The sequence below is a fragment of the Mesoplodon bidens genome (assembly GCF_964165515.1).
Source record: "Mesoplodon bidens genome assembly, chromosome: X".
Lineage (NCBI taxonomy): Eukaryota > Metazoa > Chordata > Mammalia > Artiodactyla > Ziphiidae > Mesoplodon > Mesoplodon bidens.
The window spans coordinates 133,090,070-133,161,423 of NC_138163.1; the positions used below are offsets into that span (position 1 = coordinate 133,090,070).

The 71,354-nt window shown below is 44.2% G+C and overlaps 2 protein-coding genes and 1 long non-coding RNA gene across 6 annotated transcripts in view; 2 read left to right on the plus strand and 1 right to left on the minus strand.

The window, feature by feature from the left end:
- ARHGAP6 (Rho GTPase activating protein 6) overlaps window positions 1–14,889 on the plus strand; it is a 164,505-nt gene extending 149,616 nt beyond the window's left edge. For both annotated transcript variants that reach the window (XM_081221957.1, XM_081221956.1), the window contains 3 exons: window positions 7,995–8,263; window positions 10,081–10,161; window positions 12,897–14,889. In XM_081221957.1, the coding sequence (XP_081078083.1) occupies window positions 7,995–8,263; window positions 10,081–10,161; window positions 12,897–13,582 (1,036 nt within the window). In that variant the 3' untranslated portion in view covers window positions 13,583–14,889. The remainder of the gene's footprint in view (window positions 1–7,994; window positions 8,264–10,080; window positions 10,162–12,896) is intronic.
- A 13,314-nt stretch (window positions 14,890–28,203) lies between these two features.
- Window positions 28,204–36,294, minus strand: HCCS (holocytochrome c synthase). 3 transcript variants are annotated; one of them, XM_081222855.1, is made up of 8 exons: window positions 36,160–36,294; window positions 35,436–35,579; window positions 32,470–32,621; window positions 31,504–31,652; window positions 31,211–31,330; window positions 29,098–29,184; window positions 28,741–28,857; window positions 28,395–28,482 (listed from the first exon to the last, which is right to left on the minus strand). In XM_081222855.1, the coding sequence occupies exons 2-7, from the start codon at window positions 35,545–35,547 to the stop codon at window positions 28,749–28,751; spliced, it is 729 nt and encodes a 242-aa protein (XP_081078981.1). In that variant the 5' UTR covers window positions 35,548–35,579; window positions 36,160–36,294; the 3' UTR covers window positions 28,395–28,482; window positions 28,741–28,748. The 3 variants fall into 3 exon arrangements, with proteins under 3 accessions (XP_081078982.1, XP_081078980.1, XP_081078981.1); XM_081222856.1 differs by lacking the exon at window positions 28,741–28,857 and having other exon boundaries at window positions 28,204–28,482; window positions 35,436–35,513; XM_081222854.1 differs by lacking the exon at window positions 28,741–28,857 and having other exon boundaries at window positions 28,204–28,482.
- Window positions 36,295–36,547: 253 nt separating this feature from the next.
- On the plus strand, window positions 36,548–60,073 carry LOC308608664. Its single transcript, XR_014014209.1, has 3 exons — window positions 36,548–36,733; window positions 53,088–53,186; window positions 59,955–60,073. It is a non-coding gene; the product is annotated as an uncharacterized lncRNA (long non-coding RNA).
- Window positions 60,074–71,354: the final 11,281 nt, after the last annotated feature.

The window sequence follows — 71,354 nt, forward strand, 5'->3', positions numbered from 1 at the left end:
CTCTCCTGTTCTCTGTCCCTATAGGAATAAGAATTGTAAGGCCTAGGCAAGCTGACCCTACACCAAGATCTTAGGTGAGTGTCAGGGCTTCAAGAAAAGGAAGGTAAGCTCACAGGAGCACTGAAGATGTCAGAGACTAGCATTATCGAACAGAAAACATTTGGAGAAGACTTTCGCAGTGAGGAGGAGAAGGGAGTGTTTGGTTTTTTCCTCTAGGTACACGTCAGGTAGCAGCCCAGAAGGTTGATGATGCTACCATGAAGTGAAAATACATACATTAGTAAATAAATATTTATTTTTAATGGCCTCTTGAGGCTTGAAAAGTCCTAACCCTCGCGCTGTAGGTAGTCTCTTCGTGCTTTAAAGGCGTGCTTCTCAAACTTCACTATGCATCCAGATTACCAGTAGATCTTGTTAAAATGTTCTTTCTGAATCAGTAGGTCTAGGGGAGGGAGTCTGAGAAACTGCATTTCTAACAAGCCCCCAGATGATGCTGTGATGCTGCTGGGCCACGATGCAAACTTTGAGTAGCAAAAGCTTAAAATCTCAAGGCATATTATTTTCTTTTTTCAATATTTATTTTATTGAAGTATAGTTGATTTACAATGTTTTGGTAATTTCTGCTACACAGCAATGACTCATTTATACATATATATATATATGTACATTCATTTTTGATATTCTTTCCCATTATGGTTTATCACAGGATACTGAATGTAGTTCCCTGTGCTCTACAGTAGGACTTTGTTGTTTATCCATTCTCTGTATAAATGCTTACATCTTTAAGAACTTGCAGACTTGTTGAAGGAGGCCTACAAGGGTGAAGATGATATGTGCTGAGCCCCTGGTTCTCAGCCTTGCCTCCCATTCGAATCACTTGGGGAGATTGAAGAACAGCTCCATCTGGGCACCCCCTCTAGAGATTTGGATTCATTTATTCCGGGGTGCAGTCTGGACACTGGGATTTTTTAAAGCTCCCCTGTGTTTCTCACAAGCAGCCAGGCTAAGAACTGCCAGCTGAGAGCTGCCCCGTTAGATACTACATATTTACTGTCATCCGGGGACTTGAGGTAGGTGATTTGTTACACTCCAAAGGGGTCTTTGTGTTGACAAAGAAGGGAACCAGCGCTCCAGACCATAGATCCACGTGGAGTTTCGATATCTTCTGAGAAGAGCAAGGATTTGCAGGGAACTTTGTAGGCTGGAGAGGTTGTCAATAGGCCTGGATGTTTGGGGAGCTTGAATCAGGGCCTGGTCATAAAAGTAAATATGTCAGCTGGCTGGGGACACGATAAAGAGGCCGGCCAGCACAGAGGGCAGAAGCCCTTAAATAGCAAGCTTAGCAGCGGTGCTTAAATCAAGAAGCAGCGGCAAAGAATTAAAGTGATGATAGATCATGGTAGTGACAGAATACAGTGGTGACAAGTTATAGTACCCCCAATGCCAGACAGTGCTGGCCACACTGACATGTCAATTATCCATCAATAGCACACCCTTCTATGATATAACGTGCTGGTTATGAGCTTTGGATTCAGAGCCAGATTGCCTGAGTCCAAATTCCAGTTCCACTGCTATTAGCTGTGTGGTCTTGGGTAAATAAATTCATCTCTCTCTGTCTCAGTTTCCTCATCTGTAAACTAGGGATAAAAAGTCACACTAACTTTATGGAGTTGTTCTGCTATTAGAACAGAATCTGGTTTTTAGATAAATGCTTAGTACTTGTTAGTGATTATTATCACATTACTTAGTATTTCACCATTCTGTTCATTTACAGCTACTTACCAAAAACTTACCAAAAACTTGGGTGTCACTAGATTCTACCTTGCTGTCCATGAGCTAGCAACCTATGAAGGCAATATGGCGTGAGAGAACCCATCCACGTTAAGTTGTGGCACTGTCTTGAAAGGCAAAGCTCACCTGATCTAATTGGCATCAGGATGATGGCGTAGTTCTGGAACAGACAGAGGGGTGAGGGTGAAATGCACTGAAGTTGGGAACGTGACCTGCTCGCACCAGGCCAGGTAGATTTCTGAAGGGACTGGAAGCGATTGCATTTGCAGGTCATGAGGTCGAGAACCTGGATAAGCTGTGGCGCAATGGGAATGGACAGAATTCTTGTTCCAAAGAGCTTATTTAGTGAAAACTCAGCTACGAGGGCTATGAAAGGTAAGAATGGAAAGGATTCGCAGGAAGACCACAGAGTGGGAAGCAACAGTAGCTTCTAAAATGAAGATCATAAGTGCAGTGATATGCACAAGCTGCCTCATTATTTTCTTCCGACCCTTTGATTTTTTTCCTGAAGCTTCTGTTCTTTGCCATCAGTTCACATACCTAAATAAGGTTTTAGATTCCTGTGCCCCACGTGGAAACTGCACAAGATTTTATCTGGAGTGGACAAGTAAGTTTTCAAAAGAGTGTCAAACCAAGAACGAGAACATATTCCTCAAAATTTCTGTTTTGAAAGATGAAACGTTTAGTGATATTTGGGGATTTAATGTTTTGATTTGAATCTTTTCCCTTCTTTATGTGCGACAAGAGAATTGGAGGAGTGAGAGGAGGATTCGTTATTTCTTCTTGTGCTTGTCTACTTACATTTTTGGCCTCAACTAAAATGGAATGCCAAGAGGAGATTAGAAGAGATTTATATTACTAACAATGAAAGACTTCCAGTTTTTTAATTGCTTGTCTGGTATATTTATTAGAATTATGTGCTCTTTTCTTCAAAGATACTTAAAATAGACCCTCCCCCTTGATTTAGGGATGTAAAGTACTAGGGGATGAGAATGGAGTCAAAGAGGGCAAAGTACGTTAAACGCAGGCATTTGCAACAGAACAGAAGTGCAGTGTCACGGCAGGGCAGGGGCTAGGCTGAGGGGAGTGAGGTGCAGATTTTAAGGGTGTGTTAAAACGGTCATCAAAATGAACAATATTGAAGTGTAGTATTTTTTAAAAATCAAAGTTAACACCAAAAATCTCTGATGAGCAGAATATCAAAAAATTTTAAAAGACCTGGGCGAATTCTAATGTCCAGGGTGCTGGCTTTATCTCCTGGTGGGAGTTTGGATCCGTGTCAGCTTCTCTGTGGAGCAGGGTGCATTTGTCCCTAGGATTCTGCATAAGGGATGCTTTGCAGAATTGAGCATGATGAATGTGAAAACCTTCCATAAGTCCAGAGCTACTGTGGCAGTGGATTCCTTTCCTGGTACCGTTAACGGTGTCCGAGATGGTTATGTGCTTTGAGTTCCAACAGACTGAGGTTTATCCGTTCATGGCAAAGCCAAGCACGAAGCCAATGCAAGTTCAAAATCCCCAAAGGTGTTTCTCACTGGGGTTGCTCAGTGACGGGCTGGGCTGGCCACTTCCGGTGATTGAACCGGAGTTTTCCGTTTATCCACAGAACAAGTTCTGTGCTTCCGGCTGCAGTACAGGCCTGCCCACAGTACCCTGCCAGCGTGTTTACACCCTGACCTGAAGGGACCAGCTAAGGGTGAGAAAGTGATTCGCTCTCCGCGTCCATCTCATGCTTGTTTGGTTGGCTGAGACTGGCCATGCATGCTGTGGATGGTCCCGGGGCTTTCAGGTCTCATGGGAAAGCTCTCCATTCATGGAAGCAAACCCATGTCAACTGGCAGTGTATCCGCTCAAACCCATGAAATTCCAAGACATAGAGCGAGGGAACATTTTGTGCTTCTAAACGATTTCTCATCTAGTGAATCACGGGTTAGCATAAATAGTTTAGATAAATGCATGAATATTTTATTGCCTTTACTTGGAGCGTTGAACTTCAAATTGTCTTCCTAGAGTAGAATCATTTTAGAGGCAAATCTTAGAGAAGATGTTGGTGGCTCCTGTCTCATTTTCCAGAGGGAGGGTCCTGGATTTGTTTCCAATTGATTTAATGATAAAGCGATGGAATGACACTCAAATTTTTTAGAACTCTGAACTGCCAGTGTTATAGTGAGAGTTCTGAGGAGTTTTATTTTGTTTATTTTGTTTATTAATTGGTGGGCTGTCGTGTGGAAAGACAGTTCTTGGGCATGGGTTCTTAGGTACATTTGGCCACCATCTTATTGACCTCTGCCGAGAAAATAAAATGATAAATAGGAAATACTTTAAACATATAAAAGGGCCACCAACTCTAAGCATAAAACAAGCATTTTACTACTGATTTTTAATCATTTTGAATAGTATTTATGAAATGAGTTTAAGGAGTCTCAACCCCTAATGCCGGTACTGCTAGAAAGACGTGTAATTTTGATATCTCCTCATTTCTTTGGCTCGTCTCTAGACTTGTGATCAGAAACAAGGCGAGTTGTTAACAGTAGCTTAGTACAATTTCTGCCACATAATGGACTCTATACAAATAGCAACTTTTGTGCTTCTCTCAGGCCAAGGCGTTACTTCACATGAGTGTATATACCACAAGCTGTTTGCCATGGGCACTCAATCGGTATCCACTTCCACCGGCAAGTACGCTGGCTGGGAAAAGAGGTGTCACCTGTCATGGGGTTTCCCCACCTGCCCGTGTCCCTGGCTGTGACCCCAGCCACCCTGAGGAGGTTCGTGGTCTGTGTCTGCTTCATTCACCTCTACCTCCAGGGATTAGCTCTAGCCACCTCCTCCAGTTTCTCCCCTGATTGGGGCCACAGCTGTGGTGACTTTGGTGGCTTGACTTGGGAGAATGACACAGAAGAGCAGAGAAAGGCAGGTTGGCCCCTCCTGCCCCCCCCCTCCCCTTAACACGTTCTGATCCATCACCAAACAACGTTCAGTTATCCGGATCCTGCAGACCGGAGCTGGCTGGATTGGGCACACTCCCTCTCCTCTACTCAGTTGTGGCGCCAGCCACCTCAAGGTCAGGACCACCACATTTACCCCCGCTGCCAGCCAGGGCTGAGGTTTTGGCCACTGTCTGTGGTTTCCCTCCTGATTTGACACTTACTAGATCCATAGCCCACAGTCACATCTGTGGGTTGAGGGAAGGCAGGTAGGTTTGGTATCTGGGGTTCTCAAACTTCCCCAAGCATCAAAATTACCTGGAGGGCTCTTGAAGCCCTGCCCCCAGAGGTTCCCTTTCAATCGGCCAAGCCAGCTTCGTGGGCTGAGCCCTGCACTCAGAAGCAGCACCCATTTGGCTTAGTGATCTGCTGTCGCCATCTTGAAATTCTAATCATGTTTTTAATCTTAGGGCCCCGCATGTTCACTTTGCCCTGGGCCCTGCATATGGTGGCCAGTCTTGTCAGGAGGTCCAGAATGGAGCTTGAGAATTTGCATTTCCAACAAGTAATGCATTTCCCAGGTGACAGCGATGCGGCCACATCAGAACCACTGAGTGAGGTTTTGCAGAGTCAGCCCAAAGGCAGAGGAAGAGGACAGTGGCTCTCCACCTCCCCTCCTCTCTCACCTCTGCTGGATCAGATCCAATCACAGCCATGATCATGGAGGAAAAAACAATGTGACAGCTTCAGTTATTTTGGTTATTGCTGTTATTCTCTGTTTTGTTTTAACCAAACTGAATGCTCTCATGAAGCATGCTGCCTTTTTAATACCCCCAGCAGCATGGACTTGATTTCCCTGTCTTTACACCAGTCCAAAACCAATGTATTGAAGCAGCTCGCAAAAATATGTAAAGTGGAACAGTATCATAGTAAGTAATTTGAAAGACCAGGGAAAGGAAAGCAGTGGAAGAGTGATAAGGTAAAAGATGAAGTTGGGGTGTGAAACACACAAAGGCTTCACACAAGCTCCAATATCACACAAGCTCCAATACGCCAACTCGAGTAGAGCCCCAATTCCTCAGAGCCTTTTAGCGGTCATTGCAAAGAGAGATACGTTCTTTATTTCATGACCCGTGGTTCTATGTGGAAAAATAATTTTTACCTCCAAGTAGGTAAAAATAACCTGCTGGCCTGGGAGAAACCCAAATGTCCCTAGTACTGAGATGTTCAAGAAATTTCTTTCATGAGGTGTTTTTCTTTATGCACATAACTGTTGGCTGAATCTGCAACTTATAATACTTTGCTCAGTATATGCTCTTCTGTATGTTTTGTAAGGCAGAAGAGCAAGCTATGAGACCGAACTATTGTGGTCTCCGTGAGCTACAATACGACCTTTCCAAAACTTTCCTCCTATTGTAAAGGGGCCAAAAAGCATTCGAAGCCCTGATAGTTAATTTTGTTTTGGCAAGTGAATTGACTTGACTCTCTTTAAAACAGCCCATAAAATAAGGCTTTATGTGCCCACTCTTATCGATATAACACTGTGACTTATTCTTGCTGAGTAGACATAAGACATGTTCATTAATGAATGGAAAAATGTCAACTAAACAGGGAAAACAACTGAAAGTAGCCCAGCAATTTGATATCTAGCCCTGGTCAGAAAGTAGGACCCTGATTGTGAGCTGAGCTCTGTGTTGCTACCAATTCAACACGTTCGTGTTTTCTCATTTTCATAGTAGAGCATCCTCAAAGAGAGTCGAACCCCACAACGACAGACAAGTGTCCGTTTGTTTTGTTTTGTGTTCCCTCCACTAGAATTAGGGAGGCTTCCCCCTTTAATTAAATAGTGGAGGTTAAATCGTTTCCTTCCCCCACTTTCCAGCAGAAGTAGTAAGTTCCTTTTATTTTTCCTTCATTCACTGGAGGCCTAAAGTTTCTGGAAAACCATCCTTGTGGTTGTCCTCTGGCTCTTTCCCATGAGGTTATCAGTCATCGGTTTAAATGGAGGCAAGGAAAGGACTGTTTATTCCATGTGGGTAAGAAATTCCCTCAACAAAAAGTGTCTGGGCCTCTGGCTGCCTCGGTGACGGGGACGGGGAAAGCATGTCCCAGCTGCTGAGATGCTTCCCCCTGGCACTAACCCCTGCTGGAGACCACTGTGAAGCCAGACCCCCTGAGAGCGTCCTTCCTCCGTGTTGCATGCACAGAACGCTTTGGTTAGGAAAGGCTTGCTCAGGCATGGGTTTTACCTTCTTTAAGATCACAAAGGATTTGTTCTGAAAAATTAAACCAAAAGAAAGCAAAGACAAGTAAAGAGAAGTGAAGTGGGGGAGCATGGGGGGAACAGAAGCAGGTTTGGGAACTTTTCATCAATCTCTGATCATTTCCCTTTAAGATGTCAGGGCCACTGTTTTGAGGAAGGTAGAAAATACAGATGTTCCCAGGTAAGACTTCCAACACTCTTGTCATGTTCCTGATGTTCTCATCTTCCTGTTCCGCTCGCTGTTTTCACTGTTATTTCTGTTGCTGTGACAACTCATGCACATATCAACCTTAATGGATATGCTAATTAGTACATTTTATATCAACGTGTAAAAGCACTAGTGCCTGGTAGAATCTTTTTAGGTGTATTTAAATACAATGGACTCTAGTGATGGTCATATATTTATCCTTTTAGCCACCGTTTTAACCATGAAACAGTTATTCCCACCAGCATCATCATCGTCATCATCATCATCATCGTTGTTGTCCTCAGGAAGGATGGATTCACTCACACTAAGTATTTGAGTGCGGGGAGAAAAGGTGTCCGTAAAGCCATAATGAATTACGCGTAAAGTTTTAATCATAGTTTTATCTGAATTATTTTTAATTCAGGATATTGAGGAAAGTAAAAGAGTTATCTACAGTTTTCCCCTACTTAACAGATAGTGAGCAGCAGACTTTAATTTTTAAATGGAAACAGGGATTGATCCGACAGGCATTTCAGTGATGCACCTTGGAGAAGACAGGGATCCATGTGTTTCACCCTCCCCCGCCCCACTTCGCCTTGCTGTTTCCTGTAACATCTGTTGGGTTTTACTGCCATCTGCTGGCCATTTCATAGAACCGCTTTCACCTTATTGACCCAGGAGTCTTGGAACGTCGCTCAGCAGCTCTCTTTGTTTCAGCCCGTGTCCATGCGTTCTCCTCCTGTCCCGTGTGAAACCGTCGGACTGTTTGAATCTGGTCAGTCACTGTTAACACACTTACGCACCTGTCATTATCTCCTTGTGCCAGAAGCCCTGACATGCTGAGGTCGGAAGTTTCCTTTCCCGTGGGAGGAAGGCATTCGTCCACAGATTCCAACAAGGCCTCCAGCGGAGACCTCTCCCCTTATGACAACAACTCCCCAGTGCTGTCCGAGCGCTCCCTGCTGGCTATGCAAGAGGACGTGGCCCCGGGGGGCTCAGAGAAGCTTTACAAAGGGCCAGAGCAGTATGTGCGGGTGGGCCACTTGCCATCTTCGAAGTCGAGGGAGAGTTCTCCTGGACCAAGGCTTGGGAAAGGTAACTCCACCAGTGACTTTGATTTGCATGTGGCCTGATGTGGGTGCTTGGGACCTTCTCTCCATCCCTTCACCATTTCACGTTTCTCTAATTCAATGAGCATTTACTGAGGACCTGCCAAACACCGACTCTGAGTCTGAGTCCCTGCAGACCCAGCTAGCTGGGAAGCAGTCTCAAGCTCTGACAACCCCTGACGTTCCCAGCTGACTTTTCTGCTCCAGCATCCGAGGAACTTTATGTGTCCTGGCCTGTGGGTTTGGGTGCCTATTTGTTAGGCTAAGATGTCACCGAACCATTGCTGTTAACTTTTATAAAGGGAACAAGCTGAACTTACTATATAACAAGCTGGCATGTTCCAAAGAGGTCTCCATGGGAGGTGACGTTTTAAGGCAGAATAAGGTTTCCATGGTCAAATACATTTGGGAAATATTGGGTTAACCAAGCTAACGGTCTCTCTACTGTACAAGTTCTCAAACTCTTTAAAGTGCTAGGGGGCACCATGAATTTCCACAATGGGAGCGAGGGTATGGGTTGTAGCTTTTCTCAAATTCATTTGACCACCGAATGTTTGGTTCTGTTCTCTCCCTCCACAGAGTAATTCCTCAGGGTCAGGACTCAACAGGACACTTTTAAAGTAATAATTGGAAGACACAGTGCAAATTCTTACTATTTTATCTCAAATTTATAGTTTAATCTGAAGAGCCACTCTGAAAGGGCTTGTTTTGTTTTTTGGTGTTTTTAATCAGAGCAGTTTTTTTTTTAATTTTACAAATATTCGTGTCAAATTTTTTTTTTAATTTACAATGAAAACAGTAGCCCATGTTCCCATCAGGCATAAAATTTATTTTTAAAATGCGAAAGTACTTGCCTCATCTGTAAAATGGACTCAGAGTCATCTCTTCAGGATTAAATGAGAGAATGCATATGAACTGTGGAACACAGGGAAGCATCCAGTAGACGTTTGCTTCTAGAAATAGTCATTATTATCTCATGGCAGGATTGTAGTGAGGATTAAATGAGATGGTGAAAACACCTAAGGTAGGTGTAAATATTTACAGACGGACTAAGGGGATGTATGAATAAATACATGCAGGACTGACTCTGCTGCCACCAGATAAAGAAACTATAACTATTCTTCTGTCTCTATGTTAATGCGGTCAGAGCTGTTGCCACCCATCACACTTGTACTCGTTTCCTATGGCTGCCGTAACAAAAGACCACAAACGTAGTGGTTTAAAACAACACACAAATTTATTATCATACAGTTCTGGACATCAGAAATCTAAAATGGGTCCACAGGGCTGTGTTCCTTCCGGAGACTCTAGGGAACAATGTTTCCTTGCCTTTTCCAGCTTCCAGAGGCTGCCTGCATTCTTTGCTTCCTGGCCCCTTCCTCCATCTTTAAACGTGGCATCTTCTATCTTGCCTCTCTCTTATAAAGACCCTTGTGATTACATCGGGCTCGCACGGATAATCCAGGATCATCTCCTCATCTTAAAATCCATAACTTAAGCACACCTGCAGAGTCCCTTTTGAATGTAACATCTTTACAGGTTCTGGGGATCATGCCACGGACATCTTTGTGGGAGTCCTTATTCTGTCTACCACAGCCATCATAGAGAAAGAGGCTTTTTGTAAATCTCAAATGGAATAAGCATCTTAAAAGGCAGGTCTGCACTGTATTCTGTCTTGTATCCATCACAGTCTCGAATATAGTACTTTGAGCAAAAGAGATGTTATAAACATATTTGTTTATTGAGTTTTTGCTCTTCAGTTTGATTGTGAGTTACATACCTTTTTTATACACTTCTTCCTAGATATGGCAGAGGAGGCTTTCAATATCTGGGGAACTTGGCATTCAACATTGAAAAGTGGATCCAAAGACCCAGGAATAACAGGTAAAGGATAATTTTTTTAAACTGATATTTCATTTACTTTTTAAGTTAATTTCCTTTCATTTTCACCTTACTATCATCATATTACATGCTTGTCAAATATTATTTGGAAAATGCTGGAAACAGAAAAAGGGGATAAAGCTATACTTATCCTTTCCACCAAAGTACATCAGTCTTTGACTTTATTTCATTTCGTTTGCAAGCGTTTTTAAAGATAGTTACAATCATTCTCTCTGTGTACCTTTATATGATTCGTTTACCGTCCATTCTCCAGTTATTTTCCATTATTATTGTTAAGAGCCATGTAGTATTCCAGATGCATATTCGTAGTTTATAGCCCAATGCTGGGACAATGAGTTGTTTCCATTTTTTATTGATGTTGTAATAAGTTATGATGTCAGGGACCTCTTCTATGTAACTTTTTTTTTTGGTATTTTAAGTTATTAAAAAATTCACAAAATTTCAGAAAGCCAGTTACAAATCCAGAATAGTAAAGTGGGGGACTTCCCTGGTGGTCCAGTGGTTAGGACTCCAAGCTTCCACTGCTGAGGGCCTGGGTTCAATCCCTGGTTGGGGAACTAAGCTCCTGCAAGCCGCGTGGTGCAGCAAAAACAAAAACAAAACAAACAAAAGAACAGGATAGGAAAGTGGGTCAAAAATGATGAACGTTTTCCAGAATTCAGAGGTACAGTCACTTCACATTCCACAGAAGATGCGTTGGCTTATACTCCATAAGCTGTAGATGGCAGTGCCATTTCACTGTACTGTCTGTGTCACTTTAACCTCATTGGTATTGCAAATCACTGCGTTTGCATTTTGGCTTCTTTAAAGAACAAAATTGTATTATTTTCATTTGCCTTTCTTTCTCACCAGTATTTTTCCATTTTTCTATTAATCAGCTGAATTTCCCCCACTGATTATCAGTTATGTCATTGGCTATTTGTGTATGCTAGTGTTTTTAAAATTGATTCTTACAAACTCTTCCTATCATAAAGACGTTAACCCTTTGTCCACTTTGTTTGCCCCTGATATTATTATCCCTTGCAGTTTTTTTCCCCTTTTTGGATATCTGAAATTTTTTTAAATGATTTACATAAGTAGGTCTATCACTCTCTCTTGTTGTGAATTATTTCACAAAATTAATCTTTACTTTTACTTAAGCATTGGAGAGTCAGTCATCTATGCACTTTTCCCTTTCATAGTATTCCATTATTTTAACCCTTAATTCTTTAATCCATCTGGAATATATGTTAATATATTGCATGAAGTGTGTAAATTGTTTTGTTTTATTGTTTCTCCCAAATGTGTGTGTATGTATGTATATGTGTGTGTACATGTGTGTATATGTTCCCTTTCTCATTGTTTTTAATACCTCCCATATTACATTTTTAAAGCATGGTACGTTTTTAATTTAATGGCCTCTAATCCAGTTTGAGTACCTGAGTACTGATCCATTATCTAACTACATCTCATTGTATCCCATGAAGTGCTTTACTGCCTTTCCCCGCAAGGATAAACTATTCCACGATATTCTGCTCTGTTTTCCTTCGCTGTTTCAACTCTGATCTGTCCCTATATAAATGCTCATATGCCCCTCTCTCCCCAAAATGATCTGCTCTCTTTTCCTGCCTACTAGAAAGAAATGAGAGGACAGGGCAAATCCATAGGAAAAAGGCAGCCTGAGGACATAGGCTCCTCATTCGCTTGTGAAATGCACAATGTTTTGCTCTCCTTTCAATTTCCTGAGGAAAGTTGTATCAGTTAGGGAAGGCTAACTGCTGTAAGAAACACCCCCTAAATGTCAGTGGCTTAATCTCTCCCAGGTTGATTTCTCCCTCGCCGCCTAGTCCACTGTGGATTGTGCAGGGCGGTGACGGGTGGGAGTGCTCCGTTCCACAGAGTCATTCAGGGGCTCAAGTTCCATCTAGCCAGTGGCTCCCCCATCCTCAGAGGCTTTGGAGTCTTCCATGGTTTTTCCATCCTGGGCTAGAAGTTAAAGGAAGTAAGCAAGCAGGAAAGACTAGGAGTGCGTTTGGGTTTTTTTTGGTTTTGTTTGTTTGTTTGTTTGTTTACTAGACCAGGCCTAGAAATGGCTCACATCACACCTCTGCACATGTGTTAGCCAGACCTCATTTATGTGGCCCTCCTAACTGCAAGGGAGGCTGGGAAATGTCATCCAGTAAGGAAAGGGGGCGATTTGGTGAACAACGAGCCAGTCTCTCCCACAGTAGTGGTGGTGGAATATACACAGCGACTGCTGTCTTCATTATCTTCTGGCACCAAATGAGGCATTTTTGATTCATTTCATTTATTCCTACAGCTTTAATTGACACAATAGAAACATGGAAACATTATTTGTGTCTCCTCTGGATTGCAAGTTGCACTGAACAGGAAGGGAATGTTCCTTTCACCTTCTAGGTTCAGAAAAGTTTTCATAACCACGCAGAAGGGGGCTTTCCTACAACATAAATTAGGGCCAAGGACCATTCAGTTGCATTTGACAGCTAACCTGTCAGAGTCCAGGCATCTGTCTTTGGAGCTGCTTCACGAATTGTGCCAGTAACCAAAAAGCACTGCTCATGTCTCTTACTAGGAAGTCTTTTACTTTAGGCAACAACGACTAAGCGTGTCCGCACTTCTTCAGTTTTTGAAGTTGGCGGTAGGAAGGAAATAACAGGGCATCCCGACGGGGGTTCTACAAACCAGTTCCATCTCTCCTCCTTCTCTCCGGCTCCCAGGTTCCTACGGAGACATTTTTGAAAGCAGCTCCCTCGGACTGGGGCCGTGTTCTCTTTCTCAGGGGAACCTGTCCCCAAATTGGCCCCGGTGGCAGGGGAGCCCCATGGAACTGGACAGCAGTGCGCAGGTCATTGCCAGGACTCAGACCACGAGCACCATCGCCGAGTGCAGGGTGCACGCCCCCGTGGCCCGCGTCTGCAGCACGCCCCCCGTCAAGGGCGGCGGGGACGGGAGGCGCGCGCCAAGGCCAAGGCCGGAGCCGTGCTGGACCGAAGACCTCGCGGAGCGCGAGCCGGAGGCGGCCTGGCTGCAGAGGAGAGCCAAGCCTCTGCACCAGAGACCTGCAGAGGGTGCCAGGCACGACAAGAGGCCTCCTCCTCCGTATCCTGGTCCAGGGAAGCAGGCCCTAGCATCGGCCCAGCAGCCCGCGGAGCCGCCGCTGTGGAGGCCTCAGAGGCCAGAAGGAGGCTCCGGAACAGCTTTGGAAGAGGGAAGCCAAAGAGCCGAGCGAGATCATCAGGCCGCCCAGCAAAAAGCGAGCAGCGCGTACCCCAGTCCCGCCAGCGATCGGAACAGTAAGGCCTTGGGGGAGCCCAACTGGCTCGACTGGCAGAGGGAACGGTGGCAGATCTGGGAGCTCTTATCCACCGACAACCCCGATGCCCTCCCGGAGACGCTGGTATGAGATGAGCCCTCCACGCTCAGCCCTCACGTCCCAAACAGCCTTCTTCCACTCGGTAGGGGAAAAAGTGGGTGTTGGACAATTGGGCACTTACTTGTTTTTCTTCTTTTACACTTAAAAAAAAAATAACACGAGAAAAGTCAGTTCACTTAAAGACATAGAGCACCAGGACCCTGGCCATTTATAATAAGATTCTGTTGCACAGCCAGCCTTCAGAGAAAAGAAAAACAGAGATGGATGCTAATATCCAATCTAAAAGCTATTCACATTGGCTCTGTATAAGATAAAACTCTTGCTTTGGTATAGCTTAATTGTATTTATGTGTCTTCAGTTTTGACTCTTGTATATTCCGTAACAGATTATGTATGATAATCCTATATGTTATATTCACAGAAAACAGAAGGAACACATTTTTAAATCACTTATTCTAAGTAATGAGATTCTATAGAGTGTTCTAGAATACGCACAAGCGGGTTTCTGTGCTTTGGCCATAGCTTTTTAACTGCGGACAGCCCTTCCTTCAATGCCTAAGGAAAACACTAACAAAACAAAATAAAACAGAATATGAGAAGCCATATTTTTCTATAGTAGTGAGATACAAAAAAATATAGTCACTGAATGCTTTTTCATATTGAATATGTTTTAAGGAAAATATTAAATTTGGTACATTATGGAATATATTTTTAGAATCTCTTTAGAAAGAATTCAGAGAGAAAGGCCGTGCCTGACAAAGAAAGAATAATTAAGAAGTTGTCCTTCCCATTTTAGGTCAAATTCAATTTTATATAGACCATATATAATATATATTTATAATGTACGATTTTTATGTATTTTTCAAAACTGCAAACTGGAATCCAACTATAAAGTGTTTGAGGGTCAAAAGAGAGTATTCAAATTACAGAACATGGTTTTTCCTTTTGCCCCATAATCAGTATTAACCAAACTATATGCAGGGCTTTGTAAACTAAATCGTATTTGGAAAAAGATTAAGCTCTGTATTTACATTGTGCCAAAGGCTGAGGAAATGTTTTCTTCGGTAATTTTATGTGTCGTGTAAAGTGTTCCTACCATAGTGCAGTAGTACATTTGAAGTGTTTCAACTGCAAAACCATTTTTGACCAGCAGGTGGCAATTCGCTTCAGTATTTTATGAAAAATTTTTTTCACTTCATAAGGGAATGTGTATTATAGAAAAAGATGGTTTTTTTTTTATAAAACATGCTACTCTTAATTTTCATATTGGCGATGACATTTTCAGTGGTGTTTCCTAAAGTTCTTACTTGTGCCATAATGAATAAAAAGTTAAGCAAAGCCTTTGTTCCCTGGCATTAAATCTAGTGAATGAACTCGCACCCCATTGCAAACATACACTTCCCTATCCCCAAGTCCAAGTGTAATAAATAATGGCAGTACTATACAAACACAGCTAAAGAGCTAGTAAGAACTATCAGGTGGTTTGGGGACGTAACCCGGTGACACTGAAGCAATTGAAGGCTGATTGTCACTCATCTGAAACTCAGTTGTCGATGAGGAACTGGTTTGCTCCAGGATGGGAACTCAGGTTTCCCACCTGCTGGACAGGTGTTGTCCAACACAATGCTTGTAAATTACACCTGCACTATAGGCCTTAGATGCTCCGTTTGCTTCAGGGCTGAAATAATGAAGTCTAAAAATGCTGTCTGATGCCTCTTATCGGGGGCATGATAAGGGTATCTTCAAGCTCTGTCATTGGGTCCAGCACTTCTGCCACTCTCAGGTTCGCCTGCCGGCCTCTGGTTCCTCTGGCTGCCCACACACAGCCCAAAGTTGCCAACAAGACCCAGAGCAAACGCTGTCTGACTGTGGGCCACAGGTTGCTTTCCTGTGCCACCTCTTCTCTTTCTCCTCCCGCTGACTCTGTTTTCTTGGCTTTGAATTTGACACCAGTCTGGCCAGTTCTCTGTCTCCTTTCTGGACTCAACTGCCTGATATATGGGACCCCCCCCCACCAGGTTCTTGCCCTTATCGTCCTATTTTTTAAGCTGCCAGATCAAATGGCCCTGAGGTTGACGTCTGTGTCACAAAAGGTAAAGTATGTCTATCTATTAATAGATCTAGAATAGTCCAGAAAACTTGGCTCAGAATATTTTTTATATAATTAAATTGTGGTGTGTGTGTGTGTGTGTGCTGTGCCTGTTTATGCCCATGTACGTACATGTAATGAACAGTATTCACTCTCCCTTTCTCTTTAGATGGTTTAAGCCCAGTGGCCCTATCTTTAGCTTAGTGAGTGAAAGCTTGTTTCTCAGATGCCTTTATCACATTGAAAACAAGCTGTTTCTTTAAATTAGTTTTTATTGGAGTATAATTGCTTTACAATGTTGTTAGTTTCTACTGTACAGCAAAGTGAATCAGCTATACATATACGTATATCCCCTCTTTTTTTTTGATTTCCTTCCCATTTAGGTCACCACAGAGCATTGAGTAGAATTCCCTGAGCTGTACAGTAGGTTCTCCTTAGTTATCTATTTTATACATAGTATCAATAGTGTATATATGTTGATCCCAATCTCCCAATTCATCCCACCCCCCCCCTTTCCCCCCTTGGTGTCCATATGTTTGTTTTCTATGCCTGAAAATAAGCTGTTTTAAAGCACACACACAAGCTCCAAAGACCTGAGTCGAAATTGGAGTCATTTCTAACACCTTGTAAATGTTATAATACCTGACAAGAAAAAAAAAAGCAAACTCTTTCAATTTGGACAAAACCATTTAACAGGCTGTTGAAGTTACTCATTCCTGGGAGCAAAGAGATCCTACAATCAAGAAAAAAGCTCCAGGGGCTTCCCTGGTGGCACAGTGGTTGGGAGTCCGCCTGCTGATGCAGGGGACACGGGTTCGTGCCCCGACATGCCACGGAGCGGCTGGGCCCGTGAGCCATGGCCGGTGAGCCTGTGCGTCCGGAGCCTGTGCTCTGCAACGGGAGAGGCCACAACGGTGAGAGGTCCGCGTACCACAAAAAAAAAATAGAAAAGAAAAAAGCTCCAACGTGCCACAGATGTCTCTGCATCTTTGATACTCAGTCACCGTCTTTGTGTCTCTGCCAATGGGGCAGAATGATGGCAGGAATGGGCAAACAGGAACCTGTCTTGATCTAAGAAGCTATTAACATACGTTTGTTGTGGGTTTTCATAGAAAAAAAAATCTCTTCTACCAATGGAGTTTGTGCAAATTGAAGAAATTTCTAAATAAGCCCAGCTTGCTTCTTTTCTTATGCACATTTTAATACACATCTGCTTGACAGAGAAACAGCATTGGGATTAAATCTAAGGAGATGTCAGGACCGAGTCCAGGCCTGTGGTGTATGTCGCTCTGATAAGCAAACTGCAGGAGGTGGACTCAAGTGAACTGAGAAGAAAGGAAATGACTGAGGAAGAGTCACACAGAGATGAAAACAGGACAACATCTCGACCGGACAGAATTTTAAAACAGGACTAAATCAGTAGCAAATATTCTTCTCGAGAAAAAAATCCAAACCACAGGAAAATTCCAATAAAGTTGGAATTCATTGGCACCGTCAAGGCAGCGGATGACGTCGTGAAGATGTGGAGCTGCAGACAGTGGTCTCTGGGGTGTGGACCCCTGGCCTGGCGTGGTCTGCGGTTCGTCACGGTGCACAGAGCACCAGCCCCAACCGAAGGCCCCCAGAGGTTTCAGAAGGGTCAGAAACTTCTCTCAATTCAATTTGACCAACATCTGTTCAGCCTTGAGTGAGCAACTCAGACTCATCCCAGTCTGCCTGGGCCATCCCAGGTTTAGTAATAAAAGCTCCACATCCTGGCATGGTAGGGAAAGGGGCCAGGATCCAGAGCGCGCCACCTTGGTACCTCTCAGGTAGGGGCGCCAGATAAGATACAGGAAGCCCAGTTCAACTGGAATGTCAGGTAAATGACTAATCTTAATTTAGTGTATCTCAGGTACCATTTGGGATATACTTACACTTTTAAAAGATTCGTTGTCCCAGATATTGCATGGGACACACAAATATTGCAAAAGGATTTGCTGTTTATCTGACATTCCAGTTGAACTGAGCATCTATTTGCTAAGTGTGGCCACCCTGATCTTCAGCCTTGCTAGCCACTAGGTCCCCAACAGCCTGCTTGACATCTACATCGAACGCCCCACGGTGCCTCAACAGCCCTGAACGACCAACTGCAGCCTCGACTTCCACGTGGAGCCACGTGGTCTCCAGCCCCTACCCACCTCTCCATCCAGGGAGTCTCACCTGCAGCCTCCCTGGGATCCCAGGTTTGTTGACTCATTTTGTCGTAGGCGCGTCCCTGCTTAAAAAACATCAGGGCCAGCTTTTCCCTCTGGCCTATAGGACAAGGTCCACATCCTTCATGATGACGTCAAAACGCTCCACCATCTGGTCTCGATCTGCCGTCTGCATCTCGTCTCTCCCCATCCTCTGGCCACGTGCAGAAAACTCCCATTCCCACGGACAGGACACACTTTCCTGCCTCTGTCCCAGGGGCCTCCAATGCTCTTCCTTGTTTTTCCTATTCAGTCGAATGCTAATTTTCTTGTAAAATCAGCCTGACTCCTCCCCTCCCGCAAACACGCTGAATCGCCGCTTAATCTGGCATTTGGCGCAGGTGACCCTGTTAACAAGCCTCGCTGTGCATTATGGGTACGGCCGTACATTTTTATCTGTAGGTCGTTCCCACTCCGACCCTGACGCCGGGGACGCCCGGGCGGAGACCGGACATAGAGTTGGCGTTTGATAAATGTTGGCTGAACGTATATGCGTATAAATACGATCGAGCAGTTTACCACGCAGTGGAGAAAACGTACAAGGCCGTCCACCTTCTGGCAAGTACAAAGGTAGGACTTTATTTTCCAGATAAAAAGGTTTTTAAAGAAAGGAGGAGGGCTTCCCTGGTGGCGCAGTGGTTGAGAGTCCGCCTGCCGATGCAGGGGACACGGGTTTGGCCCCGGCCCGGGAGGATCCCACGAGCCGCGGAGCGGCTGGGCCCGTGAGCCATGGCCGCTGAGCCTGCGCGTCCGGAGCCTGTGCTCCGCAACGGGAGAGGCCACGGCAGTGAGAGGGCCGTGTACCGCAAAAAAAAAAAAAAGAAAGAAAAAAAAGAAAGGAGGAGACAGTCTGGGGAGAAGCTGATGGAGACACTGTCTCCTAACCAGCTTTGCCCCACAGAGACACATGGCTGCAGCTCTGTACTGCAGGGGACAAAGAGGGCGGGCGGGCGGCCTGTGATGCATCACCTTTTCACTCCTATGATTTAAACTTTAATAGTAAACGTGAGAAGCACATGTGTATTTCCATGGTTCCTGGTTGGTGCTCAATAAGTATTGAATGATTGAAGAAACAGTGACGTTTCAAAGTGTGGGCTTCAGGGTCAGAGAGAACACAGCTTGACTCCCGGCTTTATCATTCATTAGCTGGGTACCAGTTACTTTAAGTGGCTAATTCTCCATTTTCTCAGAGTAGTCGAAGCATAATAACACCCAACTCCCAGGATTGTTCTGAGGGTTAAGTGAGAAAATACCTAGAGTTGCGGCAGCCATACAACACGTATTCAACAACTGGCAGTATAATTGGTGTCCCATGTGAGATCACTTTAGAAAAAAATAAATTGGGGCCCTCTGCTGCGAAATGCAGGTACGATGAGCTAACGTTTATTAACGACACCTGCTCTGGTCTAAGTTTCACTCATATTAACTCATTTCATCCCCCACAAGCGGTAGACGGGAACCATGACTATCGTCATTTTCCAGGGGGCACAAAAGACTCAAATGGGTTGCCCAAGGTCGCATAGCTGGAAGGTAGCAGAACCAGGATTTGGTGGCGGGCCATCCAAGTGTGCGGACCTGCTGTTTGGACCGACCCTTCCGCTGTCCACTAGGGGGAGCAAAGCTGTTTCTTGTTTCCTTACAAAGAAGATGCCTACGTTGAATCACCAGTTAAACAAAAGACACGTTAACAGGAGCAAAGGGTTTATTTCATATGCATACAGGAACCAACAGAAGAATCATCTGGCTCCTTAAATAGTTAAACGTTTACGGACCTAACCTAGCAGGGAAAAGGGAGTGGGGAGAAACAGCTTCTAAGGGAAAAGCAAATAGGTTTATTTAAGAAAAACAAACGGGTTTTTAGGAGAGCAGACTTTTGATAATGGTTGTCTATACAGGTATGATCAGTCTGTCTCCATGAGGACCATAAAACTCCCCCAGAGAGGGGATTTATGGTAGCTTCATTTCCCAGAAGTTGCTTTTAGTCGGATAAGGGAAGCTCAGGAAGGCTTTTTTCTGCATCTGTTGAATCTCAAATGTCTTCGGCTTAAAACCACCTTTATGCCAAGTCTGGGATTCTGAGTGGTCTCCTCCACAAGGGTAAAATGAATTAGAGAAGGAATTAGAAACACGCTTATTCATGCAGGAAAGAAACATGGCAACTCAGTGGTCAGAGTCTTCTTAAAGTAAAATCACTTTACTTGGTCAAAGACCAAGGATCTGGGTCCAGAATCTGCTTGGGAAACTCAGTCATGAGGGGCACCTGAGGGCAGATGAGTCGCCTGGTTGGCTTTCTTTCCTGTTGCTTCGCAGGAGGTGAGCTGGCCGCCACCAGCCGCTTATCCCATCTGGAAGGGCGGATACCATTGTGGCCATGAGCACAGCTGAGCTTGGCAGAGGGCAAAGACTTGCTAGGGACCAAGGCAGTGCTGGTTTGCAATGTCGCTGCCGAGCAAAATGTGCAAACAAAGAAGCAATTCAGCAGTGACAGAGCTCAGACGCCGGAGGGACAAGCTGGCCTGACCCCGGTGAGGTTTTTCACAGCCATTCTGCAAACGTGAATGTTACGGGTTGAATTGTGTCCACCACCGCAAAGATATTGAAGTCCTAACCCCCTGTACCTGTGAGTGACCTTATTTGGAAAGAGGGTCTTTGCAGACGATCAACTTAAGATGAGGTCATTAGGGTGGGCCCTAATCTAGCATGACTGTTGCCCTAATAAAAAGGGGGAAGTTTGGACGCAGAGACAGACACTTACCCAGGGAGAACGCCTTGTGAAGACTGGAGTTCTGCTGTCACAAGCCAAGAACTGCCAGAACCTGGGAGAGAGGCCCGGAACAGACCTTCTAGCACCTTCGGAGGGGGCACAGCTCTGTCAACATTTTGATCTTACTTGTAGCTTCCAGAACTGGGAGGGAATACATTGCTGGTGTTTAAACCACTCTGTTTGTGGCATTTTGTTACGCCCTTGCAAGCGAATATGGTGAACAAAGCTCAAGGAGCAGAGACAACCCAGAACACCTCTGCAGCTCAGGGGAGTGGCCACCAGGAAAGCGTTTGCCTTTTGAGACCACGATTCACATAGAAGAAGTACCCAGTATCAGAGGGGTTTTCTGTGTCCCCGTTGGGTGGACACTGTCTTCACCCCATTGTCACCTTCCCCCGCCCCCATCATCACCTACCAAAGCGATGTGAGATGAACTTTCAAAGGAAAGGTTTTCGTTATTCAAACAAGACAGGGCTTCCCTGGTGAAGCAGTGGTTGAGAGTCCGCCTGCCGATGCAGGGGGACACGGGTTCGTGCCCTGGTCCGGGAAGATCCCACATGCCGCGGAGTGGCTGGGCCCGTGAGCCATGGCCACTGAGCCTGCGTGTCCGGAGCCTGTGCTCCGCAACCGGAGAGGCCACAACAGTGAGGGGCCCGCGTACCGAAAAAAAAAAAAAAAAAGAGAGAGAAAGGTGGAATTCTGCAACATTTAGAACTGAGGGGAGCGGGAGGACTTCAAGGACGACTTGGGAATAAGCCACATTGGACAAGTGACATTTGCATGTGACATTTGCTTTCACATTTCCTACTTGGAACTTTGACCCACGGCTGTGTAAATACATGGCAGTTGTAAATGCATCGCAAAGATGGGGCGTGTGGAAGTGCAGAGGATTTGAAGGATGCAGGAGGAACGGGAAGCTCGAACCCTGGCCCCGGGGTCAGCAACAGCAGCATCTCCTGGGCTTGTTAAAATGCAGATTGCTGGGCCCTAGCGGTAGGGCATCTAGCTGGGGAAATCACAGGATGGGGAGAGGTGGAGTGGGGAAAGGCAGCAAGATCCAAAATGCTGCCCTAATGCAAAACTTTGTCTGAACAGTATCGAATCATATTTTTTAAACATCTTTATTGGAGTATAATTGCTTTACAATGGTGTGTTCGTTTCTGCTTTATAACAAAGTGACTCAGTTATACATATACATATGTTCCCATATCTCTTCCCTCTTGCGTCTCCCTCCCTCCCACCCTCCCTATCCCACCCCTCTAGGTGGTCACATATTTTTTTAAGTCAGATGAAACAGGAAATCATAAAATGAGTTTGCCTTACGTTTTAACTGAAAGCACGTAAACGGACACCATTTGCTAAGCTTCCAACGTGGAGCCGAGGCTGTTTCTTTCTCTGGGTGCAGGAGGGCCAGCAGCCCGCCTCCCCCTTCTTAGCTCATCCACGGCCATCGTCTAACATCCCACTTCCAGTTTCCTTGCAGCAAAGTGTAGAAACCACTGCGAAGCCGTGAGCAAAGAATTCTTCTGGATGTTTACAGTATTTCCCCAAAGCTTTCCAGTTTCATGGCAGTAGTTTTAGTGATTCTCCTTTAAACCATTCTTAATCACGCCTTAGTATGTACAGACTTGGTTTATGCATTGTCTTTTGTTTTGCTTAATTAAAATAATTAAGTTACTGACTCTTGGTAGACTGACTGCTCAGTTACTAGGAACAGAGCGGCATCTGTTAGCTGTAGGAATCAGCCAGCACATTGTTTTCCTTTCTTTCAAGTGCATTTATTGAGCTATAAGGATATACCAGACACTTCACACATTTAAAGTGTACAATTCAGTGGTTTCCAATCTAGTCACAGAGCTGTGCAACCATCAATTTTAGAACATTTCCATCACCCCGAGAGAAAACCCTACACCCGTTCCTCTCTCACCCTAACTGTGGCAACCACTAATCTACTTTCTGCCTCTATAGATTTACCTATTCTGGACATTTCTATAAATGGAATCATACCATATTTGGCCCTTTGTATTGCTTAGCATAATGTTTTCAAGATTCATCCACATGGTAGCATATATCAGTGTTTCATTCCTTTTTATGGCTGAATAAGATTCCATTGTATGGATGGACGACAATTTGTCCAGTCATCAGTTGATGGACTTTTGGGTTGTTTCTAAGCCAGCACATTTTATAGAGGAAAAGGAAAGCACTGGTTAACCAGGAATTATCTGAAATGTAGTCTTTTAAGAGTGCCTCCACTCAGGGAGATCAGCTCGGTGCTTTGTGACCACCTAGAGGGGTGGGATAGGGAGGTGTGGGATAGGGAGGGAGACGCAAGAGGGAAGAGATATGGGAACATATGTATATGTATAACTGATTCACTTTGTTATAAAGCAGAAACGAACACACCATTGTAAAGAAATTATACTGCAATAAAGATGTTAAAAAAGAAGAGTGCATCCATTGATGTACTTTATGTAAAAACTAGTTTGAAGTAGGTTTTCAAACCACATTATTTTCCCTGAGCTTAAAATTTTTCAGCACAAGACATGGCATAACCCAGTCCATCGAACGTGAGAGAAATAGGCCACATAAAACCTAGAATTCTGGTCAGAAAGGAACCTTCAAGAAAATCTATGGAAAGTGAGGCTTATAGACCTAAAGTGATTGTTCAAATCCCCTAGCCAGGGCTTCCCTGGTGGCGCAGTGGTTGAGAGTCCGCCTGCCGATGCAGGGGACACGGGCTCGTGCCCCGGTCCGGGAAGATCCCACATGCAGCGGAGCGGCTGGGCCCGTGAGCCATGGCCACTGAGCCTGCACGTCCGGAGCCTGTGCCCTGCAACGGGAGAGCCCACAACAGTGAGAGGCCCGAGTACCACCAAAAAAAAAAAAAAAAAAAAATCCCCTAGCCAATGCAGAGAATCAGTCTAGAAATGAAGACCCCCAATACCATCTTCTTCCATTCCACTAGCCACCATCTCCAGATTTGAAATGCCAACCTAAGAGAGTGAAGGAAAAAATACTTCAATGAAATGACAACTAAGGATGGGATTTTAAAATTCATTAGTGATATAATTCTCTAGTGGGCACTGCAGTTTTCTCCAAATGATTCGTCTGGGTTAATCTAAGCACGAGGCACTCTCCTGGGAATGTAAAAGGTGAGGGGTGTGAGGACACGGGCCTAATGCCAAACTGGCCCACATTGATTAAAGAGAAAACTTATTTTCCATTGGCTGTGGGAGACTTCCCCCTCCCACCCCGCCTCATATCCACTGGCCATAAATAAGGATCGGAAAGCTCAGACAGCAACTAGAAGCCATCTGATGATGATGAAAGAAATCAGCCAATTGAGATGAGGTTGAAATTAAGCTTGCAAGGAAGTCATCGGGAGAGATGAAATCGACCAGGCACATGCCCAATCTTGCACTTATGGTGGTGAGTCCCAGCAGAGATTCTCTTCCTTGCAGCCAAAAGCATCCTGATAACATTCCATACCCAGCCACTGAAGAGCCACAGGAACTCATCACACTAACTGATCCTAAATGTAGAAGGAATAGCAATGTGTATAAAAGATGATTCTGCACAGAGCTCCAAAATAATAACCTTTAATCATCCATCAGGACTCCACTCCACTGTTACTGTGAAATGGTCTCTCTTCTCACAATTCCTAGGTTATACCACTCAACATGAATAGTTTCTGCAGCCCCTGTCACATGTGACAATGTATACGTTAAAGCATTAAGTAAAAGCTAATTATAAATGTAAGCCTCATCCCCCAAATAGATATAGGCTCCCCAAGAAGAAACTTGTCTTAGAAACTTTAATTTCCAGTACCTGCTATGATTTCACAAAACAGTGGAATGCTTGCCGTATGATGTGTGTTAAAAACCTGGCAGAACGTGCTGTCAGCTTTCTCTTCAAAGCAAGAGGTAGAGTACAGAAGCATGAAGTTAGATGTTTTCCACATATACAAATGGCAGAGAATTTTATTTAAGATACTATGGCTTCTCCTCCATTGCAGCAATAAAATGTGTTATTTCTGTTATTGGGGTGGTGGGTGGATAACTGAGATACGTTGCTTTAATATACTATATATCTAAGAAATTAGGTAATTTTGAAAATTTTACCTTAAGGAGGAATGCGTTGCTTTTGAAATGATCTTTGGTACATTTTACTTGCAGTAAACATAACGCTGTAAATCCATTTTGAATCTGGATACATATTGTTTCCATGGAGGGGATCCCTTTGTGATCCTGAGGACACAATGAGCTAGATTTCAAAGTACGAAGCACAGGGGCCTAATTATAATCTTTATTTTTGTCGAGTGGATCTGGCATATTAAGTAAACCAAATGTCACCCTGTTGTGTTTATATTCTTTAGAAGGTCAAAGACTGCTACCTGTCTTTTCCCTTTAGCGATTTTAAATAACATGAGCTCGCTTAGAGCAAGGACCTGAGTACCTGCTAATCCTCCAAATCAGGAGGAGGCCCTGCCGTCCGCCCTCTAGACAGATTCTTCCTGGGAGAAGTCAGAGGGTGGGTATTATTTCTCAGTCCTTCTTCCTTGGTGATGATGAGGCGATGGCTGACATTCATTAAGCCTTTCCCCGCTGCAGGCTCTAAGCGCTTTCAGGTGGTTTGGGAGGTGATTAGGTCGTGAGGGAGGGGCCCGCAGGAATGGGATTAATGCCCTATAAAGGAGACTTCAGCCATCTCTCTCGCCCTTCCATCACGTGAACAAAACAAGAAGACGCCGTCCCTGACCCAGGAAGCCGGCCCTCCTTACCGGACACCGAATCTGCCAGTGCCTTGATCTTGGACTTTCCAGCCTCCAGAACGGTAAGAAATGAATTTCTATTGTTTATAAGCCACCCAGCTGATGGTATTTGTAATAGCCATGTGAACAAACAAAAACAGTCAGTTCGGGCTTCCCTGGTGGCGCAGTGGTTGAGAGTCTGCCTGCCCATGCAGGGGATGCGGGTTCGTGCCCCGGTCCGGGAAGATCCCACATGCCGCGGAGCGGCTGGGCCCGTGAGCCATGGCCGCGGGGCCTGCGCGTCCGGAGCCTGTGCTCCGCAATGGGAGAGACCACAGCAGTGAGAGGCCCGCGTACCGCAAAACGAAAACAAAAAAGTCAGTTCTATTAATTCTTTTTATGGCCAAGAAAGCTGAGGCCCAGAGATACTGAGATGAGTGAAGGGCTCTAAGCCAGCCGTCTGCCTCTAGGACACTCATTCTTTTTTTCTTTTTCTAAAATTGTGGTATAATTGCCGTATACTGCCATATAATTTCAGGCGTACAACATGATGGTTCGATATTTGTATATGTTGTAAAATGATCATCACAAGGCGTTAACACCTGTCACCTTAGAAATTTTCTTTTCCTTTCTTGTGGTGACTTTAATATCTACTCTCTTAGCAACTTGCAAACATGCACTACGGTTTTATTAACTATAGTCACCACGCTGCACTTTGTACTTATTTGCTTTATAACTGGAGGTTTGCCCCGCACTCGGGCAAGCACCAACATCATTGTCAACGTCCTATCTACGAGCGCTGGTTTTTGGGTGCTGGTGGCTGTTTTGGATTCCGCGTGTAAGGTAGATCATATGGTATTTGTCTTTCTGGGTCTGATTTATTCCACGTGGCATAGCGCTCTCCAGGTCCTGCCATGCTGTTGCAAATGGCAAGATTTTATTCCTTATTATGGCGGAATAACAGTCATCTCCCTCTCTCTCCCTCACGTTTTCTTTATCCACTAGGCATACTGCTGCAATTTAATCTGCAGCCCCAGTTTAAACCCTCACCTCGTTTGCTAATCCTTAGCCTTAGATGCAGTAGTTTGTTCTGATTCTGAAGAGTCTACGACTAAAGACTTAGTTTAAAACCCTGGAGAATATCCAAACTGATTTCAAGTTATAAATGAAATCTCCCATCAGAGCAGAGAAGTATTGATCCCTGGATACAATCAAGTATAATTTGGACACCAAGCAGCTCTTATATCCAGGGTTCTAGTCTTCTCTCGGAGTGGAGGAATGGTGTACAAACGTGATCTTGTCATCGGGTCCACCTGACAGTTTACTTTAGAGGTGGTTTTTCTCAAGAAATACTAGAACCCTATAGAAGGGGTGATTCCCTGCCCGCGGCTCAATTTTCAGTTTCTAGTTACAACACGTGGTTTCTCATAATAATGCCTTAACCTATACTTACTCAATGACACTTAGGACCTAAACACATGCCAACAGTAATTATTTTCCTCAGATTAGAAATATTTCATCTGTCCGATGAAATAAGTGTAAAGTTACTCTTAAAAGATTTTCAAAACCTGTTAACTATCAGCTTTATTTTCTTTGCAAATACACAAGTATTTTGAAATGTAGAAGAGTTTAGGGTTGTTGGATTTTTAAAACTCCACACAAAACAGACACAACAAATGAAATTCATACCAAATGAATCACTCCAGACTGCTAAGTCCATCTACTAATTTAACACTACAGTACTCAGGACAAATGAAAGGAGTTAATAGTATTAACACTTAAGAAAAAACCCCAAAACAACAACCCCCAGTCATCTGTAACATGCTGCTATAAGTTGAACAACCAGTGTATGGATTACTGGTCTAAAGAATTTCAATGGCAAACTTAGAGCTCCCTTAAAAAACAAATGTGACGGAGACAGTGAGTTGATGCAACCATTCTACATCTGGGAAAAATATTCTCCTTGTGAATTCTGACAATGGACAAAATATAATCGTGTTTTAGAGTGGGACTGTCCCTAGCACTGTGACTTCAGCCAGACCTTCATGGTTCAGATGAGGCCAAGCAGAGAAAGGCTTCAGGCAGGGGAAGGAATGGGACTCAAGGGTGGGATTAAGCTGTCAAATGCCAGTAGAATGAGGCCTGCTTGCGGGGGGCGGGAGGGGGGGCGACAGAGTTACATATCAGAACAATGGGAATTAAAACAAAAATATTTAAAAATTTAAAACACATACTCCAATGCACGTGCATCATCAAGTCATGGGGGAGCTGGAATTATTCTAGATCAAGGTCCAGTGTGAAAAATTCACATAAGCAAAAATTTGTAGAGCCAAGACACACTTCAGTTTAGCCGAGTGCATTTCCAGTGTGTGACTGCATTTCCTTCACAGGTCACTACTATAGTGCAGGGACTTTAGAAATGTTGGTAACTTTTTAAAAAGCGTAACAGAACACTTTTAATTGAAGCACTGGACCAGGTCAGAGCTCCCGAGCATCCCATGGGCTTTCAGATCTACGTGTCAGTATTTAAGAGAAAACAGGAAGGAAAAAAGCAGCTCTCTTCATATTTCAAGCAAAGGTCTTTCTCAGAGGTTGTTCAGACTTTTCTAGATTAAATACACAGGCAATACTACAGTTAAAGGATAAACTAAGGGAGTGCTTCCCACTTCTCTAAATGGGAAGAAAACTTAAAATGATGCACTATCAACTGCAAGGTGGAAACGGAGCTCAGAAGAGCACGTGCAGAGCGCCCTTTGCTAAGTGACATGTAAGGTGTGATGACCCCCTTGACATTGCCATTATATCAGGAGTGCAATTCAGTTTGGGGAAAGTAGTTTAATGTATTGCTCAGAAAAACAAGCAGTTTATATATTGCCATGTGTGACGAAGCAGTGGTTAGGAAGTCCAGCGCCACCAAGAGACCTTCATCCGGTCCCACACGGCCGAGAGCGAGTCCAGAGCCGGCCGGACGTCCAAGATGGTGAACTGGTAGTCATGGTTGACCTCGCCACCATCGTAGTAGTCAATGACGTATCTGACTTCTGTCCCGCAGCGGTTGACGATCCAGTCGTGCCTGTCAAAAGGCAGCTCGTACCTGCAATGAAAACATGCCGGCGGGGGTTAAAACGCTGGTGGGGTGTTCAGCTCGGGTTTAGGCGGTGAGCAAGGCAGTGAGGCCGCGCGTGGGGAGGCCTGCTCTCGGAGTCCACGTCTAAGGGGAGGTGAGACTCGGAGGTCAGAACAGTCCACAGTGCTGAAGGCAGGTGGGGCTGGAGAGCTGGAGGAGCACCGATCAGAGGACAGCTTATCTGCTACAAGGGAATAAGATCAACGGCAGGAAAGACGCCCAGGCCTGGGAGGTCAGCTGAGGTCCTGCAGAAATGCGGGTGTGAGCGGCGAATCCGACCACGACAGGAGCGCTGACGGCACAGGTGGACAGAGATGGAGCGCGGGAGGAGAGAGGGGACAGCTGCGAGGACACAGAAGATGACCTGGTTCAGTCCTGTAAGAGTGAGACAGGCAGCAACCCGCGGCACCCTAAGCAATCTGCCCACCAGGAGCCGCCTTGAGGGAGCGCAGGGCTACAGCGGAACGCTGAGGACGTTTTGGAAGTTGGCACCGCAGTTCTTCCACTATCTGGTTCTGGTGCCAAGAGAAAGCAGACCCTGACCTGAGGAACAGAAAAGAACGTTTCTGCACTGACACTCACCCCATCCAGGAACGAATTCTTGCCCTTGGTGAATACTCCTTCGCTTTCCCTCCAAACCGGACCAGTGATGGACCACAAGGACACTCCCTAGAAACCCCCAAGGAAGAAAAGTCTATTAAAATATTTTCTTTCCCTTGAAAAATAGGGTGTTGCAGTTTCTCAATAATACACATTTTTCTGTAGGCATTTTACATAGTATCACATTTACAGAGAAAGGTAACTTCGAAAAAATTCAAAGAAATATCCCTATTCGTTAAAAACTCTGTGCTTTACTTCTGGACCAAGTACGTTTCACTGCCCCCCTTTCCCTCCATACATCTGACCTGCTCTTGGTAGGAGTAGGGAAACAGGGCCTTTCCACATGGGGCGGGGATATACGCTCAGGAAGAAAAGCGTGAGGCCTCGGGCATCACGCTTCGCTTTCACGAAGAGCAGCTGGGGTTTTTTCAGACGAATATCCGAAAATCCTATACTCTTCTCTCATTTGAAACCAATAAACAGCCTTCATGAAGAAAGAAAAATGCTGGCTGATTCCCTAGGAACTAATGTAATCAGTGTTGGACCATCTCTTTAAGTAACTGCATACAAGCTGACGGAGGGCAAGGTCCTGCCTAGACAATCCACTCAGTCTCTGGGAAGACCCTGGGCTTGGACGTCCTAGGTGCCCACCGGCCCACGCCCTGGCACTGGGAGGCTCACAGTCGGCCTAGCACGAGGCACACAGCAGTGTCCCCTGTGGGGGGAGTGGGAACTCCCGGAGGCCACCTGTCTTGGCAGCTGCTGTCATTGTTGAGACAGGCTTCGGCCTGGACGGGTCTCTCTAATGAACTGGGAGGGAGCAAAGCACCCCGAGTGTGACGGGCCCCCAGGCGAGGACTAGCCGAGCTCCCTCCCTTCTCGGCTTTAACGACAGCACACTTTCAGCACAAATCGCTGCAGACATTCGGAGCCCTCATCACAAGCCAGCCAGGAGGATGACGCCTGCCCGTCCCGGGGAACTGAGAGGGGGAGCGTGGCCAAGTGACACCCAGGGAGTGACTAATGAACTTCAGAGTCCAAGCATGAAAAAACAAACAGAGCACATTAAAACTCATTAAGTGGATTTTACCCAAGAAATGAATCACTCGCATTTTGCCATGAATTAAAAATATTAGCCACCGACCATGATAAAATCTGGCTCCGTGGAGACTCCACCCCCCGCCCCACGCTTCTCCAAGGGGAGCCCTCAAACCGCCATTATTCTGGAAAAGCTAAGTTTGGGCCTCACCCCAGACTGACTGAATCACAAACCCTAGGGGTGAGGCCCAGCGCTCGGTATTTTAACAAACCCTCAGGTGATGCTGATGCAGCTAAAGCACGAGGACCGCGGCTCTGAACAGACCGATGGCCATCGCCACTAACTCACAACTGCATTTGGCTAGTCTCCCTGAGAAAAAGGACCATGTGCAGAGATGCCTCTTGATGTGTGCTCCTAATGGGGATTCAATAAACGCTGCTGAGTGAACAAACAAAACTTTTTTTCCCAGCTCCCTTCGGGCAGAGAGCATTTTAGAATCTCCCAACCCCCATGCTCTGCTTGCAGTGGACTGCGACACTCCTGTTGAGAGCTGGGGTCTACGGCCCCTCCCCTTGAATCTGGGCAGGCGGTCATCAAAGGAGAGGCAGCTTCCCTGCCGCTTTCTGGAACTCTAGCTCTGGGAACCCAGCCACCATGGTGTGAAGAAGCCAAAGTGGCCACATTTAGAGGCCATGGGCAAGTGTCCTGGCCGACAGCTGGCATCACCCACCAGAGGATTGCAGCCCACGGCTGTCAAAGCCACCGCTGACCGCTGAGTCTTGGCGGCTGGGACCCCATGCATCAGGGAGCAGAGACGAGCCATCCCTGCTCTGTCCTGTCTGTACTTGGGACTCACCAAACCCATGAGCAAAAGTAAATAGTTGCCATTTCACGTGGCTGAGCGGGGTGGTCTGGAACAGGCCTACTACCTAAAATGTTTTATCAGAATAGCACATCGTTTGAATAAAATGCTTCTATGTTTCTTTTCATAGAAAGGGGCAATGACGTTAGGAAGATGCTGGAAGGATGTTTTTTTAAGACTTCAAACAGACTTACGCAGCATGAAGGGCTTCCCACTTCAAAATTTCCTTCCAGGCCTGCTCGTTGTTCTGGTTGTGAATTCTAATGATATTATACATGTCTTTCTGACTAATATCCTCATCCTTCCATGTCCACCTAGGAAAGAACATTTTGGTAAAACTTGACAAATATTACGGAGAATGCCGTGTATTCATTTCATTGAGTCACCAAAAATCAGATTTACCCAAATATCAAGGATCCATTAAATGTGAAAGGGGTTAGATTCACGAGCAAATTTACACCCTCAGTAATGTGCTCACTCCACTCACCCTTTCCTTAACATCGCATTCCAGAACATCTGTTCGGAAGGATAAACCCACTTTTTATCTGAATCTGCCCTCGGAATAGACGACTCCTGTCTCACAGTAGATAGCGCAAACGGCTGATCGGGGGCCGGCGTCTGATTAGGTGGTGGCATCTAAATAAAATAAGTGGTTTTTTTAAAAAAAGGTTAGAGATATAAAGTTGAAACAATATAATTAACTACTTCCTAGAAAGCAAGGCATCACAAACACAGCACAGGTTCCCTATTAAACCAGCGGCATCAAAGTTTCAGACCTCTCAGGTCATTTGGCTGTTTTTCCTTGTTGTTTTGAGTTCTCATAAATGGTAACTGCACGCTGTAGTTAAAAATTTAGTCTCTTTCTTCTCAAGGATTAAAAAGTAAAAACTAATACCATGGTGGGCAGGCACTGCTACAAATTCCTGGAAAAGAGAAGGTGGGGCTATGTATATACACGTGTGTGTGTATGTGTGTATTATAGATAGACAGATAGCAGAATACCACTGCTTTCTCGATGGCATTCCACTGGTGGCTGCCACGTGACACCGCACCACCCTAGTCACTGCCGTACAGGCTGGCACCCAGGTGTGCCTTAAGAGGCGCCCCAATCTTGCAGCTTGCCTACGAGGTTTCCCCAGACCACAAACACCTCTCCGAATTCTAGCTGTGCTGCTAACTGAATTTCCTGCCCTCCTAACAACTCTATCCCCAAAGGCAGTGTCCTCTGGCCTGACTTATTCCCGGTCAGCCCACTCGGGGGCTTCGGGATGGCCCTTTGCTTTCTCAGGTGCTCTCTGAAACTAAGTGACACATTCTAGATTTTCACTGTGGATGGAATATCAGACTTCTTTGTTTTAAAAGGACAGAAGAATCAATCCTAGCAGTTTATCTTGGAGTCTGTAAAAGCATCTCTGCATAAAAACTTTAGGAAGAGGGGCCAGGCGCAGATTACCAGGTTAGAAGGATCTAGGTTCTCCTTATTCTCAGCCATCGCACCGGTGACCGGACACTGCACGTACTCGTACGCGCGTTCTTGGTGTGCAGGCACAGAGCTCGTTTTGCTCCCACAGGTTGGGTCGGATGGCTCGGCACTCACTGCAGAGCCTGAAATAGATGCAGGGTAAAAACAGTGCCACCACAAAGGCAGGACATCTGCCTCTCTCATCCTGGGCCCTGAAGAGCTGGATGTCTGACCAGTGACCCACCAGCACAGGCAAAGCCAGGTTTCTACTGTTCACAGCTGCCAAGAGTTAAGCTAGTCAACATTCTAACACCCTAAAGACCAGCAAAAGGTTCGAGAAATTTACTTTCCCCTTGAAAGAGAAACGGGTACCCACTGGCTTACTGTGTCATTCCCCTAGTCAAAATAAACCCCAAAGCCTCAGCATTTGCAAGAGAAGCTACTGCCCACACCAGGGTTTTAGTGAGGGGTGGAAGGTAGCTGCTCTGAGCTGCTACAGAGGAACCTCCGTGGGGCCGGGGCCACATGTGACTGGGTCTCCCTGACTTTCTGTTCCCAAATTCCAGACAAGATCCAACCCCAACCAGGACACAGGAGGCCAGGCTTTCATTACCGATGCCTTCTCTCAGGGACTGGGGACAGGAGATAAGAAATGAGCAGAGAAGCCTTCAGAAAGGCAACTGGAGAGAAGTCAGAATGCCACTCTGCTTGCGCTTTGCTCCAGGGCTAAAACAGGGCACAGAAAATTACCACTTGGCCGGGGTTCTATTCCCCGTCAGTAGATAGCAAGTTTATCAAGCAAGGGCACACATTAAAGAAAACGTTCCACAATCCACGTAGGATCCAGATGCCACTTAAGAGGAAAGGTCTGCACCTGCAGGAACAGCAGCAGGCAGGGTAGTGAGTGCCCAAGGATCCTGGGTGCTGCTGGAAGCGAGCGTGCGGACCCAGAAGGCAGTGTAGACTCAGGAGGTGGGGGGCAGGCACTGGGAGAGCTACGGTCCGGGAAGACAGCGCTTGTGTAAAGGAACCCTTATCTTAAGCAGCAGCAGTTAGCACCAGGAATACACTGAATGCTGGGTGTGCTACACGAAAAAAGGTGAGTTTCCTTTCAGTTCCCTTCCTCTGCTTCTCCTCCCAGACCCTCATTCCCTAGGACCCTGTACAGCTGTCTACTGAGGGGTAGAGGGAGACTCGTTATATCTCCTCTCTTCACCACCATTCCAAGTGCCCATCTTCTCTGGGTCGCTGGTCCCAGCTGGGTGTTGGAGAGAAAATCCTGTTTACGTTTTTCATATTATATAAGCACTAGCCCCTTCGATCTCCTACAGATACCCCCATTCTTCCCTAGTGCAAAGTCAGCTGACGGCTCTCCTGGATACACAGCCAATGAGATCAGACCGTGCACAGGGCTCTGGGATGTCCCGGGGACGCTCAGAGCAGGCACACACCTGGTAAGCCCAGGTCTGCCTCCATTCTCTCCTGTATGAAGAAACCCCAGAAGAGCACCGGACTGGTCCTTATCCAAGGTCCCAGAATTTTCGCTGGCTTTGCCAATTACTAGTAAGTTTCCTTAACTATAAAACAGGGAAAACCTACCATGCAGGATTATGAGGATGAGAATGGAAACTCCACTAGGCAAAGGATTTTTGTCTGTTTCGGACACTGCTGTTCTCTCGGTGCAAAAGCAAACACACAAAAGCCATCGGTGCCTGGCACAGAGTGGGCAGGGAGCAGATCCTTGCTGACTGATGGACGGAATGAACAGATATAACACAAGGGAGTGTCAGCACTCGGCAAGCATGCAACACTGCTTCCTGCCCTCACACCTTGAAACAAGAAGTCACACGTCAGGTGAATTCAGGCCATACTTTTACATGGACAATCTAAAGCGGAAGGTGGACTGATTAAAAATGAAAGCATTTCCATTCTCCCCTTTGCACTTAAAAAATGAACAGCAAGTCCATCATGCAATGACTTTTTTTTTGATGTGGACTATTTTTAAAGTGTTTATTGAATTTGTTACAACATTGCTTCTGTTCTATGTTTTGGGTTTTTTTTTTTTTTTTTTTTTTTTGCGGTACACGGGCCTCTCACTGTTGTGGCCTCTCCCGTTGCGGAGCACAGGCTCTGGACATGCAGGCTCAGTGGCCATGGCTCACGGGCCCAGCTGCTCCGCGGCACGTGGGATCTTCCCGGACCGGGGCACGAACCCGTGTCCCCTGCAACGGCAGGCGGACTCTCAACCACTGCGCCACCAGGGAAGCCCTATGTTTTGGTTTTTTTGGCCGTGAGGCATGTGGGATCTTAGCTCCCCGACCAGGGATCGAACCCTCACCCCGTGCATTGGAAGGTGAAGTCTTAACCACTGGACTGCCAGGGAAGTCCCGGCAATGCCTTAGTTTTACACAGAGAGTACTCCAACGGATGGAGGAGTAAAGCTGTCTCGGTAAAGAAAGACAGCGAGATCTAGACCAACGTTTCTCAGCCTGGGCACTCTTGACATTTGGGGCCTCTGTTTTAAGGGCTTCACTGTGCATTGTAGGATGTTTAGCAGAACTCCTGGTTTCTACTCATCAGACGCACCCTCTCCTCTCAGTTATGACAAGCAAAAATGCCTCCAGTCATTGCCAGGTGTCCTGCGGGGTGAGGCGGGGAGAACCGCTGAAGTAGACAACGGCAAACTTTGGGGGGTGGGGGCTGATGTATGGAAGAATTCCTACACTCTCATGCACTATCTCCATCGTCACACTAACCCCGTGACACATCATTATTATATCGTCAGCTTACAGATGATGCGTGGAGACTTAGAGAAGTAACTTGTCTACAGTCACATACTTGTAAGTAACAACGTAAGGAGTGAACCCAGGTCGCCTCACTAGCATGCTGTACTGCCTCCTGAGGATTCTTTTGAGAATTCTCCTTTGTTTTTATTTTCTAGACAAATGGTAGATTACCTTTCATTTTCCCTTCATGCATTGGGCATCCCGAAGGCGGGGCTGCTGTCTGATGATCTGAAGCATCTGAGGTCTGAACTGCAACAGCAGGGGTAGATACAGACAAACCCATGGTTGGAATCGCGGTGTTGAATCCAAGCAATTCTAAATTCACAGGTGCCAGAGCAAAGAGATAGATTAATGCTGATGCCTGGGCTCCAACTACTCCCTTAGTGTTCTTAATCTGGCCAACGCTTGTTTCTCCTCCTCGTCATCCTTACGGAAATGTGCTGGGCAGGGACGCCACTTCGCCCTCCACTTCGAGGGATAGCTTTAACATATCACCCACTTTGGGAAATACTAGTGTGAAATCTACACCACCTTTGGGGACACGTTTCTAAGGGTGTGCGGATTTTGAGGGTGACGTGAGGAGGTCCCTGAGAAGTTATGTCACAGCGAGGGGGTGTAGGCCCGGGGATGGGGGGAAGGGGGTGCTAGGTGGTGATCCGATGGGAGAAAGGAAGCCCACTGAGTCCAGATCAGACCCCCGGCCCTGGAGCTCAGCGAGGGTCTGGGGGTCTGGGAAGGGTATGGCGTAGAAAAAAAGATTAGAGGAAGGAAGGAAGGAAGGGACAGTAGAGGGCAAGGCGCGGCCAGAGTCTTCCTCGCACGGTCCCCGCGCGTGCTACCGTCGAGTCCCAGGATCTCAGACCCCCACGGCCTCAGCCAGCCCGCCCCTCCGCACCTGATTCCGGTCCCGGGCTGCCGGCCCCGCCTCTAACCGCCAACTCTGGCGCGGAGTGGCAGCGACCCGCCGGCACCACCTTCCCCTCGCTCGGTCACCGCTCGTTGCCCCGGTCACCGCTGGCTCTCTCGCGCGCCGCTACTTCCTCTTCCGAAGGCGGAACTTCCGGGCGCGTGGAAGGCGGGCACGCGGGCTGAAAGGGAAGGGCTTCCGTCAATCACGGGGGAGCAGGCCCCGCCCTCTCCCCCCTCGGCCTATAAGTGCGAGGGTCCGTCCCTAGTCCCGCCCCTCCTGGCCAGAGCGGGCAGAGAGAAGCTTCGGCTGGGCCAGAGACTTAACGTACGTAGAGTGAGGCTCTCTGCTGTAGCTGCCTTAGGCTGCGGAGGCGTTGCTTTGGAAGAGTTCGTTTTAAAATTTCTATCTTTTAAATTGTATCCCGTCAGTTTAAATTATAGTAATGACTCAAGAAACATCAGTAGGTGTGCAGAAGTGTGGCCGACTCTGGAGATCTAAAAATGAACAAAACAAGGTCCCGGCTCCCCAGGTCTTCTTAACTGGGTGTGTGGATTTGAAGGTTTGTATTTTCACTTGCCTGTAACAGAAATTTAGCATTTTTTTTCCTTCAGGAAGGCAGGCAACAAATCCTAGTAGTGTTAGCTATATGTGGCACTGATAGCCCTCACAGAGAAATAATGTCACATATGATTGTTATTTCTGTCTCAAACTACTATTCATCACTACTTTGAAATTAAAGTAAGTTTATCTTGTTTTTTAAAGTGTTAATAAGAAGCATATGTCTTTCTGTATCACCGTAGTGGGTCTGTGAAGTCTCTTTCCAGGAATCGCCCTCTGCCTAAGAGAACTGCTTCAAGCAAAATCAAATTCCCTGTCTGGGGACAGGCTGCAGCCTCTGAGTCGTCTCTGCAAGGGTACCTAAGCCCAGGCCCCTAGCCTCAAGCGGGACGACTCAGAAGGGCCATCCCAGCTTCAGAGCTGCTCCTAGGGTCAGCTGAGGCTTCCACTGTGACTGCGTCACAGTTCGAGTTCTCCCTTTGCCCTGTCTTTCTATCACCCTCTCGAAGCTGTTCATGAGTACATTTTTTTTTAGATGTTGGGGGTAGGAGTTTATTAATTAATTAATTTATTTTAGCTGTGTTGGGTCTTCGTTTCTGTGCGAGGGCTTTCTCTAGTTGCGGCGAGCGGGGGCTGCTCTTCATCGCGGTGCGCGGGCCTCTCACTATGGCGGCCTCTCTCGTTGCGGAGCACGGGCTCCAGACGCGCAGGCTCAGTAGATGTGGCTCACGGGCCTAGTTGCTCCGCGGCATGTGGGATCCTCCCAGACCAGGGCTCGAACCCGTGTCCCCTGCATTAGCAGGCAGATTCTCAACCACTGCGCCACCAGGGAAGCCCCATGAGAACATTTGTATGCACAAATCTTGTGGAGTCTCAGCCTTTTTAATAAGTGTAATTGTTATTTAGGTTTGGTGAGGCTGACAGATTGGAAAACAGCTGCCATTAAAAAGGTAGTTTATTATACTCACAGATCCCAAGAAAGGAGGACACACCAAAGGAGGACACACCACACTGGGGGGGGGCACACGTGGAGGCGCTGGGGTTGATCACGAGGCAGGGGGAGCGAAGCGGACTGTGGGCATGAACCTTTATTATGGTTTACATAAGAAGGGATGGGCAAAGCAGGGCAAACAGGTTTAGAATTGGCTAATTTGAATAATTTCAGCAGCCCTGGAGCATAGGGGCTGTCCCCAGTTGTTTGGTACCTGGCCCTGAGGTGATTAGGGCAGGTGGATAATGGCCCCGAGTGTGAGATCCCAGAAAGGGAGGTGATTGGGGGGTGTGAGCTTAGATGCTGAAATCGGGGAACTGACCAGCCTCTAGCTAGGGCCTCAAAACTGGATCAAGACAGCATTAAAAAAAAACTATATTACATTGGTGTATATTTCCTGGGGAACCTAGCCTTACCTGTTTTTTAAAATATGTTGATAACTATATTTCAACATACAGTAGACCCTTGAACAACACGGGCTTGAACTGCACATGTCCACTTATATGCAGGGTTGTTCTCCCCCCCCACCCAGTAAATACTACAGTACTACACCATCTGGGATTGGTTGAACCGCGGTATGGAGGGTTGCCTGTGGACTTGAGCTTCTTCGAATTTGGGGATCCGTGGTGGGTTCTGGAGCCAGGCCCCCTCGGATACTGAGGAGCGACTGTAATTGGTTTCTTTTGTAATTTCTTGTATTTTATTTTATGCATGTAAAATATTATTCTGAGAAGATACAGACTTCAGATGCCAAAGGGTCACATGGCACCAAAAGGGCAAAAACCTTTGGTAATTGAAGAGACAGGCATGCAAACAAGTAACAATATTTACATCTCAATATATGTATGTGCAGACTATTCCTGGCCAGAATGGAAGAAGTGACTATTGTGAGGATGATGTGCAGGAAGTGGGTGGAAAGGAAAGTGTAAGTGACAAGAATGCTTTATAGAGAAGGAGCTGCTACCGTCGGGTGTTACAGGAAGAGTGGTAGGTGGGTGAGAAGGCTGGCAGGACACCTTCGACCCCAATTTCCACTCTCTGAATTGTTTCTTCTTGTTTGTCCCTCCACATTCCAGGTAACACGCTAACACAAACAGGCACACACAAACACATCCTTCCCCTCTGCCAATAGTTATAAACAATTTTGGATAAATCACGGTTTAGTATTTATGTTATTATGACTAAAAATCTTCGTAATGACCAATGATGAAATTTTTTCTTGTACAACTTTTCCACTAGAATTTAACACTTGCCTTGTTTTTCCCCTTTGTCTAGTTTTAAATGATTACCCATCAGCATTGTAAATCTCCTCTCAATGCATTCAAATATATCAACTACTCTATATGTTTCCTTTTTTTGGTTTTTTTTTCCCTTGGGTCCTCACCCTTGAATAAACACCTCACCTCTGCCACTGCCCAGTTCTAGACTGTTTGGAAATGACTTCTGCCCATTGTCTTCCTGGGGCTTGCTGTCAGCCTTTTCCTATCCTGTGCTGGATCTCTGGTTCTTGGATACCGTGTATTCTTCTTTGCATTGTTTTGGGAGCACATCAGTTTTTGAGGTCTGGAAAATCAAAAAATGGCTGTGTTTTACCCTCCCACTTGACTGCTAGCTTGGATATATAATTCTAGCTTTAGAGACATTTCTTTCAGAATTGTTAAGTGATTGCTTCATTGTCTTCTAGTTCCCACTGTTGGTGTTGAGAAATCAGATGTCATTTCTTTTTTTTCTTCCAGTGGCCTGAAAAGATGCACCTTGATATAGACCGCTTTGCTTTCACTGGCTTGGCACCTGAAGGGACCATTCATTCTGGATACTCATATCCTTCATGTTAGGGATATTATCTTATATTATTAATTTTCTTAATAACTTGCTCCCCTCCTCTTTCTTCATTCTCTCTTTTAAGTAACTTCTTTTACTCATATGTCAGATTCCCAGACTGGCAGTCTCATTTTCTCTCATTTTCTATCAGTTTTTCATTTTGTTTTATTTTTTAGGATATTTAAAAATTTTCCCATCCATTTTATTAGGTTTATTTCTGCTCATATATGAAATTTCCAAGACGTGTGTATTTATTTTTATGTATGTGTATGTGTGCATTTGTGTGTTTGTGTATGTGTGTGAGTATGTGCGTGTGTATGTGTACATGCACATATACAAGGCAGTGTATACGGGTTTGCAAATGTGATATGAACTGCTGCTGTGAGACCCAGGGTTTAGCAGAGAGGAAAAATTGAATCTCTTTTAGAGTTACAGACAGAACTTATGACTGGTCCTGGTAAAGTTAGTCTCCTTTCCAAACCTGCAATTACTTATGTTTACAGTGTTGCTTTTGTTCTCAGAGCCCTCACAATTCCTCATCCCTTGCACACTTCTCCTTTCTCATAATTCCATTTCTCCTATAATTCCCCATCTCTTCCACAGTTCTCCTTTCTCTCTCACAATTCTCTGTTCTCTGATAATATTCTGACCTTTTCCACAATTCCCCCATTTCTTCCCCAATTCCCTCCCCCCAACAATTCTGGTTTTTTCCCACAGTTCCCTGTGTCTCCCACATTTCTGTGTTCTTTCCCAGAATTCCCCATGCCTTCCACAATTCTTTATTCTTTCCCTCAATTCCCTGTCTCACTCACAATTTTGTCTTTTCCCACAATTCTCTGCTCCCATAATTCCTTTCCCACAGTTTTTGTGGTGGAGGGGTTGTTTTAATTGTTTTCTTAATTGAGATATAGTTGATGTATGTTATATTAGTTTCAGGTGTACAACAGAATGATTTGATATATGTATATACTGGGAAATGATCACCACAATAAGTCTAGTTAAGATCCATGACACACTTAGTTACAAAATTTTGTCTTGTGATGAGAACTTTTGAGATCTACTCAATTAGTGACTTTCAAATATACAACACAGTACTATTAACTACAGTTGCCATGCTGTATATGATATCCTGAGGACTTATTTATTTTATAACTGGAAGTTCGTATCTTTTGACCACCTTCACCTATTTCACCTCACCCCCAACCCCCAGCCTCTGGCACCACTAATTTGTTCTCTGTGTCTGTGAGTTCATTTTTTTAAGATTCTACTATAAGTGAAATCACACGGTATTTGTCTTTCTCTGTCTGACTTATTTCACTTAGTATAGTGCTCTCAAGGTCTTTGCATGTTGTCACAAATGACAGGATTCCATTCTTTTTATGGCTGAATAATATTCCATTGTATACAAATACCACATCTTCTTTATCCATTCATCCATTGATAGGCAGTTAGTTTGCTTCCATGTCTTGGCTATTGTAAATAATGTTTTAAGGAACGTGGGGGTGTGTATATCTTTTCAAGTGAGTGTTTTCATTTCCTTTGCATAAATAACCAGAAGTGTAATTGCTGGATCATGTGGTAGTTCTATTTTTACTTTTTGAGGAAACTTCATGCTTTTTTCTTTAGTGCCTACATCAGTCTACGTTTCCACCAACAGCGCACAAGAGTTTCCTTGTCTCCACACGCTCATCCTCATTTCTTGTTTTTTTGATAGTAGTCATTCTAACAGGTGTGAAGTGATATCTCATCTGGGTTTATTTGCATTTCCCTGATGATTAGAGATTTTGAGCACATTTTTATGTACCTGTTGGCTATCTATATATCTTCTTTGGAAAAATATCTACTCAGTTTCTCTTCCTATTTTTTAGTTGGATTGTTTGTTTTTTGCTATTGAGTTCTTCATATATTTTGGATATTAATGCCTTATCAGATATATGATTTACAAATATTTTCTCCCCTTCAGTAGGTTTCCTTTTCATTTTGTTGATAGTTTCCTTTGCTGTGCAGAAGCTTTTTAGTTTGATGTAGTCCTACTTGTTTATTTTTACTTTTGTTGCCAAATCCAAAAAATCATCTCCAAGACCAATGTCAAGGAGTTTACTGCCTTGTAAACTTGTAGGAGTTTTCTAGTAGGAGTTTTATGGTTTCAGGTCTTACGTTTAAGTTTTTAATCCATTTTGAGTTAATATTTGTGTATAGTGTATAATAGTGGTCCAGTTCAATTCTTTTGCATGTGGCTGTGCAGTTTCCCAACACCATCTATTGAAGAGACTGTCCTTTCCCCATTGTGTGTTCTTGGCTCCTTTGCTGTAAATTATTTGGCCGTGTATGCATGGATTTATTTCTGGACTCTATTCCATTCCATTGATCTACGTGTCTGTTTTTATGCCAATACCAGTGTTTTGATTATGGTAGCTTTGTAATATAGTTTGAAATCAGACTCTGTAGTGCCTCCAGCTTTATTCTTTTTTCCCAAGACTGCTTTGGCTATTTGGGGTCTTTTGTGGTTCCATACAAATTTTAGGACTGTTTGTTCTATTTCTGTGAAAAAATGCCATTGGATTTTTTTTCTGTTCTTTTTGGCCACACCACGTGGCATGTGGAACTTTCCGTACCAGGGATCGAACCTGTGCCCCCTGCAGTGGAAGCACGGAGTCTTAACCACTGGACCGCCAGGGAAGTCCGAAATGCCATTGGAATTTTGATAGGGATTGCATTGAATGTGTAGATTGCTTTGGGTTAGTATGATCATTTTAACAGTATTAATCCTTCCAATCCATGAGCACAGAATATCCTTCCATTTATTTGTGTTTTCTTTGATTTCTTTAATAAAAATCATATATTGGGTTAGCCAAAAAGTTCGTTCAGTTTTTCTGTAACATCTTACAGTAAAATCCGAATGAACTTTTTGGCCAACCAGTTTTCAGTGTTCAGGTCTTTCAACTTCCTGGTGACTTTATTCCTAGGTGTTTTATTCTTTATGTTGCAGTTGTAAATGGGAATGTTTTCTTAATTTCTCTTGCTGCTAGTTCATTATTAGTTTATGGAAAAGCAAGTGATTCCCACAATTCCCTGTCTCACACACAATTCTCTGTTCTTTCCCACAGTTTTGTGTCATTCCCACAATTCCACATGTATTCCACAATTCTGTTTTATCCCAGAGTTCTCCATCTCTCCCACAATTCCACATGTCTCCTATAATTCTCTATTCTCTCCCACAATTCCATGTCACTCCCACAATTCCACATGTCTCCCATAATTCTCCTTCTTTCCCACAGGTTCTTGTCTCCCATAATTCTCTCTTTTTCCTACAGTTCTCTGTTCTTTCCCATTATTCCCTGTCACTCCCAGAATCCTCCTGTCCCCCACAATTCTCTGTTCTTTCCCAGAATTCCCACTGTCTCCAACAGTTCTCTATTCTTTCCCATAATTCTCCACTCTCACAATTCTGTTTCCTAAATTTCCTGTCTTTCTCATAATTCTTTATTCTCTTTTGCAGCACCCCATTATCTCTCACAGTTCTTGCTCCTCCATCATACTCTGTTCACTCCCACAATTCTCTGTATTCTCTCAGTTCTCTCTTTTCCACAATTCTCTGTCACTCCCACAATTCTCTATCTCTCCCACAATTCCGCCTGTCTCCCACAGTTCCCTTTTTCTCCCACAGTTCTCTGTTATTTCCCACAATTCCCTGTCAGTCCCACAGTTCTATATGCCTCCCATAATTCTCTGTTCTCTCCCACAATTCCCTGTCACTCCCACAGATCTATGTACCTCCCATAATTCTCTGTTCTCTCCCACAATTCCCTGTCACTCCCACAGTTCCATGTGTCTCCCACAATTTTCTGTTCTCTCCCACAATTCCCTGTCACTCCCACAATTCCTTGTTTTTCCCACAATTCTCTATTCTATCCTACAATTCCCATCTCCCACAATTCTCAGGTTTCCCCCGTAATTCCACAGGTATCCCACAATCCTCTCTTCTCTTCCACAATTCCTTGTCATTCCCACAATTCCATGTGTCTCCCATAATTCTGTTTTCCTACAATTCTTTGTTCTTTCACAGAATTCCTCATCTCCCACAATTCTCTGTTGTCTCCCACAATTCTCCATTTCTTCCTCAATCCTCTTCTCTCTCACAATTCCCCTTGCCCCTCTCAATTCTGTTTCTCTCACAATTCTCTTGTGTACAATTCTTTCTTCTGCCATAATGCTCTCTTCTCTCCCATAATTTTTTGTTCTTGCTCACAATTGTCTATTTTTTTCCTCACAATTCTTTTTTCTCTCACAATGTCCCAGTGCCCCCCCCAGTTTCCCTATCACTCCTACAATTCCTTGTCACTTCGACAATTCCCCTTTCATGCACAATTCTCTGTTCTTTCCAACAGTTCTCTAATTTTCTCCCACAATTTCCTGTTTTTCTCATAATTCCTAATCTATCCCACAATTCTCTGTTTTTTTCCCCAGAGTTCCCCTTTCTCTCACAAGCCTCTGCTTTTTCCCACAGTTCTCTAACTCTCCCACAATTGTCTCTTCTTTCCCACAACTACCCTTGTCTCCCACAATTCAACTCACCCACAGTTTTCTGTTCTTTCTAATAATTTCCTGTTTCTCTTCCAATTCTTTTTTCTCCCCAATTCTCCATTTTCTCTCACAATTTTCCATTCTCACAATACTTGATCATCTTTCACAATTCTCTCTCTCAGAGAATTCTCCCTTCTCTCCCATAATTCTTTTTTTTCTTCTTGTGTTAATTCCCATCTCTCCTGCCATTCTCTGTTCTCTGTCAAAATTTCTTAGATCCCTGGAGCCCATCTCCAGGGTTTGCCAGGACCAGGCCCCTGGGTGGAGGAAGCACAGAAGGTTTGGCCCATTCAGGAGTGGCATGGCCAGAGTGTGGGAACAGAGTGTGGCCTGGGAATGAGGACGTGACACAGAAGGTAGGGTGTCAGCAGGAGAACATAGCTAGCTTTGCATGGGATATAGGTGTGGCCAAGAAGGAAAATGGGTGTGGCAGGACGAGTGTGACCCAGCTGGGCTCTGTATGGCCAGGCAGAGAGGAGGGGCGTGGCCATGTGGGGAGGAGCGTGGGCATGGACATGCAAGAGTGTGGTGTAAGTGGCAGGGGAATGAGTCTGTCAGGGCAAAAGTGGGAAAATTCATGGTTATGCTGGAGTGCAGGTGGCCTGGGAGGGCATAGCTAAGGAGGAAAGACAGGGGGTCAGTTCCTTGTCTCTGAGACAATATTCTATTTCAGTACATGACAAAAATATTTTGTAATTGTGTATTTACAATTATATTTATGCTACCTACCAATGGTTATTTGAAATCAGAAAATACATTTTTAAAGCTTTCTATCCCTTATACGAGTGCTACTCAGAATGTGTCACCCAAGTGGGTCTAGTTCACACACTTGTCAGTCTGCCATGAGATGAGCAGCTTGGACCAGAGGGGAAGTAAGGCACTGCTTCCTTCATCAAGAAACTCTTGCCATGAGAACTACATCACCTCAACTGAAGTTGTGCTTAGTCACAGCAGCTTTACGTTTTGGCACGAACTTGGCATCTCAGCGTGGACCTGAAGCTGCAATCCCTGGGCTGGCACTGGAGTAGCTAGCGCTGTCAGTCACTGAAGCGGTCAGTGGGCAGGCGCTGGAAGGGTAGAAGAGTCAATGAATCTGGAGCAATATCATTCATGCAGCAGTGCATGTGGCGCATCTGTGATGTGCCAGGTCTTAAGTGCTGAGAACACACAGGTGAACGCACTGCACAAAGCCCTTGCTCTTAGGGGATTTACCTTCTAAGTAAACAAATAGGTCGAGCAACCAATGAACAATCCAGTAGACAAACAAATAATTTCAAAGTGTGAGAAACACCCTGAAGGAAAAACAAGTAGTGTGAGAGAGATTGAAGGGTGATGCTGCTACTCAAAGCGTGGTCCCTGAAGCAACAGATTCGCATCTCCTGGGAGCTTGTTAGAAATGCGGAATTACAGCTTCAACACCATCCCCCCCCCGGCGCTGAGTCCAAGTCTGCATTGTAACAGGCTCCCCAGGAGATCCGTGTGCCCAGTGCAGATTGAGAGCTCTGGATACAAGCTCACGTGTGGTCGTCAGGAAGACTTCTCTAAGGGGGGGACATCTTAGCTGAGACCTGACTCATGAGAAGGACCCAGCCGTGTAAAGATCAGAACAAAGAGCAGTCCAGACAGTGGGAACAGCAAAGGAGAGCTTCCTGTGATGGGAATGAACGGGGGAAGGCCAGCGGGGCCTGCCCGGAGTGAGTGAAGGCAGAACGTAGGAGAGGATGTGGGGACTGGAGCGCGCTGGGCTTCTTGGGGGGGGGGTCGCATTTTCTTCTAAGTGAGATGTGAAGCCATAGGAGGGTTTTAAAGAGAAGAGTTGCTGACCTGACAACAGGGAGAATTTGCTTTTCTCAACTTCACTCTTCACCGCTCTCCAGTTACGCCTGGACACCTTCACTTGTCCCCCTGCCAGCACTGCCTTTGACCCTCACAGTCTTTGCTAAGGCCTGAATGCACGAAGGCTAGTTCCTAAGACACAGCCGGTGGGCGTCCTTATAGCTCAGTGCTCCGCGGGGTCTGCGTGGGTTCACCAGGACTCGCCACGTCGGTACGCAGAGGGACCATGTCTGTATCGTGTCTCTCTCAAGGGCCAGGGCTGCGTCTCACTCTTGCAAATACAGTAAATGCCACTGTTCTTCCAAGGGATTTGTTGCCAGTAGAATTAAATTACTGGAGGTTATCATTCTGTTTAGTATTTTTAATACTATTGTAATAACTTCAGAGAATATATTATTGCAAGTTCCAAGCTTGTGTGTGTGTGTGTGTTATTTATTTTTTTGATGAGACCAGGGTCTCTTAACATAAACCTCTAAAACAATGAATTAATTTTAATTCACTGATGATAGATAACTACCTTTCATTGTGGGTCACTTTCAACTTACCTGAACCCTAGTTCCATATCTCCAGATGTACACAGGGCATGACTGTTTGAAGAAGTTTCTCTAATTTATAGCTGAACTTATTTAAGACTGAACACTCCTTGATGTGTGCCAAGTGGGCCTGGGAGGGCACTGACAGGCCTGCTGTGGGACCAGTTCAGAAAACTGAAGCTTGTCCTCTGGTGAATGCTGACAGGGAGATGCCCAGCCTTTTACTGTGTTTGGGAATCCATCATGTATGATGTTTCATAGGAGGCGGGGGCTTGCTTCCCTGTGGAGCGGTGGTTCTCAGGGCGGGGTGGGGGTGGGATTTTGTTACTCTCATCCCATCCAGGAGGCATTTAGTAATGTCTGGAGCCATTTTGGGCTGTCACACTGGAAGTAGGGATTGCTATTGTCATCTAGTGGATCAAGGACAGGAATGCTGCTTACCATCCTGAAATGTACAGGACAGCTTTCATAACAAAGAATTATCCAGCCCAAATGTCAATAGTGCCAAGGTTGAGAGACCCTGTTCTAGGCAAACCGAAGGCCAGAAACTTGCTGTCCTTGATACCTGGCAGCTAGAGCATGGGTTCCTACCTCCTCAGCTTGGGCAGTATATAATATAGATATACATGGACATGTACGTGTGTGTGTAGTTACTAAGTAACTACAGTGGGACAATTTAACTTAATTCTCCTCCTTTTTACCCTATTTTTTTAATTAAAAATTTTTTATTGGAGTATAGTTGATTTACAGTGTTGTGTTAGTTTCAGGTGTACAGAAAAGTGATTCATCTATCTGTCTATGTATTCTTTTTCATATTCTTTGCCCTTATGGTTTATCACAGGATATTGAGTATAGTTCCCTGTGCTGTACAGTAGGTCCTTGTTGGTTATCTATTTTCACCCCAGTTATTCTGAAGCTGAAATGGGGGGAAAAGCTAGTGTTTAATAGTAAAGTGTTGTTGTTATTATTATGTTATTGTAATTAACTTATTAGGCCAGTTGTTACCACAAGTGGGCCTTTATGGGTGAGCAGATTTGACATGGTGGACTGAGAATGACAGGAGTACCACTGGTCACAACGGGTGACATACACGTTGCTCTGGAGAGAAGCTGTGCAGAGCAACGTGTTACCAGCCACCCAGGCAGGAAACATCAGGATAGTCTTGCCTAGAGGAGTGAGAGATTTCTTCCTTTCTCCCCTGTGGAAATAATTGGTAATGGATCTGGTTTGCTAACGATTACCAAAGTTAAAGAGAAATGGAGCAATAATAGGGTTATGTTAATGAAATTTCCTGCAGGTATTGGATTTGCCTTTCACTTTTTAAGCATAAACTATAGCCAAGGACCATCCAAAATAATTTTTCTTTTGAAGGGGAACAACAACATGGTAGGCTATGTCTGAAACTACCAACTTAACCGTGTAAAGAGAAAATTAAGATAAAGAAGGCAAGAGGAGAGGGAGTAAAAGAAATGGCTGCTGATTTTGAGAAATGTCTGGGTTTAGGGGCAAGATGAGTTCATTGTTGGAAACACTGCCGTTGTGATGAGAATGGTTATCAACAGTGAAATCCAAGAAGCAGTTCAGAGCACAGAACTGAAACTCAGGAAAGTGAGAGCTGGTTAGAAATAAAGAAACGTAAGTCATCTGGTGTGGTTGGATGGTAAAACCACAAGGAGGAATGGTGATAGCCTTCACGGCTTTTGTTCTTTGCTATCATTCCATACTTACCAAAGAGTCTTCGGACTAGTTGGGTTTCCCTACTCAGAAGGGAATGCTTGAGTAGCTCACCTAAATATATTTGTGCCTCTTCGGCAGTTTTGTTTGTTATTGTAAGCATTGCGAATTAATAAATTGGAGAGAAGAAAATTAAAAATGGGAGGAAAATCAAGAAGGTAAGTTATGAGTGGCTGTAGGGGAAGGAGGGAGGAGGCTCTCTTAAATGGTTTGGATTCACCCTAAAGTGGGATTGAAGAATTAAAGCCGCAAAAGACAAGTTGACAAACCATTCTCTACCACCACCACATCAGACACAGTTTTCCAAGAAATATGCTTTGGGGGATATTAAAATTCATACTTTTAACTCTTGAATCCTAGGAACAGATGTTTGTGATATTATTTTATTGCTTGGTCTCCTTATGCATTAAAAACCAAAGATATACAGGCTCTAAATACAGAGTTATTGGTACAAATATTTAAAAGATATAATCAGAGTGTAGCAAACGTTTGGATTTTTCTTCTCTCTCTCTCTCTCTCAGTCAGTCTGTCTCTCTCTCCAGCAATGGCAATATAAGGCTTTATAGCCAAAGAAATATACTGTGAATTATAAAGCATGAAATAAATTGTTAACATAAATGCTAAAATGTTACTCTGCCCCCCTGCTCTGGGGGCTCTCTACTAATTTGCTCAAGCTCCTCTTCAGTTGCACTTTCCTTGATGTTACATCAGAAGCAGAGGCAGCCATGTAAGTAGGAAACCTAATGCATGAGGTTATCTGAGGAGTGCTCTTTTGCCCCCAGTCAGGGTTCTCCAAAGAAACAGAACCAACAAGAGATCTAGCTAGCTAGCTACATATCAAGAAATTTATTTTAAGGAATTGGTTCACACAACTGTGAGCAGTGCCAAGTATTAAATTTGCAGGGCGGGCCGGCAGCCTGGAAACTCAGCAATAAGCTGACATTGCAGTCCTGAGTCTGAAATCTGTAGGGAAAACATTTCCTGAGCTTCTACCATGTGCTGGATATGGAGCCAGTCTCGGAGGCCATGGGATGGGTGGGACGTGTTCCCTCCTGCCTCACCAATACTCTAGGTAGTGAGACAGACACATCTTCAGATAATTTCATTTATTTCGTAAGTTTACAAACTTACTGTGGGAGGATAAAGAAAATGTATTTAGCCATGGCCTTTACTCTGGAGGAGATGACCTCTGAACTGAGTTTTTAAAAAACCGTTTTAACTGTTTTTAAGTGTACAATTTTGTGGCATTAAGTACATTGACAATGTTGTACAAACGTCACCATGAATTGCCCTTTAAAGGCTAACTGGGGGTTATTCCGGTGTGTCAGACACTGTTAGATGCAGTATAACACCTGTTCTCTCCCTGCCTACTTTTTTTTTTTTACACAAATGGTAGCATACTTCACGTAGAGTTTCCACCCTTGTTTTCTTCCGTTAAAATATCTTGGAGGTTTTCCATATTGATACATAAAGCATTTCAGTTTGTTTTTATTTAACACTTGTACACTGTCCCATTGTACAGATTAATATAATTTATGTAACTGGTCTGTTAATAGTGAGCAAAATTTAATTGCTTCTAATGCTTTCCCATTACGCACAATGCTGCAATGAATAATATTGTACTTACATTTTTTCTCACATGCGAGCAGATCTGTGGAATAAACACCTAGAATCAAAATGACTGGCTCAAGAGGAAGTTGCTTTTATCTTTGGTAGGCATTTCCAAATTACCCTCCGTAGGTGGTTGTACCAGTCCCTCTCAGAATGTATGAGAGAGCCCATTCCCTCACACCTTCATCAGCACATTGTATTGCTCTTTTTGTTACTGATTTTGTAGGAACTATTTACATAGTAAGGAAATTAACTCTTTTTCCAAAGTATGAGTGTGTTAGTCTGCTTCGGCTGCCATAACAGAATAACACAGACTGAGTGGCTTAAACAACAGAAATTAATTTTGTTCTCGAGGTTAGAGGTTCAAGATCAAGGTGCCATCAGCGTTGGTTTCTGGCTTCCTGGCTTGTAGACAGCTGCTTTCTTGGCCTCTTCTCTATGCATGTGGAGAGAGGGAGCTCTCTGGTATCTCTTCCTGAGAGGACACCAGTCCTATCAGATTAGGGCCACGCCCTTAAGACTTCATTTAACTTTCGTTACCTCCCTGAAGACCCTACCCCCACATATAGTCATATTTCGGTTATAACCTCAACATACAAATTTGGAGGGGGAGCACACAATTCGATCCATAACAATGACTTAGAAATATCTTCTCAGTCATTTTTCTTTTGTTTTTGTTTGTGGTGAATTTTGCTTTGAGTAATTGTTATGCACCTTAATTTCACAGTCTTACATGGTTTCTGGGTGTTGGGGTGTCGTTAAAATTACTTTCGGGCTTCCCTGGTGGCGCAGTGGTTGAGAGTCCGCCTGCCGATGCAGGGGACACGGGTTCGTGCCCCGGTCTGGGAAGATCCCACATGCCGCGGAGCAGCTAGGCCCGTGAGCCATGGCTGCTGGGCCTGCGCGTCCGGAGCCTGTGCTCTGCAGGGGGAGAGGCCACAACAGTGAGAGGCCCGCCTACCGCAAAAAAGGAAAAAAAAAAAAAATTACTTTCATTTAAGTCCTAAATGAATTCTTCTACGATTTTTCAAATTTATAAAAATTTTGCCTTTTTACTTTAAACCCTTGATAAATTTGAAATTTATTCTGGTGTAAGGAATAAAGTACAGCTCTAATCTCCCCCTCTGTTTTTTTCAGTTACTCAGTTGTCTCAGGACTATTTTTTCAATAAACCATCCCCCCATATCCCCCTACACACATACAGAGATTTGAGATATCATCTCATTATTAAGACACGAAATTCCCATGTATACTCAGATCTATTTTTGGACTTTTTACTCCGAGCCATTATTATGTCCATGAACAACACACCAATACCACGTTAAAGTACTGGGACCACCTGGCAAGTCATTCTTCTCTCATTCTTCTTCTTTTTTCAGAATTTTTCTTGATACTTTTGCTTGTTTATATTTCTGAATGAAATTTGGAGTTGGCTGGTCAAGTTTTTTATTTTTGTATTTTTTTTGAAAATCTGGATGGTAATTTTACTGGGATTATGTTAAATTTATATATATAGGAAAACTAGAACTCTTTAGAAAAATGTGTCATCCTATACATGAATATGCAGTGCCCTCCCCAAATGTTCAAGTCTTCTTTTGTGTCCCTCAGTGCAATTTTAAAGTGTTTCTTAAAATCATTTTAAAGTGTTGAGTTTATTCCTTGGTATTTAAGCTTTGTTTTTGCAATGTAAGGGAAATCTTTTCCTTTTTTATATCTTCAAACTTATTATTGGTATATTTATGAAAGCTGTTGACTACATTCGACTTATGTTTTGCAATGTTTTTACTTCATGTGTTGTCGTTAGTCTTATTTTTTGTTTCTTTATCTTGGATTTTCCAGGGATTCTTTCATATAATCTCAACTAATAATAATTTTACCTCCTCATTTCTAACTCTAATGCCTGTAATTTCTTTTTTCTGCTAATTGCAAAAAAGTTAGGACTTTGCAGCAAAATATTAACTAATAGAAGTGGTTGTGGACATTCCTAATTTTTGTGGCAATGTGTCTAGTGTTATTTATCCATTAAGCATTGGGTTAACTTTTTAGATTGGCATATAGTTTTTTTTTTTTAACATGTTCAAGAAATATCCATCTATCTCTTTTTATTCCGAGTTTTAACAAAATCAACAAATGCTTTGGTGAATGGGCTTCTGTAGAAGATGATAGAGGGGTTGATTTGTTCATCTGAGTCAATGTGAACTGAACCAGCACAGGTAGAAAGAGGAGTCCAGAGGCAGAGGTGACCACGGGAACATAGATTTCTGAGAAGCACCATATAACTTAGGGAAACGTGATCTTCTGAGGACCTGGAGATTCAAGTGAATCAGATCTTGAGCCCCAGGCCGTAGGAAGGCCAGGCCTAGCTGACAAAGGCTTACACTTTGCTTAAGGGTGAACCTATTAAATATTGTACAAAATGTGGTGAGTTGATAATAAAACATTCTGTGGTCTGAAAGTTATATGTGTGTGTCTGTGTATCTGTACAATTGCTTTTGATTTTCTAGTTTAGACCAATGCTCATACTTCACTGGGTGTACATATCCCTCAGGGATCCTGTTAAAATGCAGATTCTGATTTGCTTAGTCTGGATGGGGCATGAGAATCTGCTTTTGCATTTCTCACAAGCACCCAGGTGATGCCAGCGCTTCTGGTCGAAGGAGCACACTTTGGATGACAAGGCTTCCGAGTACCCTATGTGTTGTCCGTAGAAAGAAATACAGAGGTTGAGAGGAAGCATTTAGAAACTTTTGTAGCAGTTTAAGAGAGTAATTTTCTGTCTCATGAATCTGAGAATAAAGAAATTTGGTGTACATTTTGAACGTTTGCTTTTTATTTCATTCCATTAGTAATTTTTTGGTTTTTGTGTTTACGAAAATATCGGTGGGCAGTTGATTAGAAATTAACAAAACAAAACAACCAGTCCTTCACTACGGATAGTTCCAGAAGCATTACTTTAAAGTACCTCCTCTTGAGGGAAAATGGATTATCTTTCTTCTCTCACGTGGAAGCAGGAGCATTTGTCTAAAGTTTTCAGTTACCCCAATTAATTCAGCTTTATAATTAGGGAATAGAAGAGATGAGTGTGACTATTCTACTATTTACAATCATAATATAATTAGCCCCTAGCTTTATCTGAATAATTTCAATAATAATTATCAATGAAAATAATATACTTGCTTTATTTTTTAAAGTGCCTTGGTAATTGCTCAGAGTGGCCTCATACTTGATTCCGTTGCTTTTTGTAGGGTTGTAGCACTGAGCGCTGAGCCCCCTGAGGTGAGAAAGGATTGTGTGGCACTGATGCGGTTTGAGGGTCACCTACGAGGTGATATATTTATCCTCAGGTGAGTCTGCTATGGTGCTGGAAATTCTAGTACCAGAAAGTGACTGGTAGAATGAAAATGGGCTACTACTCCGTGGGAAACAGCATGAAATATATATTTTATTGTATCATGTGAACTAGAAACAATTGATTGCCTATTATACTAGTGGTTAAATACTTAAAAGAAATTTCCACTTCTGGGAACTTCCTTGGATTTTGTGTTGTTGTTCTGTGTTCATATGCTTTGCTTTCTGCGAACACTTGACAATACAGATGAGAATTGTGTGGTGGGAAAAGGGCTAAATTTAAGAATGTTCTATTTGTTAATTTAAAGGTTTCCTGCAAATTGTGTGTGGGGGGGGCGGGTATTATTTTATTTTAACAGAGAGCAGCTCAGTCTGGCCCCCAAAGTACCACAGGAAAACCCTGAAAACCATCACTGTGAACTATTAACTCCAATAGATTACATTTGTTTAAAGTCACATCACTGAAAACAAACTTCAAAAGTGTGCTGAGGACGTTGATTAAGGACAAGTGAGCATTTAACTGGTGGGTGGTGTTAATTAGGGAGATAGCAGGTCCCTGTAAGAGAATTCTTCTCTCTGCCTCTCTTTCCTTTCTTTATTGTTCTCTCTTCTCCCTCTCTCCCCCCCTTCCTTCCGTCCTTCTCTCCCGCTACTGCTCCTTCCCTTCCTTTTAACAAATTATTGAGCACCTCCTATGTGCAGGACATTATGCTAGACAGGAAAAAAGAGAGACAAGATAGACTTTGACACTAATAACGAGGCCCCCAGACCACCAGGATTTGGGATACTTGAGCAAAAGAGATTTGATGAAGTTTATCCTCCAAAGGTAAGGGGAGAGGGGAGGTCAGAGGAAGAGAATGTTCTGGCCGGAAAGGAGTCAAGATCTGAGTAAAGGAAGCTGAAGGACACACATTTCCACTTTGGGTTTAGGAGTGGCAGGAATGCTTGGGGTGTAGGAGGTTAGCACCAGGTCAGTATTATCTAAAGGGCTATAAGCCTGGCCTCCAATTTAAACGGGGTGTGGAGGCAGGGTCTAGCAGGTGGTGAACCAAAAGAATTTACTGGGATCTGAGAAATGAGCTGAAGGAATAACCCCATCGTGGGTAGGCAGGCAGGAACCTTCCCCTTTCTGAGTTGAAAATAAGCCTCTTCGGTCTGGACTTGCTTTCCTAAATTCCACTTCCTCCTTTTCTCAAAAATGAGGTGAAATAACACCAGCCGCAAAAAAGCACTAACAGTATATAACGTGAGGCTGTGGTCTTACTACGTTTTAGAAGTGTCCCTTGGCTGTTTCATATGTATAGCTGCCCTCTCCCTGAAAATAGCTTGTGCTTTTGGAATCCCACATAGCCTGCATTTTGCTTTTCAGAGAAAACATTCAATGGCTGTGGCTGAATGAGGTCTCATCCCTACCCCCATGCAGTCAAGGCCAACTAGGTCTCTGGCCCTCTTGATGCTGACCACTGAGTCTTTTCTGGATTTGGCGATTTGGTACTGGTTGTTTGCACCTTCTCTGAGAATGAAGCCTTAGATTAGAGACCATACTGAGAAAATCTTAAAAGTCTCCTTTGCTTTGAGAGTCACGAAAGCAGGTAGTACATCTCACCCATCTTCTCTCCTTGGTACCTCACACGACGTCTGGCACGTACCTCACGTACAGCCGGAGGGATGGAGGTGCCCACAGCGTGCTACCAGCAGGCTGCAAAATTATTGTTGCGGTGAAGAAACACTTTTTTCCCTTTCGTTTTCCACAGGATATCTTCCTAAACCTGTCTCAATGGATGGGTGGGAGGATGGACAAGGGGATGGGATGATAGGTGAGCGGACGGGTGGGGGATGAATTAAATGTTGCACATCAGTTCCGACTGACCATAGACGCTCTTCAGTATCATTAAACTATCTCTGTCTGATGACTCAGGGCAACTCTGTCACCTATTTCTGAGTTTCACCTGGTTAAAGTGTGAAATCACGAACTTTCGTTCATTTGATTCTGCCACTTTGTGTGTTAATCTGCTGCAGGTTTTGACAACCTAACAGTGATCATTTCCAGTTATTTGTGTGGGTTTGATGTTGGCTTTTACAAAGTTTTATATACATGGTTTATAAACCTTCATATTTTGTGGCTTTAAATGGTTTCTCACCTTCTCGGACAATGTTACAAAACATTTTATGGTGGAAACGTTTACAAAGGGGTAGCATGAGTTTAAAAATTATAGTTAATGACAGTGATTTCATTGAACCAGAAAAATGGAAACCCTGATCTAGATCCTCTAAATTAAAAACAAAGACGCATTGGGGGTAATCACTTTAATATTGGACTCTACACCTATGATAGGTAGGAATTTTTTCCAAAGGGCATCCTGATTGGTGCGATCTGTCAGTTGCATGATTCTTGTCAATTGCATGAACCTACAACCCTGTGACCCAGACGTTATAAACTCAAAGTTACTAACACACCTCCACACACACATTTCATAATCTTCAGTGTGAGAATTTTTTTAAAAAAATTTTAGACAGCTTTGGAGGGAAGAATCATAACTAAATCTTTTTGAGTAACTAACAAAAAGACTTAGGAAATTGCCACTGGGGGGCGATGGAAGTTCAGAAACTGCCCTGCTAGTCCCTGAGGCAATGGAGCACTTCAGCTGGTTTATTTATTCAAAGCTGGAATTTGGACTAGCGAACCACCAAGCTCAGGGAAATTCCTGGATAAGGAACACAGTCCTGGGAAAAACCTACCAAAGATGGAATTAGCACCTTGGCGGACCGCCTTTAACACGAAGAGCTTTCCTTCCTTGTGCGTCTTAAAAACTGACTTTAGTTCCCATCAGTTAGAAACAGAGGAAGCCAAGTTAAACTGCAAAGAAATGAGACAACAAAGGAGGGTGCTTATTTATCATGACCTGCAAACACATGTAAGTGCGTAGTTTAAACGGCAATAAGGTATCTCCCAGCCACTGGGATCAGAGTTTTGGCTGGTGTGGGTGGGCCTCAGGCAGGAACTTTCCTGGGGGAGGAGGGAGGTCTTAGAGTTTATCTCAGGAAACTCTGAGTCATAGCTAACACTTCAGGTGACAAAGAATCTAGTGAGGCAGGGTTTAGATGGGTTTAGAAAGGTACCTTCTGGAAAACAAGGGAGAAAAACGTGTCTTCACTGAATGGGTAACTTTGCAGCCACTTGGTGGTGGGCTGTAGGTTTTATTTCTCCTTCCCGGTTACCTCTGTGGTGCTTGGGACCACTGGTCGGACTGGGATCCAAACCTGGCCCCAGACTTTGGCCATCCCACTCCATTCAGCACTCTCGTTGTTGGGGGTCCACTGATCTTACTTGGTTTTCTCTTCTTTCCCAAGATTGATACCGTCAGTGTCAGCAGCGCAAGGATTTTTGTCCTGCTTCCACTCCAAGAAGGGCCAAAGGACAGGGAGAAGTAGAACTTAAGAAAGCAAGTCCAGAATGCACTTTTGTGCATAAGAGAAGGCATAAATATATCCAAGGGACTGTGTTGCACCCCATGTCCCTTAGGTTCTCCATTTCTAAAGCCCTCAAACCTAGCAGAGGGATGGCCTGGGAGTTCCAAGATTGCAGCCCAGATGAGGACCCATGGATCCCACTGCTCAGTGCCTGGTGCCCTCTGAAAGTTGCTGATGCATGTTTCTGAGGACACTCAGAAGTCTATCTGGAAGCATGTTATATCAGTGAGGACATTTGGGGGTTTGAGTGAGAAGCCCAACTTGAATTAGTCAAGCAGAAAAAGGAATATATTGGTTCACATCCCTAGGAAGTCCAGGGGTGGGGAAGGCTTCAGGAAGGGCTGGATCTGGGGGCTCTGCCTCCCTCTCTCAGCCCGGTGTCCATCTGCGTGACAGTCTCTCTCCCAATTTCTTTAATATCCTGAGTAATTAGCTCCTATCAGGTCACATACTTTCTTTCGGATCAGTGACTCTGTTGAGGGGTAGAACAGGGTAATATGATTCGCGGGGGCCCCAAGGGTTGTAACTGATAGCCCACCTAGGACCACATGAAATGGGAGAGAGGATGTTCCTCAGAGGAATTGATGCTGGACAGACTAAAGCAGCAGGAATGTACATGCAAATAATTTGTGTGGACAGGAAGATCAATAAGTCAAATAATAATGAGATCAGTTAGCCAACAGTAAAATTAATCCCAATTGTAGTTTTGCTTCCTTAAATTCTACCATAGGCCTAATGAAAAGGCTCTGGATTCTTGAGTAAGTAAGTTGGGGAATGTCTCTACTAATTCCAAGAGGATCTAGGAACTGTTTTCTATTGACAAATGCCTCTATCAAAAGGAACCTGAGTTGTAACCAGTACAATAAGGAAAGCACCATGAGTTCAATATCGGATGATGAAAAGAAAAGGGAACATACTGTCTAATAACGAAAAGGACCAACAACTGCATTTGGGACTAACAGTCCTGAAATTCTCCCTGGAAGCCCCTTAAGGTCTCCATAATTACTGCAAGGCTCCCTTAATTCAAGTGATCTGCTTTCTATGTAAATCCTAATCATACAAAACACATGCCCCGGTGCAAAACATAAACTGAAACAAAATAAAGTTGCAAGAAACTGAGCGCCTAGAATAGCTTGCAGCGAACACTGATAGGGTGTGATCGGAGACAGCGGGGCATTTGGGCCTGAGTGACACAAAGAGTGCAAGGCTGAGAGGGTTGTCGGAAGCCATTGTGCTGAGGGCCGACATCCACCCACACTTGCAAGGTCTAAGAGGAAAGCCCTAGGCCCTGCGGTGGGGTGGCCTGGAACGGATACCCTTCTGAATGTTCCATTCCTGTGTTTGAGTTCTGCTCTCGAGCTCCGTCCCTGCGGGCTGTGAATCTGGAAGTCACTTCTGCTCCCAGTGGAGTGGCAAGAATACCAGCCTGCGGAGTCATCTTGTGGATGGGACCAACTATCATATACCGGCCTAACCCGGGAGTTGGCACACTTTTGCTGTAAAGGGAGGGAGAGTTAGTATTGGGGGCTTTGTGAGCCCTAGTCTCTGTCTGGAAACTTCTCGGCTCTGCAGCTGTGGGCAATATGTGGCTGAATGGGCGTAGCCACAGTTAGCTACCTCTAGCCTAATTGGTAGTTCTACCCTGTTTTCTAGGTGTTAGCTCCTCCTCTTATGGACTGAATTGGGTTCCACCTCCCCAACCCCCACACCTGCCAAATTCATATGGTGAAGCCCTAGCCTCAGGTGTGACTGCATTTGGGGAAGGGTTTTTTTAACGAGGTAATTAAAGTTAAGTGAGCTCATGTGAGAGGGCTGCTAATTCGATAGGACTGGTGTCCTTATAAGAAGAGGAAGAAACGCCAGAACCTTCCCTCTCCACCCTGTGAGAACACAGCACAGCAGTCATCTGCACACCAGGAAGAGAGCTTTTATCAGAAATCAACCCCGATGCCCCTTGGTTTGGGACTTGCAGCTTCCACAACTGTAAGAAAATCCATTTCTGTTGTTTAAGCCCTCTAGTCTGTGATGGTTTGTAAGGACGGCCCCAGTAAATTAAAACAATGATGCACACATTAACTGTATGAATCTTGTAGTCACTTTAAATTTCTTTCTTCTCTCCCTCTCTCCTTCCTTCTTCCCTCCCTCCCTCCCTTGCTTCCTTCCTTTCTTTTTAAAATTGTTTTTTTTTTTTTGCGGTACGCGGGCCTCTCACTGCTGTGGCCTCTCCCGTTGCGGAGCACAGGCTCCGGACACGCAGGCTCAGCGGCCATGGCCCACGGGCCCAGCCGCTCCGCGGCATGTGGGATCTTCCCGGGCCGGGGCACAAACCCGTGTCCCTTGCAGCGGCAGGCAGACTCTCAACCACTGCGCCACCAGGGAAGCCCTTAAAATTTTTTACGTCACTCGAATGGAGGTAAAAACATCTGCCCTGCTTATCCAACAAAATTTTTCTGAAGCTTAAATTAAATCAAAAACATGAGGTACAAGCAAATATTAAAGTGTTTCTGTTTAAGCTCAATCATCTATATTTGCAGATGTAACCTAGCAACTCTGGACTCAAATGTTGAGGGCTTCCCCACCAAGCAAGGTTACTTGGTCAGTGGAGTGGTGTTTGTGTTTATTTGCCTGCGTGCTTTTATTTTTTGAGAGGTAGGGGAGCTACAAGGAGGCTAGGAGAAGAAAACATAAAAGGATTCTGGTTCTAGTCCATGGTAGAGAGGTAAGGGAGGTTGGGCTCAGAACTGAGAACAACTGAATGAAGAAAATAATTACAGACTCTGAACAATGCCAGGGAGAAAACCAGCAGGGTCATGTGATAGAAGTTACAGGCCTGGGACTGGCTGTAGATGAAATAAACAGTCTTTATGGCCTCTTCGTCTTCCCTCTCATCTTTTCTTCCCTCAACCCTCATCTCCAAGGCTTTCAAGCTCCTAGTTTCTCATGAAAATGTTGAATCAGGATGCTGTTCTTTTCTTCGGTATCATCCATAGTCTACAGTTCACGATAATAGCAATGACTGTTGTTAACTGCGTACTTCTGACCTGGGCACTACTCTGCTAGGTATTTTTTGTAATAAACTTTTAAAATTAGAGTAGTTTGAAATCTACAGAAAAGTTGCAAAGCAATACAGAGAATTCCCATACACTGCACACTCCATTTACCCTATGACTAACGTCTTACATGAGCATGGTGCATTTGCACAAGCCATAAACCAATTTTGATACATTAATATTAACTTTCCTTCTTGATTGGAATTTTGTTAGTTTTTACCTAATGTTCTTTTTCTATTCCAGGATCCCTTCCAGGAGGCCACATTACAGCGGATCATCCTGTCTCCTTGGGCTTCTCTTGGTTGTGACAGTTTCTCAGGCTTTCCTTGTTTTTCAAGACCTTGACAGTTTGGAGGAGGACTGGTCAGGTATGTTGTAAAATATCCCTCAACTGGGATCATTCTGATGTAATGCATTATTTTTTACTCTGATGGCTAAGCTTCAGTGTTGGTATAAATTATTTCGTCGTTACAGATGAAAATACTGAGGCACAGAGAGGTCAAGGAACTTCCCCAAAGTCACACAGCTAGCCAATGACAGAAGCAGTGGTCAAACTCAAGGTTGACATGACCTCATGCCACACACTTACTTGGCCTCCCCAGCTCCTATCTGCTGAATTCTTGACATTGAAATAGTGCCCTTCAAGGCTACCAGGGTGATCCTTTTTGTAGCTGTTGTTGCATACAGTTTTAAACAATTTACTGGTATGTTTAATTAGGTTCGAACATTTCTCCAGTCAGTTATTTGCTGAACTATTTGTGTTGCTTCAGTGGCTGCTTTGCTAGGGCGCTTGGTTAATCCAGAAGGAACGTCACTAGAAAGTATTAAAGAACTTGTGTTTCTAGGCGTGGTTCTCAAACTGTGCTCACCTGGCCCCCAGGATGGTCACCTGGACTGCTCGTTAAACACGCACTTCGCCGGGGTAGGATGACCACCTGGCCTGGTTTGCCCAGAACTGACCCGTTCCCAGGATGTGGTGCTGAAACCCAAACCGGGACAGTCCAGGCAATCCAGGATGGTTTGTCACCCTACCACAGCGTTCCTGGGACTTGCTCGGGCCCAGCAATCTGCTTTTAAACCAACTGTGCAAGGGGTTATTTTGTTAAACATACGGAAGTTGGAGGTCCACTGCGTCGGATATGGGAACGAATTGCTGACGTTGCTGGGGACGGGTTTCTGGAGACACTGAGAAAACCTCGATTTCCATCTGTTTTGGTATGTTTGATTTTGCCTGGAGTTGAAGTAGAATAATATCACCCAGCCTCCAGCCCTGATAACGTCAGTGGGGTGCTTTTGCCCTCTAGGTAAGGAATACGCACTACTTCTCCAGTTCCACCTTTGAGCTGAGGAATGATGGGAGCTCTTAAAAGATGGAAGGTCTTTAGGAGGTCATTATGTATCAGGTGTGATTAATGAATCTGTATTAACCTGCGGGGGTGGCTCTCAACCTTGGCGGCTCAGTAGAATCACCAAGGAGAGTTGAAAAATCCTAATGTCCAGGTTCACCCCAGAACAACTTCACCAGAATCTCTGGGATGGGAACCCAGGCACCAGTAATTTTATAATTGGAGAACTGTGGCTCGAAAGCAGTACTGTCCAGTAAAAATCATACGTGAGGCGTTATTTTCTAGTAGTCATATTTTTAAAAAGTAAAAGAGAAGCACATGAACTTCAAGAATGTGTGAAATTTAACTCAGCATATCTGAAATTTTAACCTGTAATCATTCTAAAAAATTATCAATGATATGTTGCATGCATTTTTCATGCCAAGTCTTTGAAATCTGGTGTGTATTTTACACTTAGAGTACTTTCTCAATTCAGATAGTAAATTTTCATCAGAAATACTTGATCTGTCTTTAGATTCATATATCTGAGTTGTTCCCAACATATTTAGAAGTATTCCAGTAACGGAATCAAGTATTAGCTTTTAAATTCACATTTTAATAATTAAAATAAAAGCAGTTTCTCAGTCTCACTAATCACATGTCAGGTGAATAGACGAGTGGCTAATAGCTTTTGTAGTGGGTAGCACGGATCTAGGCCAGTGCTTCTCAAAGTTGAATTTGTACGTACAAATCACCAGGCAGTGTGGTTAAAATCTAGGTTCTGATTCAGGAGATGTGGGGTGGAGCCTGAGACTCTGCATCTCTGACAAGCTCCCAGGTGATGCTGATGCTTCTCGTCCTGCGACCACACTTTGAGTAGCCAGGGACTACAGTAATCTTGAATGAGGGCCGCCTCAACTGATTTCTCCACTTGCTTAGTGGTATTCTTTCATTTCAAAGGCTAAGGAATGTGTGTTGGTATGAATATATACGAAACAGACAGGTAGGCATACATACACATTATGTATCTGAAATATACATAGGTGTGTGTGTGTATATGTATGTGTGTGTGTATATATATTTATATATATATTTATATATATATATATATATATAAAATGTCTGATCATGTCTAGACACACAAATAAGCTCCGCAAAGAGAAGGAACACTTGAGTACTACATGTGTTATTTGTCTCCTTCACTTTCTTTCACGTTCAACTTGATCTTCTTTGGTTCACTGGAACTGAACAACAGCTGAATGTTTAATCTTGATTTAAGTCCCTATATTCCTTTGTTTTCTTTTTTAAATGAGTGCAGTAGGTTTCTGCATTGTGTTTCAGTGTTTGAAGTTAGTTAAAAAGTATTTGATGACCCAGGCTCTCTGTGGTTTTGTGTACAGTGCAGAGTAAATCCCAGTTCCATTTGCTTCCCTTGTGCTTGTACGTGGAAATGGTGTGCCTCGGTACTTGTATTTATTTCTACAGATGATTTTTATTCTTTTCTAGACATCAGTATGGAAAGGTTATGTATTACTTTTGAAGTGTTGTTTCAACATGTATTTAATTATTCAATTCAGTTGGTTCCTCTGAGCCAAAGCCTATTTGAGCCAAAGCTGATTTAACTCCTATGCCAGGTTCCAAAAAAACAGATAAACAAAAGAAAAAAAAATCCGAAAAACAAAAACTAAAATTGAGTTCTCTTTTTGAGGATTTATAATCTGAGAAAGCTATCTGAGTATAAATAGCAACGAAAATCATAGTGAAATTGGAGGAATTGGTCATGCTTCTCCCTTTATTGTCCTTTAGTTTCTTTCTGAACTCAGACAAAGGAAGATAGGAAGAACGTAGCTATTAAAAACTTCGGGGGAAAAATCCAGAGGATAACCCATTAAAATTGAAGGAAATAAAATGAGGAATAATAATTGGGTCTCTCAAAGCAGGATTTTTTACTTTAATCCTAATTTTAATCGTATTATCTACTATTGGTCATGTGAAGTGGGGAAGTTCTTTTTCTTTATGGGATAGATTCTTTATTCTGTATATCCTTACAGATCCCAACAGTGACAGATCTCAATAATTATAAGGTATGGCATCATCCATGAAAGTGGCTATTAATTCAAAAGCTTAATTCACTGGGCTAGTTTCAAGAGGAGTCAAAAGTCCCAAGGGAAATCAAGGTGGAGCTGAATATTAAATGAATATTCTCTTTATTTTTGTTTAACTGCATGGGTATCTCTGGGTCAAGTTAGGAGTATGCTACATTTTTTATTTCCTGTGCATCAAACTGCATTTAATTATAGCTAATAATCATACCTAATATTCATTAACTGCTTAAAATGTCACGGCCTTAATTACTTTATTTGCATTATTTTATTCTCGTAATAATTTCATGATGTAGGTACTGTCAAAGTATAATTTTTAAAGAGCTAAAAACAGGAGTCTCACACAAATAGAGAATGAATGCATGTCAGGAATGTACTCAGCTCATTAATGGAATTAATGGAAACCCTAAGAGGGTTAAGATGATGCCAAGAGCATTTTGAAGAATTTGGTATTTGTAGACATTTTGAGGGGAAAAACAGTGTGTTGGAATAATATTACTAGGATAGATTCAAAACTGGTTAACATGCTACAGGGCAATAAAACTACAACCTTTGAGGTTACCTTTACCACTGGACAAAAATCTATGCATTAACATGTGACTTCAGAGCATATGAATTCTAATCAAATAAAAGAAAGTCAGGGCCTCCCTGGTGGCGCAGTGGTTGGGAGTCCGCCTGCCGATGCAGGGGATACGGGTTCGTGCCCCGGTCTGGGAGGATCCCATATGCCGCGGAGCGGCTGGGCCCGTGGGCCGTGGCCGCTGGGCCTGCGCGTCCGGAGCCTGTGCTCCGCAGCGGGAGAGGCCACGGCGGTGAGAGGCCCGCATACCACAAAAAGAAAAAAAAAAAAAAAAAAAAAAAAAAAAAAAAAAAAAAGAAAGTCAAACACTAGTACATTCCCTGGGTAATTAACTCTTCAGTAGGCAGGTTAGTACCCCAGTAAGATTTTTATTTTTTAACATCTTTATTGGAGTATAATTGCTTTACAATGGTGTGTTAGTTTCTGCTTTATAACAAAGTGAATCAGCTATACATACACATATATCCCCATATCTCCTCCCTCTTGCATCTCCCTCCCACCCCTCTAGGTGGTCACAAAGCACCGAGCTGATCTCCCTGCGCTATGAGGCTGCTTCCCACTAGCTGTCTATTTTACGTTTGGTAGTGTATATATGTCCACGCCTCTCTCTCACTTCGTCCCAGCTTACCCTTCCCCCTCCCCATGTCCTCAAGTCCACTGAGAGAGGGTTTGGAAAGTGGTATTCTAACTGGATATTTTGGGGGCTTTTATTGGCAAAGGTTATTCAGATGATAATATTTTGACCATTTTTTTCCTCTTTTTAAAAAGAAACCTCATTATCCTTTGCCCATTAAAACACCTGTCATTAAGGAGAACGCTTCTCAATTGGCTTCTTACGGATGGAGGTAGGGCTTGCACTGAAACATCATGCATATTATCCTTGCCCTTGACCACCAGCACACATTTGAGAACTGGCTGGCTAGGGGAGTTGGACTTTGAAGTCCTGAAATAGGCTTTTCCTTGGTACAAAGCAAAATATGTTCATGCAGAATCGAAATCCATGAACCCTAGTCTATAATCAATTCAGCTACCCAGCTTAGATCACAGAGAGCTAATACGTGCCTTTTAGGTGCAATTTGAATGAAGATATTATCTCTAAAAATCTAGATTTTAGAGAGAGAGGAAGAGAGAAGGAGATGATATTAATTGAAGGCGAAGTTAAATTTTGTACCCATTGAGAAGACCAGGAACCAGATTTAAAGGTTAAAACATGGGCTCCATTCCTTTCCTTGGTACGGCCAACCCTGATCTCTTTGCCTCCCTTGAGCCAGGCAGTTGCCAAGAAGTGGGTCACTAGAGTGGGTGAGACCTTGGGGTCTGTTGGGGCCCTGGGAGCTGGAGAGACCTAGGCTGCACTACTGCTCACGGGTCACCTGACGATGACTGGTGGGTGGCAGATCCCAGCTTGGTGTTCAGAATGCGTGATGATCCCACTCGAGTGTTCTGGGTTTCTGTGGTCCCCTTGAGTAATAAAAGAAGACAGGTATAAGAACTAGCAATGGTCATGTGACCAGTTGTAGAAATGAGGATTGTATTAAGGCATTTTTCTTCCAGTTTGGATATGGATATCTGTATATATCAATAAAAATGTGTCCTTCCCTTCCTTATGTAATACAAGGATTGAGTTAAACCTGTATTTCAATTTTTAAATTGCACAGTAGGAAAGAGCTATTGTGACTGAGCTGGAAGACAATCATCAACCACTTATGGATAAAATAACAAACAGGACTTGGTGGCTCCACTTGGGGGGAAAGCTTGAGTGAGTTTGCAGTGGATAGGGAATCCTTGCATCAAGTAGAACAGAAGCATTATGTTGTTTATTTGGAAGTTAAAAATGGGTAAAGGGAGACTGTATGGATGCTACATTGACCAAGGGGTGGAATGTGGTGGCTTAGCCATGGTCAAGTACAATAGGTATCGCTACCTCCCCTTCTAAGATCTCTTCTACATCTCTGAGAAGCCAGGTGGGCATGACATCCCTTCCAGTCTCCTTCCCTATATGGTCCTGAGTTAGAGTTTGCCAAAGAGAGTAACATAAGCCTTTTTTCACGTGAAAGGAATAGAAGCGATTATGTTCAGGGGTGATTGCAGCTGGATGTTGGGCAGGCAGGAGACTCACAGTGGCTTTTCAGGGAGTGATTGGAGAACCAAGATGCTTTGGTGATGCAGACTGACACAGTTGCTGAGAGGTTGCTCATAGATTCTTGCAAAGTGGAAAAATTCCCGTAGTGCTTTTGATAACCACCCACACTATGGTGATGGGCTGATGGATTCGGTGCCTGCTTCCCTGCTCTTCGGCAGTGACCTTCTTTTTTTATTGTTTTTTTGTTTTTTCCATTTTGGAATCGACTTGCTTGATCGCACTCTCCCAGATATTCCAACCCTGATATAAGCCCGAATTCGTGTATTGACTTCTTTATTCCTGGGATGTTTAGAATGCCTTTATTTTCCTGATTGAATCTAAGCTTACGCAGATAGTTTGAGAAGTGCATCGCAATGATTGATTTAAGGAACATGCTCTTGGAACACTGTGAAGATGCACCCAAGAATCGTAGGTAGTGCTGGGCATGTTTTACAAATACAGGGAATGGAAAAAAAATAAAAATAAATACAGGGAATGAAAAAACACTGTAATTTTCAACTGGATCTAAAGATTGGCATCTTCAGTCTGTTTTGGAGAAACATGTATGTTTTATCCCAGGGGTAAGTGAGCTAAATGGCCTGTGAGCTAAATCCAGCCTGTCACCTGCCTTTATAAAGTTTTTTTGGAACACAGCTCTGCCTTTTCTTTTCTTTTTTTACTTTTCGACTATGACTGCTTTCCCCATAATGGCAGAGTTGAATATCTGCAGCAGAGATCCTGTGGCCCACAAAGCCAAGAACGTTTGCTGTTTGGCCCTTTACACGAAGTTTGCTGACCCCACTATTCGCCTAATTCCTACTACCTTCAAAAATGGAAGCTTTTTTCCTCTGTCATCATTAACTTAGCTCACTTGGTGGGACTGGACTAAATAAAAACATAAATTTTTTTGGCAAAGAGATTGAGGATGTCTTCAGAATCTTACACCTGGCTCCAAGTACCCACTTACCAACACTTCAAACTTGGCATTGCAACACGTCATTTTTATTGAGCTGAGTTCCTCCTTAAGCATTCTGGCTACCTTTGCAGTGTGTCTCTCCCTGCATTGCTTAAGGTAAACGAATGGGCTCTTGCTGCCTCCCATGGCTCCCAGAAGTCTCATCAGCACGAGGACGTTTCTGAAGGCTACCTTTGCTCTCTAACTGGAATTGTGTCCCAGATGCGAGGAGGATTGCTCCCCTCTGTCATAATCTTCAAATAATAAAAAGGGTTTAGATGTAAAAGTGGAGTGTTTCACATCTTAAAACTCAACATGTGACGAGGAACTGAAGAGACATTGGATACATTACTGGAAAGAGAGAGGAACAGTGATTATTAAAATGCTTTAAAAGCAAAACCCTCAGTGAGTCTGTTGCAATTACTCATTTTTACCAGCTGGCCGTGCTAATTTCTTCTCTTTATTAAGTGACAAAATGGAGCTTGCCCTCTTCTCTAAAAAGTCTTGCTATTAAAGAGAAACTCTGGAGAGAGAGAGAGTTTGACACGCTACAGCCCTGTTAGGACATGCAAAGAAGATTCTTTAGCTTTTGGTTGTGATACTGCCTGTGCTATAATCCAGTGAGGCTGCAAATCTGTAAGATCATTAATCTGTTGATAAATATCCGTGTGCACGTGTCATTCATTAAGTCCAGCCCATGCTCAATTAGCTCATTTAAAAAAGCGTGTGCGCAGGGAGATCAGCTCGGTGCTTTATGATCTCCTAGAAGGGTGGGAGGGAGACGCAAGAGGGAGGAGATATGGGGATATATGTATACGTATAGCTGAGGCACTTTGTTATACAGCAGAAACTAACACACCATTGTAAAGCAATTATACTCCAATAAAGATGTTTAAAAAGTCATGATGGTTGGCTGTTTAGAAACAAAAGTGTATATATGTATATACTTAGTTCCTACTGTGTGCCAGGCCTTGCTTTAGTTCCTGGGCTTAGGAGGACAGGAGGCAAATAATGAGAGAAAGGTAAGTTCTGGAAACTTCTCTTGGGCTCATCCGATTTTGGAGAAATAGCTCAGTTGTACAAACCCTGTATTCACGGCTGTGAGGCTAACAGCTCTAGCGTGGTTCAGTCAGGCGGCCTCCTCCGCACTTACTCCTGGCTTCTGTCCTCTTGCTACGTCAGCTCTGCGCGCAGAGTAACTGCAAAAGCACATAGAAGGATCACTTTGAATGGATTTTTTTGTGAGGAATCAACTCTAAAGTTTGTATTGGACGAAAGTTAAGTTGGCCTTCCAACTCCGGAGTCTGATATTTATTCTTCTTGACAGGAAGATAGACTGCCAACTTTGTTTTTAATTATTTGAATAAAATTACATACATCAGTCTCCTTTTCTCATGCCTCCCTCTGAAATCCCATCTTCTGCGTAGCTGATGCCGATGAAATTGCCGGGTTTGGCATTAGTGCTTCTGTCAGCCAAGTGAGATGAACTGAGTTAATATCCACACCCTGACGTGAAGCCAGGAACATTTACCCCGGCTTCTCCCTCGCTCCCCTCACTCTCTGCCTCTCTACCTGCCACCCTGCGGGCGTACCGCACGTCGATCGCATCTAACCTGGCGCCTGAATAAACATTTTCCAGTATGTTCTAATTCCCTACTTTCCCCCATCCCCCTTTCATTCTTTTTTTATTTTTTAACAAAATAGTTGAGTCTTCTTTTGTATCTTAGTGTAAACACGGAACAAATGTGTAACTCATCATAATGGACATCTGTTACATGAATAGTGGCGAGCTCATATCTCCCAGATTAATCACTGTTTCTATTCATTTGGAATTAGCAACCTGTGACTTCGAGTAACTCCCTGATGAAACAGAACACACATTCTTTTCACAGATGTATAGAAAGAGGAATAAATCTACAATTTGGCAAGAGCTCCAGGTGCAGGACACAGTGCATACTTATAGTAAGAAAATATAATAACTGTCTTAGACTAATACATGGTTAAGTCTGACAAAGAGGAATTTATATAGTCAAAACTTCTTGAAAGCAGCCTCACCTGCGTGAGTGTTTTCTAAACTCTGGCCCTGGGGGCCTGTAGTTTCCTGACGAAGTTTTCTCCTGTTATTTGTACTCCTCAGAGACTTGAAATTCCTCATCACTTAGAAGCAAGATAGAAATTTGGAGGCTCTGAAGCATAACGGAATTATCGTCTGTAGGAGCCAGGGTCTTACTGGCTACCCTTCTTGTCAAGGGATGTTTTCAGAAAGACTGTGTTTCTGTGTGCTAGGACTGTGTATCCAAGACATCTATCATACACGGACCATTGAGTAATTGAGTCTGCATATGCTAATGATTCACAGTTGTATCCCATTGCACATCGAGACAGAATACTGCACTGAAACCAGAATAAGGAGTGTACAGCGTAAAGTATTTGCTGAGTTCATTTATGCTATGAAATCATGCCAGCTTTCGTAATGAGGTCGTTCGTTCACTCGGTAATCATTTATTGAGTACCTGCTGTTCTGATCCTGGTGCTGTTCTCATTTGGGGGATAAAGACTTGAACTTTTTTTCTTAAAAAAAAATGAATAGTGTAATGAAGGAGACAGCTATGTCTACACATGAGGCTGATACCATGAGAGATCCTTGGAAAGGCTTGGCCAGTACCATGGAATGGCCAGTCTCTCTTCACTGGGCTGTAAGCAGTGAGAAGAAATTCAGTAGAAGACTAGAGGGAGAAGGTGGTGTCTTAGAGTCTTGGAAGAGGGTTGTTTATCTGGGGCCTTGGGGACAGTACTGGACACAGGGTAGTGACAGAGTGGGGGTGTTCCTGTCTTCCTAAGGTTGCATTCTGCTCCTATCAGCTGCCAGAAGCAAACTTCGAGAGTAGAAGATAGAAGTAGGGGAATTACATAGCGGGGTCAAGGTTTGAGAGCAAGAGATAAGGGACAGCTTAGGTCACTTAACAGTTGTCATAATTGGATGGTGGGGGAAACATCAAGTAATTCACCTCTGGTTTCCTGCAATTGACTATGCTGAGGACAAACAAGGTAATAAGAAAATTGTAGATCAAAAGTTGTCAAACATTGGTAGTTTCATTAGGTTCAATGTAATAGGTATGACATGCATGTACATGGTACAAAAATCCCCAAAAACAAGAGAATGAAAAGTATGTCTCAGTTCTGTCCTTCTTTGCCCATCCATTTCCCTCCTCAGGGAAGACCACCACTGGAATTCTTTGAAAAGATAATCTCACCATATTCAAGCATTTCCATAATGTCCCATGTTTTTAAAATGGGACTCTTCCAGGGTCATTTTTGGCTCAGGAATGAAAACAAGGGACACCACGTTCCAAGAGACCACCAGGACAGCCACTTTAAGTAGGCCATGGAAAACCTGAACAGAGGACTCACTGACATGGAAGATGAGTCAGGAGGATAGAGAAGAAGGGTGTGTTTGTGACGGGGTCTCCTTGGAGGAAGTAGCACTGAGAGGCCCACCATTTCCCCCACCCTCCAAGAATGAGGGCAGGGGACTTCTACCCCTAACCCCCGTCGCAGTGAGGAGAGCACCTGTGGGACTTGTGCTGAGACATGTGAGGTCTGTCCTTTGCATCCGAGGACCCCAGAGGGCTGGGGCTGGTGTCTGACTCATCTGAGGAAGCCCAGATGGCTTATGCAGAGGGAGGGGGCTCCGTCTGGAAGGAAAGCGCCCTCCCTGTAGGTTGCATGGATTCTGGAGACCATCTGCGGAGTTTGTGGTGGGAGTATTGGCCGAGGGTTGTTTGAGCAAGGATATTGCAGCCGAGTGCTGTGAGTTGGTTTCTTCAGGGAGCACACCATGAGAGGGGGTTCGGTGTGCGCATGTCTAATAGGGATGCCCTTGAGGCCGACACCTGGGAAACGGAGAGGAAGGAAGCAGGATCGGGTAGAGGGTGAGGTTGAGCTGCCATGCAGGCCTCGGTAGCCTTGGCCATTCCTGTGGGCAACTCCGGTATAAAATGACCCATTATAGTGGTCCTGCTTTAGGCCAAAAGTCGGGGATTTTATACCTTTGCTTTGACCAGTGGTCATCGGGTGTACGCCAGCCTGGGAAGGACCTGACCTTGACTTTGGCAGCCCTCTGCTGCTAAGTTGCCAGCTGAAGGTTTTTTGGCCCGTGGCATTCTCAGCAGCTGGGGCAACAAGGCTTTCCTTGAGTGGGAATCCGGATAGCACATCTCAGCGCCCATCATACCGAGCAGGGGTACCTCAGCATTACGAGGCAAGTGTGTGTGCTGCTGGGGGCAGAAGCTCGGAGGGGACTGGGAACAGTGAGTCAGAGGAAAGGCCATATCGTGTCACAGCGATTGCAGTCAGAGAGATCTCTTGAGAATGTAGGTACCTGCCTCAAAAAAGCAGCCGTCTCAAGAGAGCATAAATCCATCTCACGATGGTATGAGTTAAGTTACAACTTTCCTGATCACTTGGATGAGTCATGGTATGAGCAGGAAACTGACTGCACATTCATGTTGAGTCATTTGCAGAGATTTTATTAAAGGTCTAGTGACAAAGGTGTGGAA

Coding starts and splice junctions, on each gene's coding strand:
- HCCS (XM_081222854.1), bottom strand. CDS start 35,547: ATGGGTTTGTCTGTATCTACCCCTGCTGTTGCAGTTCAGACCTCAGAT. Junction 32,622..35,435: donor GCATGAAGGGAAAATGAAAG/GTAATCTACCAT, acceptor CATCTATTTCAG/GCTCTGCAGTGAGTGCCGAG. Junction 31,331..31,503: donor AATGCGATGTTAAGGAAAGG/GTGAGTGGAGTG, acceptor GTTCTTTCCTAG/GTGGACATGGAAGGATGAGG.